This window comes from Oncorhynchus nerka, linkage group LG18 (assembly GCF_034236695.1).
Source record: "Oncorhynchus nerka isolate Pitt River linkage group LG18, Oner_Uvic_2.0, whole genome shotgun sequence".
Classification (NCBI taxonomy): domain Eukaryota; kingdom Metazoa; phylum Chordata; class Actinopteri; order Salmoniformes; family Salmonidae; genus Oncorhynchus; species Oncorhynchus nerka.
This window is the reverse complement of record NC_088413.1, coordinates 39,074,732-39,146,820: the sequence shown is the minus strand read 5'-3', so window position 1 is coordinate 39,146,820 and position 72,089 is coordinate 39,074,732. Positions and strand designations below refer to the sequence as shown.

Sequence of the window (72,089 nt, the reverse complement as noted above, 5' to 3'; positions counted from 1 at the left end):
GATGTTAATGCGAGTGTAGCAAAATGCTTGTGCTTCTAGTTCCGACAATGCAGTAATAACCAACGAGTAATCTAACCTAACAATTCCACAACTACGACCTTATACACACAAGTGTAAAGGAATAAAGAATATGTACATAAAAATATATGAATGAGTGATGGTAGAGAACGGCATAGGCAAGATGCAGTAGATGGTATCGAGTACAGTATATACATATGAGATGAGTAATGTAGGGTATGTAAACAAAGTGGCATAGTTAAAGTGGCTAGTGATACATGTATTACATAAAGATTTAGTAGATGATATAGAGTACAGTATATACATATGAGATGAGTAATGTAGGGTATGTAAACATTATATTAAGTAGCATTGTTTAAAGTGGCTAGACAAATATTTTACTTCAATTTCCATTCATTTCCATTATTAAAGTGGCTGTAGTTGAGTCAGTGTGTTGGCAGCAGCCACTCAATGTTAGTGGTCGCTGTTTAACAGTCTGATGGCCTTGAGATAGAAGCTGTTTTTCAATCTCTCGGTCCCTGCTTTGATGCACCTGTACTGACCTCGCCTTCTGGATGATAAGCGGGGTGAACAGGCAGTGGCTCGGGTGGTTGTTGTCCTTGATGATCTTTATGGCCTTCCTGTGACATCGGGTGGTGTAGGTGTCCTGGAGGGCAGGTAGTTTGCCCCCGATGATGCGTTGTGCAGACCTCACTACCGGCCTTACGGTTGTGGGGGCGGAGCAGTTGCTGTACCAGGCGGGGATACAGCCCGACAGGATGCTCTCGATTGTGCATCTGTAGAAGTTTGTGAATGCTTTTGGTGACAAGCCAAATTTCTTCAGCCTCCTGAGGTTGAAGAGGCGCTGCTGCGCCTTCTTCACGACGCTGTCTGTGTGGGTGGACCAATTCAGTTTGTCCGTGATGTGTACGCCGAGGAACTTAAAACTTACTACCCTCTCCACTACTGTCCCGTCGATGTGGATAGGAGGGTGCTCCCTCGGCTGTTTCCTGAAGTCCACAATCATCTCATTTATTTTGTTGACGTTGAGTGTGAGGTTATTTTCCTGACACCACACTCCAAGGGCCCTCACCTCCCTGTAGGCCGTCTCGTCGTTGTTGGTAATCAAGCCTACCACTGTAGTGTTGTCCCCAAACTTGATGATTGAGTTGGAGGCGTGCATGGCCACACAGTCGTGGGTGAACAGGGAGTACAGGAGAGGGCTCAGAACCCACCCTTGTGGGGCCCCAGTGTTGACGATCAGCGGGGTGGAGATGTTGTTACCTACCCTCACCACCTGGGGGCGGCTGGTCAGGAAGTCCAGTACCCAGTTGCATAGGGCGGGTCGAGACCCAGCGCCTTGAGGTTGATGACCAGTTTGGAGGGTACTATGGTGTTAAATGCTGAGCTGTAGTCAATGAACAACATTCTCACATAGGTATTCCTCTTGTCCAGATGGGTTAGGGTAGTGTGCAGTGTGGTTGTGATTGCGTCATCTGTGGACCTATTTGGGCGGTAAGCAAATTGTAGTGGGTCTAGGGTGTCAGGTAGGGTGCAGGAGATATGGTCCTTGACTAGTCTCTCAAAGCACTTCATGATGACGGAAGTGAGTTCTACGGGGCGGTAGTCATTTAGCTCAGTTACCTTAGCTTTCTTGGGAACAGGGACAATGGTGGCCCTCTTGAAGCATGTGGGAACAGCAGACTGGGATAAGGATTGATTGAATATGTCCGTAAACACACCAGCCATCTGGTCTGCGCATGCTCTGAGAACGCGGCTGAGGATGCCGTCTGGTCCTGCAGCCTTGCTAGGGTTAACACGTTTAAATGTTTTACTCACATCGGCTGCAGTGAAGGAGAGTCCGCAGGTTTTGGTTGCGGGCCGTGTCATGTATTGTCCTCAAAGCGGGCAAAAAAGTTATTTAGTCTATCTGGGAGCAAGACATCCTGGTCCGTGACGGGGCTGGTTTTCTTTTTGTAATCCGTGATTGACTGTAGACCCTGCCACATACTGTACCTCGTGTCTGAGCCGTTGAATTGCGACTCTACTTTGTCTCTATACTGGCGCTTAGCTTGCGGAGGGAATAGCCACACTGGTTGTATTCGGTCATGTTTCCGGTCACCTTGCCCTGGTTAAAAGCAGTGGTTCGCGCTTTCAGTTTCACGCGAATGCTGCCATCAATCCACGGTTTTTGGTTTGGGAATGTTTTAATTGTTGCTATGGGTACGACATCGTCAATACACTTTCTAATGAACTCGCTCACCGAATCAGCGTATTCGTCAATGTTGTTGTTGGACACAATACGGAACATATCCCAATCCACGTGATCGATCTCGTGGTCAGCTTTACCGAAAGGAGGGCGGCGGGGGGGGGGGGGGGGGGCCTTATATGCGTCACGGAAGTTAGAATGACAATGATCCAGGGTTTTACCAGCCCTGGTTGCGCAATCGATATGCTGAAACAATTTAGGGAGGCTTGTTTTCAGATTAGCCTTGTTTTAAATCCCCAGCTACATTGAATGCAGCCTCAGGATATGTGGTTTCCAATTTGCAATAGAGTCAAATAAAGTTTGTTCAGGGCCACCGATGTGTCTGCTTGGGGGGGATATATATACGGCTGTGATTATAATCAAAGAGAATTCCCTTGGTAGGTATTGCGGTCGACATTTGATAGTGAGGAAGGACTTGACAGGTTAACAGAAGGACTTGAGTTCCTGTATGTTGTTATGATCACACCACGTCTCGTTAATCATAAGGCATACCCCCCCGCCCCTCTTCTTACCCGGAAAGATGCTTGTATCGGCGCGATGCGTGAAGAAACCAGCTGGCTGCACCGAATCCATTAGCATCTCTCGAGTGAGCCATGTTTCCGTGAAGCAAAGAACGTTACAGTCTCTGATGCCTCTCTGGAATGCTACCCGTGCTCGGATTTTATCAACCTTGTTGGCAAGAGACTGGGCATTGGAGAGTAGTATGCTAGGGAGTGGTGCGCGATGTGCTCGTCTCCAGAGCCTGACCAGAAGACCACCTCGTTTGCCTCTTTTACGACGTCGTTGTTTTGGGTCGCCGGCTGGCGTCCATTCCGTTTTCCTGGGTGGAAGGCAGAACACAGGAACCGCTTCGGGAAAGTCATATTCTTGGTTGTAATGATGGTGAGTTGCTATTATATTTAGTAGTTCCTCCCGACTGTAGTAGTAAAACCTAAGATTACCTGGGGTACCAATGTAAGAAATAACACGTAAAAAAACAAAATACTGCATAGTTTCCTAGGAACGCGGAGCGAGGCGGCCATATCTGTCGGCGCCGGAAGTAGAGTTGGATGCTGGGGCCTCTTTCAAGTAAAATAATGCTGGGGCCTCTTTCAAGTAAAAGAGGAAACAGCGTGTCACACACACAGACACAAACACACAAGTACACACAGGCAGGCCACATGTGTGTGGATGATACAGATCATACCTTCCTTCCACTTTCCAAGGGGTTTCTGGTTCAATGAAATAACTCTCTTTCCTCTCTCTCGCCTCTCTCAATATCTTCCCCCTCTTCTCTTTCACAGCGGGTCTCAATTTAACTTCCATCTCTCAGCTCATTTTTTCTTCTTTCTATCTCCCCCTCTCTTTGTCTTTTGTCTATCTCCTCTTTCTAGACTTTCCCCTTCCTTTCTCTCTGAATCTCTGTCTCAAATACTCTGGTCCCTCTTTCCCTAATTCCTCCCACTCTCATCTGTCTCTCTCATCTATGCTTGTGTATCGAAAACAGTGTAAACTAAAGAGGCACCGCCAGTTCAGGTGTACGGCCAACGCTATCACCCTCTTCCTCACCCCTATCTTGAGAACCATCTGCCATCTGTTCACATCGACCACATCACCAGAGGAGGATGGTTCAACCACAGTCCAGAGCAATGCTTGTGAATTAGCTACAGTGCACAAACAATAACATGTGTGCCCATTACAGCAGGGTTGGGGTCAACTCTATTCTAATTCACTCAAATCAAGGTCACTACAGTAACAAATAATGGTCCTACTGGACCTAGGCATATCAAATCAGGAAGTAAATTATAAGTGTAATAATCTGTCTGTTTACAATTGTTGGAAAAATTACTTGTGTCATGCACAAAGTAGATGTCCTGACCGACTTGCTAAAACTATAGTTTGTTAACAAGAAATGTGTGGAGTGGTTGAAAAACTAGTTTTAATGACTCCAACCTAAGTGAATGTAAACTTCCGACTTTGGGCCGAGTTATTGTCACTTTATGGTTATGACTGACTGAGACATTAGGGACTTGTTGGTTATTATGGGACTGCTCTGCAGGGTTGGGGTCCTCCATTACCATTTAGTCAATTCTCAGGAAGTATAGTGAAATTACAATGCAAATTTTCCTCATAGCTTTTTAAAGTGCACAATTTTTGTTTACTTCCTGATTCCAAAGAGGCACTGAGCTTGAAGGTAGGCCTTGAAATACATATACAGGTACACCTCCAATTGACTCAAATGATGTCAATTAGCCTATCAGAAGCTTCTAAAGCCATGACATAATTTTCTGGAATTTTCTAAGCTGTTTAAAGGCACAGTGAACTTCGTCTGGGAGTGCATTCCAAATGGCACCCTATTCCCTATGCACTGTAAAGGAGTGGGATGGCACAGTTGTTCATGTGATGTGTTTTTACTGATTGGAATGATAAAAATTACGCTTTGGTTCATTCAACCTATTCTATTCTATTTGTCAGATTTGTATTTATCATGCCCATGAGCATTGAGTAGCAGTGGAGGCATTGTAGTAGGCGTCAACCTATCTGAAGAGTGGCTTATTGGGGGTGTGAATTTCAGTTAGTTATTTTTGCACACTTGTGAGAATGACATTCAAATGAATGTGGCCTATTGTATTTGTTATTCAAGCTGGAACTTGTACACTGTCAGTATCTGTAATGATACAGTACTTGTATAATTGCAAGTGATACTAAAGAGCCTGATAAGGTTTCTAAGTTAAGTTAGCCATAGCTTGGTTATGATATTGCAGTTACTAAATGTGAAGGTCTTCTGTAAAGAATAAGTTGAAGTATTTTTGGGGGTTATTTTTGGGGGTTGATCCAAAAAGTAATTTTTAACAGTGTGAGCCGTGGTCAAAAGTAGTGGACTATATTGGGAATAGGATCCCATTTGCAACACAACCTGAGTCTTTTGGTCCGTCGGGTTGGCTAAGCTGCGTGTATTTGTAATTGCCATCCTCCAATGTATTTGCATATGCACACACACACACACCACACACACAGAGAGCAGTGTTTGAAAACTGTAATGATGAGAGACAGAAATGTAGGGATGGATAAAGTGATAGAGAAAGAAAGAGAAGGCAGGTGCTTCAAAAAAGGCAGAAGAGAAGAATGACAGAAGTAGAGAAAAAGGAGGGATCGGGGCTGAAAGAGAGAAATACTGTAAGCACAGTCTGTCGTGAACACAATGGGAGACAAAGAGCTGGTTTCAAGTGCAGGGCGCAGTAGGTGTTTATTGGTAAAGGGCCACAGGAGGTGGCAGGTAGCTGGGTCCAGGGACAGGCAGAAGGTCATACACAGGAGGTTCAAAAAGGCAACAGTACAGGCAGGGAAAAGGCTAGTAATGTCGTCCGGGAGATCAGGCAGTAAGTTGATAACAGGAAATGCAAAAGGCATCGTTAATGACGCAGGCCAAAACTATCATACACAGGAGGATTAAATTACGGACAAAAAAACAGCTCTCCGAATAGAAGTGTCACAAAACAAACAACACCTCTCAATGATGGGGTGCAAAGAACTGAACTAAATAGCATGTGATAGTGACATACAAGTGTGTGAACAAGTGATCAGAATTCAGGTGATTGGGATCTGGAGAGTGAGCTGCTTTCAGGGGATCTATGTGTTTAAGAGTGTGATCTGGAAAGTGGGCTGGACAGTGAGCTGCGTTCAGGGGATCTACGTGTTTGAGAGTGTGAGTTGGAAGCAGACGTTACACAGTGTCTAACACACACACACACACACACACACACACACACACACACACACACACACACACAGGTCACTGGGGGCGTTTGGAGAGGGTTTAATAATAGGCTCTAATTGCGTCTGGTAAGAAAATAGCAAAGTTGCCTCTTGAACAGATATCAGAAAAGAAAGAGAGATGGAGGGAGATAGAAGCAGAGGGAAAGAAAGAGCGAAATAGGGTGAGAGATAGTAAGAGAAAGAGCTTTGTCTAGATGCATTACCCCTTACAGGTTCATCTAATTACCCCCCACCTTTCTAATGAGGTAGAGTGAAAGGATATAGAGACAGAGATGGAGAATGAACAACATATTAATTTGTTGGTGGAAGAGGACACACAGGCAAAAAAAGAAATACATATTCAGTGTATGACATTTTTTATTAAAACAGTGCGTCACAATGAAACCAATCCCAGTGGGCTGTATAATACATACTCTACACAGTAAATGAATACATGAATATCTTTAAAAATGATTACATCTTTGAAGAATTCCTCCAGTGATTCTATGTGAAGCAACACCAAGTGTAGATAGTGAAAAAGCAAGAAGCAAGACCACAACCATGGAAAGATATTTCGACATATTTGTTTATTTTTTCATCCTTGTGGAAATCTCCCTAGGTGTCATATGCGTAAACCCGGCAGCAGCGAGCCCACCAGGTGGAGGGGGGGGCATTCACGTAATCCACGAGCACTGCAATCATCACTATCACTTCACAGTGGCTCCTTTCACTCCATGCATTGATGCCTATTAGTGCCTTGGCAGAGGGAGTTTATTGGCTGATTGGCATAATCCATGCAGAGGTGTATGATATCAGGGGTGACATATCTGAGATGGCTTGCGGTGCCATATGGGTTGCCCAGATTGCCCATCTGTGATTGAGTGCCCGTTACAGCATGCTGGTGATGGTTACTAATAATGGGCCTCTGACACCAGGGCCAGATGTCCCAACTCCCCAGATGTCTGTGTGACCCTGACGCAGTCCAAGAATAGATTGGGGTGCTAATGATGATAGAGCGCCGTGACCTACATCCAGATGTACTGTTGTTTTCCAAGAAAGACAGACAGACAGACTTAGACAGTACAAAGACAGACGTCCAGACTGACCGTTGTTCTCCTGGGCCAGGAGCAGGGCCTGCAGGGAGGTGTGCGGGCTGACTTCCAGCTGGCACACCAGCACCTTGGCATGCATCCGGGCTGACAGGGCCCGCCACAGATCCTTGCCACCCACCAGCAGGTTGGTGTCGGCCACGATCACGATGGCGATCTCCCCTGCGACGTGACACAACTGGAAGAGGCCCAATGGAAAGATAATGACAGGACAGAAAGTTCACTTGGCCTTGCATACGAAAACGTATGTGTGTTTCTGTGTTTGTGTCTTCTCTGCGTATATTGTAAAATTAGCCAGGACTCCCTTCATATCTGCATCTGTGTCTGCAAGTAGAACCAGGTGATATAATGCATCAGCTGATATGTGGGTGGGCACACCACTTGAGTGTGTGTCTGTCTGTGTTACAGTAAGGCTTGCTACTTTCCTGTCGATCTTACAGGAGTTTCTGCCACATTGTTGGACTGGGCCTTGGACATGATCCAATCTCCTCTGACTTTTCTTTTAGTACTGCTACACTATGCACCTTAAATTAATTAGCTGGGAGTGTTTTCTCTTGGGTATTTTTGAATACTCGTCTAGGTTGTCGAACCGACCTGCGGTTCATTTGTTAGCTGAAGCGTGTGGGGCCTGAGATCCTTGAACCACTTTTGCCCAGTGGATTCAGGAAAGGAATTGCAATTCAACTATTTACATATATATCCTCTCTGTATATCCTCTCACATCGTCTTTTGAAAATGTATCCGCAAAATAAATACATTTCCTGGATTCAGTTCGAACGGAAATGACCATAGACCATTGTTTTCAACCTCGTTCAAATCTGTTGGTGCCCACATGCATTGGTTAGTGTACTTTCTTCCATGCCAACTGATTCAATTTGTTAGCCTATTTTCTGCCATACTGACTGATTCTGGATCATCCCCAGTTCTAGACATAACTATTTCTATTTAAACGTCTTAGCAGGCCTGGAAGCCGTTGCTAAAAGATCATAGTCAAACTTCTTCCTACACACAACTACTCCATGGGCTACCTGCTTACTGCTTTTTTGTCTTTGTATGGAGACCTGATTAGGACATGAGGATCAATACATTGTCTTCTTGCTAGCTTAATAGGCTATATCACACTTGGTAGCATTATAAAAATCAAATCAACCTTTATTTGTCACATGCTCCGAATAAAATAAGTGTAGACTTTACCGTAAAATGTTTACTTACAAGCCCTTAACCAACAGTGCAGTTCAAGAAGTGTTAAGAAAATATTTACCAAGTAGACTAAAATAAAAAGTAATAATAAAAAGTAGCATAATAAGAATAACAATAAGGAGGTTATATACGGGGGGCATCGGTACCGAGTCAGTGTGCGGGGGTACAGGTTAGTTGAGGTAATTTCTACATGTAGGTGGTGGTGAAGTGACTATGCATAGATAATAACAGCGAGTAGCAGCAGTGTAAAAAGGGAGGGGGGGGGGGGTCAATGTAAATTGTCTGGTGGCGATTTTATTAATTGTCCAGCAGTCTTATGGCTTGGAGGTAGAAGCAGTTGAGGAGCCTGTTGGTCCTAGACGTGGCGCTCCGGTATTACTTGCCGTGCAGTAGCAGAGAAAACAGTCTATAACTTGGGTGACTGGAGTCTCTGACAATTTTATGGGCTTTCCTCTGACACGCCTATTACATAGGTCATGGATGGCAGGAACCTTAGTCCCAGTGATGTACTGGGCTGTTCGCACTACCCTCTGTAGCGCCTTACGGTTGGATGCCGAGCAGTTGCCATACCAGGCAGTGATGCAACCGGTCAGGACGCTCTCAGTGGTGCAGCTCTAGAAGCTTTTGAGGATCTGGAGACCCATGCCAAATCTTTTCATTCTCCTGAGGGGGAAAAGGTTTTGTCGTGCCCTCTTCACGACCGTCTTGGTATGTTTGGACCATGATAGTTTGTTGGTGATGTGGACACCAAGAAACTTGAAATTCTCGACCCGCTCCACTACAGCCCCATCGATGCTAACCTCTCTGGGGTAGGCGGGAAGCTTGCATGGCCAATAGCCAGGCAAAATGCAGAGCACCAAGTGCAAATACATTTCTATAAAAATCAAACTTTCATTAAATTACACATGCAAGATAGCAAATTTAATCTTGTTGTGAATCCAGACATGTCATATTTCAAAAAGGCTTTTCGGCGAAAGCATAAGATGCTATTATCTGATGATAGCACAACAGTAAACAATGAGAGAGTAGCATATTTCAACTCTGCAGGCGCGACACAAAACGCAGAAATAAAATATAAATCATGCCTTATTTTTGACGAGTTTCTTTTGTTGGCACTCCTATATGTCCCATAAACATCACAAATGGTCCTTTTGTTCGATTAATTCCGTCGATATATATCCAAAATGTTCATTTATTTGGCGCATTTGATCCAGAAAAACACCACTTCCAACTTAACGTCGCTACAAAACATCTCAAAAGTTACCTGTAAAACTTTGCCAAAACATTTCAAACTACTTTTGTAATACAACTTTTGGTATTTCTAAATGTATTTAATCGATCAAATTGAAGACGGGATGATCTGTGTTCAATACAGGAGCAAAACAAACTGACGCTACTTTTCTGGTTTACGTGCCTCTATCAAAAGGTACACATGAAGTGACATTCGTTCTGAGCTATGGTACTTCTTCATTATACAAAGGAAAAACCTCAACCAATTTCTACAAACTGGTGACATCCAGTGGAAGCGGTAGGAACTGCAGGAAAGTCGATTAGAATTCTGAATTCCCGTGAAAACATGATGATTATTTTTTAAATATATTTTACACTCTGTGGTAAGTAGAGTTTATATGGAAGTAGTAGAGTGGTACTTGCTAATCATTTCCTCAATCAGATGCACTTACTGTGTGTGTGTGTGTCTGTTTGTATGTTAGCACACATCCAACGAATCATGCTCCTCAGTAAAGCATATGTACAGTATGTGTATGTCTGATTGAGTAACCAAGTACGTGCACATTCGATGAGTGAGTGATCGTGTGTATGTTATTTTGTTGGGGGGGGGGGGGGGGGGGTTAACATTCCAACAGGGCCTACTGCCCTTGTTTATCTGCATCATTGACAATGATAGAGGCAGAACCAGTGGCAGCATCAGTCTAGAGAGGGAGAAAAAAACAAGACATTTTAAGCATTTCAATACATATAATGTAACCATTAATTTCTAATTGTTTGACACTTTTGGTTCAATTATGCTGCGCAACCTTTAATTTTAAACCAAGCATAGGAAAACATACTATTTCGATCAAGGTCTGGGATGATGCATGCCATGAAATCACGTCTATCTGTTCAGTTTTAAGCTAGTTTTGAAGTAAGTTTTGGTGTTCCAACCTGTGGATACATCATTGTCCTTCAAATTCATAATTTCGTTTTCTCCAAAGTCTTTGCCAACCTGGAAGAAAAATGTCATGATGAAACTTTGAAAACACTGATCTAAGCCATACATGAGATATCAACAGAATTGATTGTATTTTCTTGTACCCCGCTGGCATACTGGCAAAGTGCCGTCACTCAACACAAACACATGCACACACACACATATACACACACACGTATACACACACACAAACACACACACACGGCCATCGCGCCAAGCCTTCAAGATATGACGATCCCACCCGTCCGACGCCTCCTCATGTCCACCTCTCCTCCCTCATCCTCCCCACTTCACTCCATCCGCTCTGGGATGTCCACATCATAAACTCACTCGGGGGGCGTCAACGGGGTCCCCACCTCGCCCTCAGGCTCTCCACTTTTATCCTACGCTTTCAAACAATAAGCCAAAGAGGCATTTGTGCCCTAACTGCCTATGATGTGTAGTATGCAGCGGTAGTAGCAATACAGTGGCAGCCTTGGCCCCCTTTTTGTTTGAAGTGCGGCCTTCCTCCTTCGATGTTTCTTAAAAGCCTAGGCATCTATTTTTGGGCTGTGCCCATGCCTGGAGAGCCGCTCTTGCGTTGTACTTGCATATCGATCTGGCCCTTTGTTCTTGACAGAGGTGGGGCTTCAGCTACTTTGGTGAAAGTTTTTCATGCTCTACTGTGCCTAGCTGATTAGAGACCTTGGGTTGTATGTATGGGAATAATGTGTGTTTGAAGGAGAGTGGTGTTTGGGTTTGTGTTATCCGTGTGTAATGGTAAAGATCAAGAGAGAATGCGGGCCAGGGCGTTGACAGGTGGGATGAGAGGAGGTCGGTAGGTAGGTAGTTGGTAGGTAGGTAAGTAGATACATATCAAATTGTATTTGTCACATGCGCCGAATACAACAGGTACCGCGAAATGCTTATATGGATAGAAAGAGAGAGAGTGTATGTAGACAGAGACAGAGAAGTGTGTGTGTGTGTGTGTGTGTGTGTGTGTGTGTGTGCTTTCCATATACTATCACTGTGTCATACCTTGCAGACCATGGCAGTTTTGGCTTCTATTCTAGCTGCCGGAATACACTGGTTTGCCCCTATTCCTCTGAAACCGATGAAGAACTTGTGACCATGGATGGTCTCTCCCGCCATGGGGAGCCTTGGTGCCTGGCTGAAGGAGAAATAGCACGGGTGAAAATATCCCTCACAGACTCATAATACAACCCTCTGGTAAAAGTATAAAAGTAACTTACAAATGCTATGACACGGGTTCAATGATATGTCCATTATTGAGACAGCAATAATTGTTCTCTGGTGATATGATCTCTGCCAAGACCCAAACCACAACTGCTTTGACTTAACTATGTCAGTGCCAATGCCAGTCATGCCTGACTCACTACAGGGTTGGGCCATGCTTTCCACCGCCCCCTCTCCACAAGGCTACCACCCTACGGGCTGGTGAGAGAGTTGTCTGTCTGCTTTCTCCTCTAATCACAGAGAGTCACCAGGCGACTTTAGGGTCACAGCAGGTTGGCATGATCAGGGTAAATAAATTATTTTTCACCATGACCCTTATCTATTATTGACATTTGGTTATTGATAAAGTGTGTGTGTGTGTTACCGAGTTCAAGACAACCGGGAACTGGTAAACATTCGACTTCAGTGCGTTCAATACAACTGGGAACTTGAAAAAAGAACATCAGACTGGAAAAATTGTTTTGAACGGTCATCGAACTCTGAATTCCAAGTCGGAAACCCAGGCATCTTCTTAGATTTTCCAACCTAAAGATCACTGATGTCAGGATTTGATCTATTTTTTTTCAGAGATCCCAGTTGTCTCTTGAACACACCATGTGTGTGCATGTGCCTATCCAAATGAAAAAATACTACAGTTTACTATAGAATACTACAGTACTTACTATAGTAAACTGTAGTATACTGTAGAATGCTATACTACACACTGTAGTATACCTCAATCATGTGTAGTACTTACTATATAATTATGTAGTATACTGTAGAACAATATTGTATATACTACAGACTTCCAAAACTCTACAGTAAATTCTACAGACATCTCTATATAAGGTCCCACAGTTGACAGTGCATGTCAGAGCAAAAACCAAGCCATGAGGTTGAAGGAATTGTCCGTAGAGCTCCGAGACAGGATTGTGTCGAGGCACAGATCTGGGGAAGGGTACCAAAACATTTCTGCTGCATTGAAGGTCCCCAAGAACACAGTGGCCTCTGTCATTGGAAGAAGTTTGGAACCACCAAGACTCTTCCTAGAGCTGGCTACCCGGCCAAACTGAGCAATCGGGGGAGAAGGGCCTTGGTCAGGGAGGTGACCAAGAACCCGATGGTCACTCTGACAGAGCTCCAGAAGAGATATCGTACATTGTAAACAAGTCTAGCTGTTAGGTCGTTAACTTATGTTTCGTTTTTTGTCAGCACAACCTGTTATTTGACTGGTTCATGGAATGAGTTTGGCTGTGGATGTGTTCCGTGTGATGCTTTGATGATGAAGTTTGCATTTATCGTGTAGTTTCCTTTTCTTTTTATTCAATTTAGTCACATGATGTCTCAATTTGCAGTACGTTTGCCAATCGGTTGTGCAGTCAGACTTATTTGCCGTTCCTTTTGCCTCATCCCACTCAACCATGAAATGTTTCAATTCCTCATTAATCCACAGGGATTTTCTGGGTGCATGCTTATTAGTAACTGGGATAGTAACTCCTCATTACACACCACAGACCAACAAGTATTCTTTATATCAACAATATAGGAATTAACCATAGTATTTAACCATATTATACCATAGAATTTTTTCATGTGGGTGTGTGTGTGTGTATACAGTATGTGTGGGTGTGTGGGTGTGGATGTGTGTATTACAGTAAGTTTACATTAAAAAAAATAGGTATTTGTTGTTTTTCCCACCCTCAGAATTTCCAGTATTGATGATGCAGGAGATTTGAGGGTGTTTTGATCAAAACCAAAATAGCGGGGAACATATGGGTGTCCATATGAACGGGTCGAGACTCGAAGAACGGGTCGAGACTCGAATCAGGTCTAAGTCCTGCATACCATACACGGAACAATAATTGCATCTTATTCTATGTTCTGACTCCAAAGCGTGTGGAGCGCAGGCCAGGTAGCCTATTTCTATGCACACCGAGGTGTCCGTGCTCCTATTACGCACAACAAAAATGACATAGACATAGAAACCGGACACACGGAACTGAAACATAACTCGGGAAATATGAACAAAGGAAACTATACATTGAAAAAACAGAACTGTCGACCTCATTAGTCTTCATGTGCACAATAAACATTGCGCCCACACAGATCAGAGTAAGAAATGGTTGGCTAAATGACAACGTGTCATAGGTCTATTAAACACGAAACAGATAAAAATATATGTCTATGTGTAGCATTAAACGGTACGGGGATGGAATGATAAAACGCTAGCAATTATTGTAGTATTACATGGAATATAGATTTACCACATATGCATTAAACGTGTGAAAGCAACAGCAAATATTTCAACGAGAGAAAAAAGCACTCTCCTCTGGAGGGAGTTTGGAGAGCGCAAGTGGAAAGCAGTGCCTCTCCGCCACAGTTGCCTAAAAATGTATTTTAACAACAAATTCCAAATGCAAGCTTCATAAGTAAATGATACATTTCAAGATATTTTTACATACCAAAAGACCAGTAGGCCTATGCTAGTAATTGTTGACCCATAGCTGGTGAGCTTGCAAAGTAAACAGTTAATATTCTTGATCACCAAACAATTTTTGGAGCTTCATATTTATTATTTACTATGGCAATCTTCTCTCCCTACACTGCACCCAATCCTATAGCTGTACTGCAAATCAGAAATCTGTTCGGTAGCTCACCCGAACCGGTGTTGATTGACAGTTTGCTGGTCCAATCAGAGGGCGTGCGTTTCACTAGCCAATCTGTTTCAGTTTTTTTGCAAGTGCCTTGCTGCAGCTACTGTCTCTGGCTGAGTGTAGAGTAATCCACATGGACTCTGTGCCACAAAATGAGTAACAAATGACTACAAAACCTGGCCAGATCATTTCAAGTCATCTCTCTCAAGTCAAAATTGAGTCCCGAGTCATGAGGCTCCATGTCTCCCAAGTGGGCTCCCGAGTGCCGCAGCTGTCTAAGGCACTGCATCTGTGCTAGCGGCATCACTACAGACCCTGTTTCAATTCCAGGCTGTATCACAATCGGCCGTGATTGGGAGTCCCAAAGGGAGGTGCATTATTGGACCAGTGTCGTCCGGGGTAGGCCGTCATTGTATAAATAAATAAAAGTCCAAGTAATTTTATTTTCTATCAAATCGAGTCTCAAGTCATCACATTTGTGACTCGATTCAGACTCAAATCCAAGTCATTTGACTCGAGTTCACAACTCTGCATTTGTGTACTAATCTATTTTAGCCTATATAATGTAGCCTTTTGTACTATGCTTCGTATTGCTCTCCTATATGTCATCAGCCACACATTAAAGTAAACTATGTAGTCTCACTTTTTTTATTACAGTATGTTTAATTAGCTTATATACTGTATCTACAGTTGATCCCATAGGTTGTTTGTTTTGTTGCAATATGAAGGAAACATTTATGGTTAAACTCAGAAAATGTTCTTCTGTATGTTGGATGACTGGAAAAGCAGCCTTTTGTCAAAGGATTTCACTTTCTATTCAAGAGCTCGCTCTTGCTCTCTCGCTCTCTGTCTCTCTCTCTTTCTCTCTCTCCTAACGCACGCATGTGCACACACACACGATGCAGGGTGGTGATTTGGTGATTTGGGTGGTGATTTGTTTCTGATAAGCAGAGTGATACACTACTATGCAAACTTGAGAGGAAGTAGGAGAGGGTGTGGGCCAAGCATAGTAATTGCACTCTGCACATGCACACACACACACACACACACACACACACACACACACACACACACGCACGCACGCACGCACGCACGTACACACACAACAACATATACACGCACACATTCACACACACACACACACACAGCTTCCGGTCCAGCCTTTATTGGCAACTGACTACAACTATTGGCTTGCTTGGCTGCCTAGCATCTCAACACCTGTGATTGACAGGTATGGTAAACCTCTGCCCCTCCCTCACCAGACACTCGCCCATTGTGTGTTTGAGTGTTTGAGAGCACGCCAACCAAATGGCTGGTTATGTGCTTAAGCTCAACTCCAACCTCAGTCTGTTTTCTCCCACGCCACCAAAAGGCCACCACAGGTTTTGGATGATGTCAGCTGTTTGTTTTTCAGCTTGTTTTGTCTCTCTTGTTTTTCTAGGAAAATAACTTGGTCTATTCTGTCATCATGAGCAATAGCTAGAAAGGCTAATATGGCTAAGGAGGCTAGTGGGTGCAGCACAGACAAAAACGTTTGCTTTCCAATTAAGTTAACCTTCAGAAAGTGTGGATGACTCAGACACAAAAGTAGCCTGACAGCTATTAACTAGGCAAGTCAGTTAAGAACAAATTCTTATTTACAATGACAGCCTACCGGGGAACAGTGGGTTAACTGCCTTGTTCAGGGGCAGAACAACAGATTTTCACCTTGTCAGCTCAGGGATTCAATCCAGCAAGCTTTCGGTTACTGGCCCAACGCTCTAACCACTAGGCTACCTGCCGTCCCACTATTACCACATCGGTATCACTATCGGAAGTAGGTCTAAGAGGGACTGAGGATTGTGCAAACATTGCTAACTTTGGACCATTTCCTTATTTCCTTATGCAGCAGTCACGTAGGTTGACATAACCTAGTAGTGTTTTCAGATAGAATAGATTATCAGAAAGGTAATGGCTTCAAAAAAGAGTTTCTTCAAAGACAGGAAGGCCTTATACGGTCATGCTGTGTTGACTCATCAACTAGCTGTGTAAGTTAAGAGACCTTTTCACTTCTAGTCAGAGAGAGGTCACGTGAGAGAGGGAAAAGGAAAGACTGAAAAATACTTTCCTTATTAACCACTTAGGTCAGGGATGGGCAACTTTGATGGGGGTGGAGGCCACAAAAAAATCAGAACTCGTCATGAGGGGCCGCAGTGGCTCGTGGGTCTGCTAACCCCACATCCATACATGCAGTCAGAGCCAGCCCTATCCTTTAGGGGGCCAAAAGTGATATTTTGTTGGGGGGCCCACCTTCAAGCAAAACATTGTAGCCGCCCCCCTCTTGACAGCGAAGACAATAAAAAGTTTTGGAGTTAATTTCCTACCATTCTACACATTTTGTCATGGGGCATAGAGAAAATGTTGCCGTTTTAAATCAATTTTTTTGCAATTCTACACATTTTGCCATGGGATGGAGACAAGACTTTGCAATTTTATAACTAATCTGATGCAGGTCTACTCTGGGACAAAAAAATCTACATTTTACAGCTAATTTCCGGCAATTGTAGAAATCTTGCCATATCGTGGAGACAAATGTTAGCCGTTTTTAATATGATATCTGATGATATCGCGGCTGGTAGCCTAGTGGTTAGAGCGTTGGGTCAGTAACTGAAAGGTTTCTGGATTGAATCCCCGAGCTGACAAGGTCAAAATGTGTCATTCTGTCATAAGTTGTCTCGCTTATGTCTGTCCAAACACTCTTTAATTGTACTTGAGATGATGAGTAATGATGCAATATGTGTGGGAAGGACATTTTTGCTGCACTATTCACATCCTATTACACTGAGATGATGAAACAGCAACAGTTGGGTAAACATTAATTACACGGGATCATGGCGTCATGGTGTCTAAATTGAATCTTTTCTGTCTCAATGGTCATATCCACATCATCAGTCAATGGGCAGATCAATGGATCAGTGTCTGGCTTTCATAGGCAAGATTAGAAGTTAAATGGATTTTGTGGTGTGGGTGATATTGGAAGCCAAGTATTTGTGGTATGAGTGATACGGTGTTGCCAACTGTGGAAAATTCCAATGAACAAAAATATAAATGCAACATGCAACAATTTCAAAGATTTGCCTGAGTTACAGTTCATACTGTGGAAATCAGTCAATTGAAATAAATTCATTAGGCCCAAATCTATGGATATCACGACTGGCAATACACATATGCAGTCGTTGGTCACAGCTACCTTACAAAAAGGTACCATAACCCCACTGCCACCATGGGGCTCTCTATTCACAACGTTGACATCAGCAAACCGCTCACCCAAACGATGTCATACACGTCGTCTGCCATCTGCCCGGTACAGTTGAAACCGGGATTAATCTGTGAAGAGCACACTTCTCCAGTGTGCCAGTGGCCATCATAGGTGAGCATTTTCCTACCAAAGTCGGTTACAACACCGAACTGCAGACAAGTCCAGACCCTGGTGAGGACGACGAGCATGCAGATTCTTCTGTTGTGGAAACCCACAGTTTCCTCATCAGTCCGGGTGGCTGGTCTCAGATGATCCCGCAGGGGAAGAAGCCGGATGTGGATGTCCTGGTGAGGCCGGTTTGACGTACTGCCAAATTCTCTAAAACGATGTTGACAGTGAGAAATGCACATTCAATTCTCCGGTAACAGCTCTGGTGGACATTCCTGCAGTCAGCCTGCAAATTGTACACTCCCTCAAAACTCCAGACATCTGTGGCATTGTGTTGTGTGTCAAATTTTACAGTGGCTTTTTACTGTCCCCAGCACAAGCAGCACCTGTGCAATGATCATGCTGTTTAATCAGCTTATTGTAATGCGACACCTGTCAAGTGGATGGATTATCTTGGCAAAGGAGAAACGCTCACTAACAGGGATCACATTTGTGTGTGTGGAACATTTCGAGGATCTTTTATTTCAGCTTTGAAACATGGGACCAACACTTTATATGTTGCGTTTATATATATATTTTTTACTCAAAGTAGTGATGCTAAGACAGTTATATTAACAATTTCCACAATATTTGGTCTGTTGATATTTTCAAGACGTGAGACAATATTTGAAGGCACAAAACCAATTCAAAAACACTTTTTCTATTAATTCTAACCTATAAAAATAACAATAACAATACCTTGTCATCCTTGCATTTCTGATGTGGCCCTTGGGGGTCTTTACCCCTCTGGCTGAAGTTGCGCCTCCATCCCCCTCATGTCCATATCACGTGACATATAGCATAAGGTGGTGACTGGGTCTGGGGGCAGCGGACAGTATTTATCATAGAAATACTATTACTAGAATGACTAGATTCTATGTTAGGCTATTAATAATCCAGGCGGGAGTGGAGGAACAAAGCAGTTCCCTTATCTGTGTCTGTATATAGGTCATTTAAGGCTGCTACACACTTTACACAATACGCAGCAACCAAGCTTCGTTTTCTGCTTTGTTCGGCACAAATTGTGGAACGGAACATAAAAGATGGTCCGTCGTTCTGTTTGGGTAAAGTGTGTAGAGCGCTTTAGAGCAACAGTCTCATCCATTTCGAGCCATGAACCCTGAAACATCCTTTAGCCCAAATTCCAATATTTCCCCTTGGCTTTTGTGTAAAAACTGCCATGACAACTGATGTTAAATATAGGCTAACGTGATGTACAGAGCATGATTTCCATCAGCTCTGAAAATAGGCCTTTCCATGTCTCCATCACCATGTGATGTGTATAAACCAGAACAACCAGTAAAGCTTTTTCTAGTACAACGAAGATGTGTCGGTTTCAGCTGCGGAAGACAATACAGTGCCTTCGGAAAGTATTCAGACCGCTTGACTGTTTCCACATTTTGTTACGTTACAGCCTTATTCTAAAATGGATTACATTTTTTGGGGGGGTGAATCACCACTAAATACCCCATAATGAAAAAGCTAACTTTATTTATTATTATTAATTTTTTACAGAAATTTCACAAATACATAAGTATTCAGACCCTTTACTCATGACTTTGTTGAAGCACCTTAGACAGCGATTACAGCATCGAGTCTTCTTGGGTATGACGCTACAAGCTTGGCACACCTGTATTTTTTTTAGTTTAGTTTCTTTCATTCTTCTCTGCAGATTCTCTGTCAGGTTGGATGGGGAGCGTTGCTGCACAGCTATTTTCAGGTCTCTCCAGAGATGTTCGATCGGATTCTGGGCTCTGGCTGGGCTCTCAAGGTCATTCAGAGACTTGTCTCAAAGCCACTCCTATGTTGTCATTGTCCTGTTGGAAGGTGAACCTTTGTCCCAGTGTGAGGTCCTGAGCACTCTGTAGCAGGTTTTCATCAAGGATATCTCTGTACTTTGCTCCGTTCATGTTTCCCTTGATACTGACTAGTATCCCAGTCCCTGCCTCTGAAAAACGTGCCCACAGCACGATGCTGCCACCACCATTCACCGTAGGGATGGTGCCAGGTTTCCTCCAGACGTGACGCTTGGCATTCAGTCCAATGAGTTCAATCTTGGCTGTCATGTGCCTTTTACTGAGGAGTGGCTTCCATCTGGCGACTTTACCATAAAGGCTTGATTGGTGAAGTGTTGCAGAGATGGTTGTCCTTCTGGAAGGTTCTCCCATGTCCACAGATTAACTCTACAGCTCTGTCAGAGTAACCATCAGGTTCTTGGTCACTTCCCTGACCAAAGCACTTCTCCCCCAATTGCCTAGTTTGGCCGGGCAGCCAGCTCTAGGAAGAATCTTGGTGGTTCCAAACATCTTCTGTTTAAGAATGATGGAGGCCACTGTGTACTTTGGGACCTTCAATGCTGCAGAAAGGTTTTGGTCCCCTTCCCCAGATCTGTGCCTCGACACAATTCTGTCTCATAGCTTTACGGACAAAGCCTTCGAACTCATGGCTTAGTTTTTGCTCTGACCTCATATGGACAGATGTGAGACCTTATATAGACAGATGTGTGCCTTTACAAATCATGTCCAATCAATATAATTTACCACAGGTGGACTCTTATAAAGTTGTTGAAGCATCTCAAGGATGATCAATGGAAACAGGATGCACCTGAGCTCAATTTCGAGTCTCATAGCAAAGGGGCTGAATACTTATGTAAATAAAAAAATAAAAAAAATAAAAATAATAATCTTTCTTTCACTTTGTGATTATGGGGTATTGTGTGTAGATTGCTGAGATTTTTGAAATGTAATCCATTTTAGGATAAGGCTGTAATGTAACAAAATGTGGAAAAAGTCAAGGGGTCTGAATACTTTCCGAAGGTACTGTATATAAAGCGATTTGTGCATTTGAGCAACAGTATAAATACACATATTTTACTTTTGCCTGACAAAAACTGAATGACCACTGCTGCACATTCTGCCACTGTCTTGAACAGATTTGATTATACTATTTAGAACGAGCAGCCAGCACATGAACATATGAGTGCACCAGGATAGCTAGCTAACATAATGTCAAAAAGCATGATGCTCTAGTTAACTAGTTAACTAGTTAGCTATCTCTCTCAGAATGACCTTCTTGATCCAAATCAGTCAGGTTTCAAGACTAGTCATTCAACTGAGACTGCTCTTCTCTGTATCACGGAGGCCCTCCGCACTGCTAAAGCTAACTCTCTCTCCTCTGCTCTCATCCTTCTAGACCCATCGGCTGCCTTCGATACTGTGAACCATCAGATCCTCCTCTCCACCCTCTCCGAGTTGGGCATCTCCGGCGCGGCCCACGCTTGGATTGCGTCCTACCTGACAGGTCGCTCCTACCAGGTGGCGTGGCGAGAATCTGTCTCCTCACCACGCGCTCTCACCACTGGCGTCCCCCAGGGCTCTGTTCTAGGCCCTCTCCTATTCTCGCTATACACCAAGTCACTTGGCTCTGTCATAACCTCACATGGTCTCTCCTATCATTGCTATGCAGACGACACACAATGAATCTTCTCCTTTCCCCTTCTGATGACCAGGTGGCGAATCGCATCTCTGCATGTCTGGCAGACATATCAGTGTGGATGACGGATCACCACCTCAAGCTGAACCTCGGCAAGACGGAGCTGCTCTTCCTCCCGGGGAAGGACTGCCCGTTCCATGATCTCGCCATCACGGTTGACAACTCCATTGTGTCCTCCTCCCAGAGCGCTAAGAACCTTGGCGTGATCCTGGACAACACCCTGTCGTTCTCAACTAACATCAAGGCGGTGGCCCGTTCTTGTAGGTTCATGCTCTACAACATCCGCAGAGTACGACCCTGCCTCACACAGGAAGCAGCGCAGGTCCTAATCCAGGCACTTGTCATCTCCCGTCTGGATTACTGCAACTCGCTGTTGGCTGGGCTCCCTGCCTGTGCCATTAAACCCCTACAACTCATCCAGAACGCCGCAGCCCGTCTGGTGTTCAACCTTCCCAAGTTCTCTCACGTCACCCCGCTCCTCCGCTCTCTCCACTGGCTTCCAGTTGAAGCTCGCATCCGCTACAAGACCATGGTGCTTGCCTACGGAGCTGTGAGGGGAACGGCACCTCAGTACCTCCAGGCTCTGATCAGGCCCTACACCCAAACAAGGGCACTGCGTTCATCCACCTCTGGCCTGCTCGCCTCCCTACCACTGAGGAAGTACAGTTCCCGCGCAGCCCAGTCAAAACTGTTCGCTGCTCTGGCCCCCAATGGTGGAACAAACTCCCTCACGACGCCAGGACAGCGGAGTCAATCACCACCTTCCGGAGACACCTGAAACCCCACCTCTTTCAGGAATACCTAGGATAGGATAAAGTAATCATTCTCACCCCCCCCCCCCCATAAAAGATTTAGATGCACTATTGTAAAGTGGCTGTTCCACTGGATGTCTTAAGGTGAACGCACCAATTTGTAAGTCGCTCTGGATAAGAGCGTCTGCTAAATGACTTAAATGTAAATGTTAACTTTCATTCTGAAATTACCTCATATTTCCGATTTAGTCAGATATTACTTCAAGACTTGAAATTGGCACGGGAGGTAGATAAGCACATGTACCTAAGGTAGATCGCTAACTGGTTAATTTGACAAAAAAAATCTACAAAAATATTTATCAATGTTTCTGTAGCTGGCCAATTCATTTGATCGTGCTGTGGGATACACCAGGTTTTATGCTGTTTTAGTCCACACAACATGTCACTCTGTCACCTACAGTAGAACTTTTTAAACAGTGGTGTAAAGTACTTAAGTAAAAATACATTCAAGTACTACTTAATTAGTTTTTTGGGGTATCTGTACTTTGCTATTTTGCTATTTATATTTTTGAAAATGTGTACTTTTACTCCACTACATCCCTAAAGAAAATAATGTACTTTTTAATCCATAGATTTTTCCTGACACCCAAAGTACTCGTTACATTTTGAATGCTTAGCAGGACAGGAAAATTGTCAAATTCACACACTTATCAAGAAAACATCCCTGGTCATCCCTAATGCCTCTGATCTGGCAGACTCACCAATGTGTTCCTTCTGGTTTGCTTGATTATTTATACTTTTACTTTTGATACTTAAGTATATTTGATCAATTACATTTACTTTTTATACTTACGTTTATTTAAAACCAAGTAGTATTTTACTGGGTGACTCACTTTTACTTGAGTCATTTTCTATCAAGGTATCTTTACTTTTACTTTTACTCAAGTATGACAATTGTGTACTTTTTCCACCACTGCTTATAAATAACATCAGGGGGAAACAATAGAATTGGCCATGCTTTTTGTCCTACCAAATCCATGATGAGAAGGTTCTTGCTAGTGTATCCCTCTGTCCTTCGACTCTTTTTGGATGTAGTTGTCCAGTTTTCAGGTCCCAGGCTCCCATGACTGTTATTATTATGTATTTACAAGTTACTTACAATTTGCTTTAGCACCGTTTGTACCTGATAGAGCAGATCTAGTCCCACGTGCGGAAGTAAGCCGTCTGGTGTGAGAGGATATTTTGGGAGGAGACTATAGCAGACCCAGAAGTTCTGACTGAACGGATGCACATTTGTGCGCCCCAGGATGGTCCATTTACTTTGTGCTGTAATAATTTATGCTATGAAATCCTGAGATTTATTTAAAAGAAGTCCTGAGGTTTCATTGGGACAGTTCCCCCTCATAGCAAATAACTGGCAAAACAGTCAAAGCAGTTGGGGGGTTTGATTTATTTAAGATATTCTTTAAAGAGGTAGGGTTTCAGACATTTTGGACTCCGCTGTCTTGATGTTAGGGAGAAGATTGTTCCACCATTGAGGTGCCAGGACAGAGAAGAGCTTTGACTGAGCTGAGCGGAAGCTGCCCACCCATAGGGGTGGGAGGGCCAAGAGAACAAAGGTGGCAGAACAGAGTGCCTGTGTTTTATTTTTATTTTTTATTTTTTCACTTCACCTTTATTTAACCAGGTAGGCTAGTTGAGAACAAGTTCTCATTTACAACTGCGACCTGGCCAAGATAAAGCAAAGCAGTGCGAACAGACAACAACAAAGATACACATGGAGTAAACAATAAACAAGTAAATAACACAAGCTTGGATATCTGATAGGCGCGCAGAGATGAGTGTCAGAAGGGGGGAAGGAGAAAAGTAGTTGAGTGTCACACATAGCAATGATAGAATAGACCATGTGAGGATATGACGGAGACGAGTGACTTGGTGTAAAGAGAAAAGAGGAGAGGGCCTAGAACTGAGCCCTAGGGTACACTAGTAGTGAGAGCACATGGTGCAGACACAGATCCTCTGTTCTAGGATGCAATCCATTGCTGTGCAGAGCGTGAGACGCCCATCCCTGAATGGGTGAAGAGGATGTGATGGTTCACGGTGTCGAAAGCAAGGGTTAGATCTAGGAAGATGAGAACAGAGGAGAGAGTGTCAGCTTTGGCAGAGGGGAGAGCCTCTGTGACACAGAGGAGAGCGATCTCAGTTGAGGGAGACATCTGACTGGTTAGGGTCAAGAAGATCTTTCTGAGAGAGATAACAAGAAAGATGGTAATAGACAGCAGGCTCAAGTGTTTGGAAAGTGAAGATGTCAGAGGGGTCGAGTGTTCGTTTCTTGCGGAGGGGAGTGACTCTGGCCATCTTCTAGTATACTGCACTAATTGGAGCTAACATGAGGAGTACAGGAACAATTATTTCACAATATGAATTGTAATGCGATTTAGGGGTGTAAAAAAATTGGGACAGAATTTGCTTGTTAGTCATTTTTTGGGGAACTAGGCCTAATTGTAGCCTTTACTCTTTGCTAGGGGCATTTCAAGCAACAACAGCATACCATACTTAAACTGCACAAAAAACCTCAAAGTCTTTGCCACATTACCATGTACTGACTGGAAGAAAAAAATAGAGCATTCACAGCTCTCTCAGAGTTGGACAGGTGCCAAGTTAAAAGGGGCGATTATTTCAATGCTGCACCACGTGACTGAACACAGCCCAGGAAAATCTTTAATTAATTACCTCAGCGTGTATCGGATTAATGCTTGTGTCTTAATCTCTTAAAATCTCCTCCTAGGCAGTAGAAGGCTCAGAAAGCCTGGCCACTGGCTCTAGGACAACTACTTCTCATTCAGAGGGGATCAATGCAATGATGGCAATTCATGATTAATGCCACACTGACACAGTTCGAGCCAATGTGAATGTATGCTGTATCGTTTGATTCCTTACATCGTCTGTCCTCATAAAAATGCATCCCAGAAGGCGAGGGAATGGAGTAAGTATGGAATAAAAAAACATTGAGATTCCCCCAAGTCTTCAAACCTTCCACACACTTAGTTAAGGCATGTTGGTACTGGTAATTCATCTCACCACCTTCAAGGTATGCAAATATATGCTTAACTTTAATTTTGAGGTGAACTATCCCTTTAAATCAGTGTTTCTCATTCCATTCATATTTTAGGTAGACACAGCACTGAGTAGCAAAACAGTGGCCTGGTGTTCCAGTCCGTTGATACTTGTATCTATATCCCCTTTTCTTGTGCTCGTGTCTGTGTTTTGGTGTCCAACCCTGATCTGCTTCAGCTGTCTTTGTGCTTGTCTCCACCCCCTCCAGGTGTCACTCATGGTCCCCGTTATCCCCAGTGTATTTATACCTGTGTTCTCTGTTTGTCTGTTGCCAGTTCGTCTTGTTTTGTCTTACCATCTCCCTGCTTTCTCAAGTTCTGTTTCCCCAGTTCTGACCATTCTGCTTGCCCTGACCCTGAGCATACCTGCCATTCTATACCTGCCTGACTCTGACCTGTTAACAAACCTCTGCCTGTCCTGACCCCGAGCCTGCCTGCTGTTCTGTACCTTATTGACTCTGCCCTGGATTACGGACCTCTGCCTGCCTTTGACCTGTCTTTTGCCTGCCCCCTGTTTGGGTCAATAAACATCTGTGACTCTAGTTGTCTGTATCTGTGTCTTAACCTGATATTGGTTCATTTTCAGGCATGCAAACAGACAAACTGGCTAGCTAAATCAGCACATTGGCCTACAGAGGCTATCTAATCAAAAGTTTGATATAAATGTTTCTTTTCACACATTGTATAGCCCGTACCAACTGTTATGGTATTCCGGATTATACTGGAGATTTACCTTCAGTTACTGGCAAAGTTTTTCGGAAAAAGGTCAACCAGAGGGCTGGTAAATGTTGTTGTGGATTAGCTGGTCTTGTCCTCACATTGAAGCCTCTTCAGTCTTCAGATAACTGTTGCTAAGCTACTGTAGCTAGGTATTCTCTGGGATTACCTTGTCCTCTTGTGGAAGACTATAGTCAATGGTGACAGTAGTGGCCACAGGCAGAACATCACTACCGGTGTCCACCGACTTCTCCACCCAATCTTAGCTGGTGAAGTATGGTTTCAACATGTTGACATGACACAGCCAGGTTTTTTCCTGCGCTCCGGTGTAACGATGACCTAATCCTGATAACATTTTTTTTTCACTATGGGGTAAGGGCATGAAAAGCAATGAGCACCAGGACATCAAAAGTGTTGCTTCAGGCATTTCAACTGTACCAACATTTAATTTTCGTTTGTGCCTTCCCCAGATTCTCACTTGCAAACTCAAAGGTGCGGTGCATCTGTTTTGAAAAACACTAACGTGCGCCAACAGATTTGTTTTCGTGTTTAATTAAGATGTTGTCCTGCAGCAACCTCTCTCTCAGCAAGCTCAAATGACCTCTTATTTGGACTAAAATCAAGAGATTCCTGAACAACCTTCCGCACTGCAAACAGCACAAGAGGGACCCATTTTTCCCAGTCTTTCCGAAACTCATAGCAGTATGCTCTCAACATAGACTTCAATGTCTGATGAAGTCTCTCAAGAGCATTTTGAGACTGGGTGGTAGGCACTAGAGGGGCAATGGGTAACACCTAACTGCTGTAGCACTTGCTGGAAAAAGTTTGACAAGAAATTTGAAATTCGCCTTAACAATACTTGGAGCCATGATTTTCCTCAGAGGAATGGCATCCGGTAAACGAGTGGCAGTGCACATGATGATCAAGAGAAACTGGTTACCCCTCTTTGCTTTGGAAAAAGGACCAACACAGTCCACCAGAACCCTGCTGAAAGGCTTGTCATATGTTTTGTTGATCCCAAGATGCCATGCCATACTACCATCGTGAGCCAACCTCATTATCTCTTGTCAACGTGTACTGGAACGACAATTTCTGACACACTGGGCCAATAGTCTTGCCCGGAAGTGGTGCGAAAACACAATTTCCTCATCAGAACACCATTTGTGAACTTCATCAAACTCCTCCTTTGGACATATCTCAGCAAAAAGAGGGAAATGAAAACATCTTTACTCTGTTCAGCAATCAGCTGCCTCCTTATACAAAGGACTTCCATACACCCTATCTCCACGCCTTGTAATAATTGTGTCAGACAATGGGGTTGGGTCAAAAACATTTACACAGATCAGACACGGACAGAGTAGGATAAGCTCAGTTTCAAAGGTGTTTATTAAAATAATTGTTCAAAAGAAAATAATAGGTCTCCCCCATGAGACCCTCTCCGGGTCTTGCAGTATCTTGTGGGATCAAAAACTGAACTCCCTCCTGTTACGTCTCGAACTGTCCCCAACTATAGTCCTTTCTTCCCCCAGTCTCTTCCCTGTGTGCTGCCCTTCTGGCAGCTTTATGGGACTCGTACAACTGGTGAGCAATCAGCCCTTGATTACTCACCAACCCCAATCAGCCCCAATTAGTCCTGGCCGGAAAGTCCGTCGAAACCTGGCATGTCCAGCAGAGGGAGCCATCGCCTTGTGATGTATACTCTGTCTGTCACCAGGCCTCAAAAAGTCTCCCCCTGGTGGCTGACCTGCTGTACGCCATCCCCCCCCCCTAGCTCGGGGAGGGGACTGTCATCTGTGCGACGTATGTCTCCCTTCTCGATAGGGCGTCCGCGTTTCCATGCTTCACCCCTTGTGCACAACAGAAAAAGAAAAGCATTGAAGAGACAAGAACCACCTGGTGACCCGGTCGTTTGTGTCCCTTCCCCTGGCCATCCAGACCAGGGGAGCATGGTCAATGACCAAGGTGAAGTGGGTACCTAACAGCGCCCACTTCACCGCTAGACATTCTTTCTCAACAATAGAGTACTTTTTCTCTCTGGGTATCAGCTTTCGGCTGATGTACATGATGGAGTGCTCCTCCCCATCGTGTATCTGGGACAGAATGGCCCCTTGTCCCGTGTCACATGCATCCGTCTGGACCAACATCGGCACCTGGAAATTGGGCGTTACGAGAATTGAATGGGAGCACAGCGCTTCCTTCAGGCGCCTGAACGGCGCTTCTGTCTCGTCCGTCCATTTCACTGTTTTCGGGAGGCGGGCCCTGGTTAGATCGGTGAGGGGGGAAGCTATAGCCACAAAGTTGGGGATGAACCGGCTATAGTATCCTGCCAGTCCCAGGAAGGACTTGACCTGTGTCTTGGTGCGTGGGACGGGCCAGTCACGTACCACGTGAACCTTCCTCTCCTGGGGCTTGACGTTCCCCCGTCCAATCAAATACCCCAGGAACTCCACCTCGTCGAACCCTAGTTTGCATTCCTTGGGGTTCGCTGTCACCCGGCTTGTCTGAGCGCGTCCAGCACCGCCTGGAGGCGCATCAGGTGCTCGTTCCAACCTTGGCTGTGGATGATGATGTCATCCAAATAGGCCGCTGCATACTGCTGGTGGGTTCGAAGTACTTTGTTCATCAGTCGCTGGAATGTGGGCGGGGCGCCGTCGTTCACACCCTGGAAATCATTACAGAAGCGTAGGCTACCCTCCGATTTGGGCACCAACACGATGGGACTGCACCACGCACTGTGGAACTCTTCAACGACCCCCATCCTCAGCATAGCTTCCACTTCCTGTTTCACTGCCTTCCTTCGGGCCTCCGGAATCCGATATGGCCTCTTTCCTACCGTTTCCCCGGGCCGGGTACGGATGTGGTGTTCAATGAGGGTCGTGCGGCCGGCTTCTCGGAGAACACTGCCATGTTCCGATCAACGACCTCCCTGAGCTCTTGCTTCTGGACCGGGTCGAGGTCCTCTTTGCTCGGGACCACCACTGGCACCGTTGGCGTCCTGGGTCCCGACAATAACACTGCCGAGGCTGTCCTCTCGTGCCACTTCTTCAACAGGTTCACATGGTAAATCTGTTGGGGTTTCCATCTCCCCTGTTGCCGTACGCGGTAATTGACAGGTCCCAGCTTCTCTATCACCTCGTATGGCCCGTGCTATGTTGCCAGGAACTTACTTTCGGCCATGGGGATTAAGACTAACACCCTGTCTCCCACCTGGAATTCTCGAGGCTGGGCTCCCTGATTGTAGACCTGGGCTTGGGCGCATTGGGCCTTCTCCATATGTTCCCTCACGACTGACCATATGGTTGTCATCCACTCCCTCATCGTCTCCACGTGCTCTACCACACTGCGTAAGGGGGTCGGTTGAGCTTCCCACACCTCCTTGGCGAGGTCCAGTAGGCCACGTGGCCTCTTCCCATAGGGGAATGGCCTCGGGATACCGGATGGCATAGTCTACTATTACCAGGATGTACCGGTGTCCTCATTCTGTTTTTATCAGGGGTTCCACTATGTGCATGGCGATGCGTTGAAAGTGCACCCCGATGATCGGTAGGGGGACCAGTGGGTTTCGGAAGTGGGCCTTGGGGCAGTCATTTGACACTCCGAGCAGCTGCGACAGTAGTCTTCCACGGTCCTCCTCATCCCGGGCCAGTGGAACCGGGCGGCGATCTGTTCCCGGGTCTTCTCCATTCCCAGTTGCGCCCCCAACAGGTGGGTGTGGGCCAGCTGAAGAATGGTTCGCACTTACCGTCGGGGCAGCAACAATACCTCTCGAAGTTCCCCCCGTTTGAGCGACACCTGATACAAAAGGTTATTCTTGATTTGTTTTATTCGATAAAGTGCATATTTATATCCAAAAATCTCATTTTACATTAGCGTGTTATGTTCAGTAGTTCCAAAACATGCAGTGATTTTGCAGAGAGCCACATCAATTTACAGAAATACTCATAATAAACATTGATAAAAGATACAACAATTATACATGGATCTTGAGATAAACTTCTCCTTTATGCAACCGCTGTGTCAGATTTTTTAAAAACTTTACGGAAAAAGCATACCATGCAATAATCTGTGTACGGCGCTCAGAGACCAAAACAGCCAAAGAGATATCCGCCATGTTGTGGAGTCAATATTAGTCAAAAATAGCATTATAAATATTCACTTACCTTTGATAGTCTTCATCAGAATGCACTCCCAGGAATCCCAGTTCCACAATAAATGTTTAATTTGTTCGATAAAGTTCCTCATTTATGTTCAAATACCTCCTTTTGTTAGGGCGTTTGGTAAACAAATCCAAACGCGCGTGCAAGTCCATCCGAAAGGTCGGACGAAAAGTCCCAAAAGTTATATTACAGGTCGTAGAAACATGTCAAACAAAGTATAGAATCAATCTTTAGGATGCTTTTATCATAAATCTTCAGTAATGTCCCAACTGGAGAATTCCTTTGTCTGTAGAAAAGCAATGGAACGCAACCTTTCACATGACCGCGCGTCACGAGCTCGTGGCAATCTGCCAAACACCTGGCTCAATCCCCTCTCATTCGGCCCCCCTTCACAGTAGGAGCATCAAACAAAGTTCTAAAGACTGTTGACATCTAGTGGAAGGCTTAGGGAGTGCAATATGACCAATATCCCACTGTATCTTTGATAGGCTTTGAGTTGAAAACCTACAAACCTCAGATTTCCCACTTCCTGGTTGGATTTTTCTCAGGTTTTCGCCATATGAGTTTTGTTATACTCACAGACATAATTCAAACAGTTTTAGGAACTTCAGGGTGTTTTCTATCCAAATATACTAATTATATGCATATTCTAGCTTTTATGGCTGAATAGCAGGCAGTTTACTCTGGGCACCTTATTCATCCAAGTTACTCAATACTGCCCCCCGTCACCAAGAAGTTAACAGAATCGCCACTCTGCAGACACAAACCTGTCTGAAAAAAGTGTTCATACACATCTGATCCAAAATCTTGTTTAGGAGACAAACCAGTCCCAACCAGAGTCTTTGTGGGTTGGAGTGCTCCCAAAACAAGAAACTTATTTTTCGTTCTCTCATTTCTCTGTTTTAACTTAGGGCACTGATAAACAATGTGTCCTTTCTTACGACAGTAATGACAAACTGGTGGAATACGAAAAATCTGTTTTATGCCGATCCTTATCTTTGGGCACTGTAGAAAAAGACTGAAACCTCACCGCTTGCGCTCGTAAATGTAGATAGCAACCCTTTCTTGAAGGCAATTCTTGAACCGTTCGAGAAGTATGAGTGTTTTTAAATCCTCAAGGTCCTTGACCTCTTGAGAACCACACCACCGACATGCTTGTTCCCTTGCGAATTCAACATGGGAGGGGGATCTTGACTTTGTGACCCAAAGCAAAAGAGGTGGGTCCTATGAGGGATCTGAGAGACACTCCTGGGGGTGTCCACTGATAGTTGACTAGCAACAGCAACTTGCACCTAAAAGACACCCACTAAAGAGGAAAACAAAATTACAACGCACACCAAACCAGACCAGAAGCAAATAAACCAAAAGGTGGAGCAAAATTAAAACAAGAATGATCAGATAAAGGATATATTTTTTAGAAATAAAATAGAGAGAGCCAATAAAGGTGTTAACCTCTTGGAACTACCCCGCCCAGATCCACGTAACGGACAAAAAATATTACTAGAAAATATTAATATTCATGAAACCACAAGTGAAATATATTGAAACACAGCTTAGCCTTTTGTTAATCACCCTGTCATCTCAGATTTTGGAATTATGCTTTACAACCAAAGCAAGACAAGCTTTTGTGTAAGTTTATTGATAGCCTAGCATAGCATTATGCCTAGCTAGCAGCAGGCAGCTTGGTCACAAAAATCAGAAAAGCAATCAAATTAAATCGTTTACCTTTGATGAGCTTCGGATGTTTTCACTCACGAGACTCCCAGTTAGATAGCAAATGTTCCTTTTTTCCATAAAGATGATTTTTGTATTCAAAATAGCTCCATTCGTTCTTCACGTTTGGCTGAGAAATCGACCGGAAAATGCGGTCACGACAACGCCGAAAAATATTCCAAATTAGAATCATAATATCGACAGAAACATGGCAAAGGTTTTTTATAATCAATCCACAAGGTGTTTTTCAAATATCTATTCGATAATATATCAACCGGGTCAGTTGGCTTCTTAGTAGGAGCGAGAGAAACAATGGTCGCATTTGTCTATTACGCACAAATCACTCTGAGAGCCACCAGCTGACCACTTACGCAATGTTGTCGCTCACGCTCATTTTTCTAAATAAAAGCCCGAAACTATGTCTTGTGACACTAGACACATTAGGGAAGCCATAGAAAAAGGAATCTGGTTGATATCTCTTTCACTGCTCAATGGGGACGCATAGGAACGCAGAGGTTTCTAAATAAGAGTCACTTCCTGATTGGATTTTTCTCAGGCTTTCGCCTGCAATATCAGTTATGTTATACTCACAGGCAATATTTTTACAGTTTTGGAAACTTTAGTGTTTTCTATCCTAAGCTGTCAATTGTATACATATTCTATTATCTGGTCCTGAAAAATAGCCTGTTTACTTTTGGAACGTTATTTTTCCAAAAATGAAAATAGTGCCCCCTAGTTTCAAGACGTTAACCCACCACATCTCTCAAGCTAACTGGAGTACTGGGCCAGCCACTGTTAAATATCACCTGTGCCAGTACAGTTGAAACACCTTCTGAGTAATGAGATGACAACAAGCCAACACAGTTGAAACACCTTCTGTCTAATGAGATGACAAACCGTGCACTGTTGCGAATGTATTGTGTGAGTCTCTTTGCACGAGTACAGATGATGAGAATGTGTTTATAAATTGCACTACTCAAACTAACACAAATCAAAGAAGCTAGACATTGTGAAACCAGCAAATAGATTTCTGGATCCCCAGGACTTTACAGCCAAAATGTTACAGGGACTACTGAATGAAGAGGTTCCCCCCTCCCAGATTCCTGAGCCTGGGAGGGATCTGAATAGGTGTTTAAATCAGACTGAAAGAGTACACTTTTTTGTTTGGGGTATTTTAAGGTGTCGGCAATAAACCTCAATGAAGAAAAAGAGATGACAATGATGGCGCCGGGAGACATGGCAGCTCTGTTTCTAGCTCATAAGCAACTTTTCAGTATTTCGTTTTTTTTGCGTGCGGTTCAATTGTTGTGAAGAAGGCTTCAGGGCGCCCAAGAAAGTCCAGCAAGCGCCAGGACCATCTCCTAAAGTTGATTCAGCTGCAGGATAGGGGCACCACCAGTACAGAGCTTGCTCAGGAATGGCAGCAGGCAGGTGTGAGTGCATCTGCATGCACAGTGAGGCGAAGACTTTTGGGTGATGGCCTGGTGTCAAGAAGGGCAGCAAAGAAGCATTTTCTCTGATGAATCCCCTTTCCGATTGTTTGGGGCATCCGGAAAAAAGCTTGTCAGGAGAATACAAGGTGAGCTCTACCATCAGTCCTGTGTCATGCCAACAGTAAAGTATCCTGAGACCATTCATGTGTGGGGTTGCTTCTCAGCCAAGGGAGTGGGCTCACTCACAATTTTTCCTAAGAACACAGCCATGAATAAAGAATGGTACCAACACATCCTCCGAGAGCAACTTATCCCAACCATCCAGGAACAGTTTGGTGACAAACAATGCCTTTTCCAGTATGATGGAACACCTTGCCATAAGGCAAAAGTGATAACTAAGTGGCTCGAGGAACAAAACATAGATATTTTGGGTCCATGGCCAGGAAACTCCCCAGACCTTAATCCCATTGAGAACTTGTGGTCAAGCCTCAAGAGGCGGGTCGACAAACAGAAACCCACAATTTCTGACAAACTCCAAGCATTGATTATGCAAGAATGGGCTGCCATCAGTCAGGATGTGGCACAGAAGTTAATTGACAGATTGCCAGGGCGGATTACAGAGGTATTGAAAAAAAAGTGTCAACACTGCAAATATTGACTCTTTGCATCAACTTCATGTAATTGTCAATAAAGCCTTTGACACTTATGAAATGCTTGTAATTATACTTCAGTATTCCATAGTAACATCTGACAAAATATCTAAAGACACTGAAGCAGCAAACTTTGTGGAAATTAATATTGTGTCATTCTCAAAACTTTTGGCTGATGGTGGCGTTGATCATGCGCTGCTCCTCATGGGGGGAACCTGACCCGCATCTCACACCTCATGTCTAAAAGATGGGGAAAAGGGGACATAAACTCACAATTTTGATGCATCTACAAATTCAATGTTTTACCCAATATTGTATCATATTTGATGAGTTACTGACCTGTCCATCCACAGGCTCAATGTGCTGTAGTCTCCACAACTGGATGCTCCCGCTCAGATCACACTGGCACCGGATGTCCATGCATCAGATGGTCTGAAGGATCCATTCCTGTTGGACTGGAAAACAGAGACATTTGGTAAGTGGTAGGTATTTTTCAATGCTGTATCACCATCTTTATTTGGACAGAAAATGCATTGTTTATTATAACACAAACACACCTTGGACAATGTGATAAGTGGTCCCTCAACACCCAATCTTAAGTCATGAGAACCATACACAAATGTGACAAACATACAGATATATGTACAAATCCATTATTGTATAAAGTTTTATGAGTTACATACCTGTCGTCCACAGGCTCGATCTGCTGTAGTCTGTACAACTGGACGCTTGCGCTCCGATCACACTGGCACAAGATGTCCATTCACTGGATGACCTGAGGGATGCACTCCTGTTGGACTGGAAAACAAAGGGACATTTGGTCAGTGGTGGGTCTTTTTCAATGCCATATCAACATCTTTATCTTCACAGAAAATGCAAATAAGAACAAACCCACCTTGGATAATTTGACAAGTGGTCCCTCAATCCTCATGCCTCATTGTTTGTTCTTGGTTTCCAATCAACAGTCTGGATCTTCCTCTTTTGCCATCGTGGATGAGCTACCTCTCTGGTAAATACAGGGCCATTTCTCTTTCCCACCGGAAAAGGTCAGCTACAGACCTGAGTGTTGTCTCTGGTCCGCCCATCTGAAAGACAAAAAAAAGTTGATTACTAAAATGGTAACATATATTTTAAAATACTGTAACCCACAGACTTGACCACAGTAATGGTAAAATAGATTGGGCTTTGGTCTATCTGCACATTTAAAATCCTGCTATGTTGATGGAACATTTCTGTTGGGATGGAGGAATTACCTGGAATGCTTAACTAGATGATCAGGACAGTCTATGGTACTATTTGCCTGACGAGGTGAAGAATTGCGATGATAAATACTACTGCACTTCCGATTTTAATTCTCAATAGGAAACCCTCAGCTGTGAGGTCACTGAGTAGGAGCAACAGTGATAGGGAGATCGTCTGAAAGTGACTGACATGTATGGATGGAACATTAGGATTTTGGGTGCAGGCCAAAAGAACACGATTTCTACATTCAGGTCCTAAATCTGTGGCATGAGATATTTGTAAAGGCAAACATTTCACAGCTGTGTCAGGCTAGTTTGGCACATCGTCTACTAGCCCATTCTGAAAAATACTAACCTCGGGCAAGCTTAATTTCCATCCCTGCTGACATTTCTTACTGACAGCACAGGTCATTTGATTACTTCAGCCACGCTCAAGGTACTAAACGATATCATAACCGCCATCGATAAAAGACAGTACTGTGCAGCCGTCTTCATCGACCTTGCCAAGGCTTTCGACTCTGTCAATCACCATATTCTTATCGGCAGACTCAGTAGCCTCGGTTTTTCTGAGGACTGACTTGCCTGGTTCACCAACTACTTTGCAGACAGAGTTCACTATGTCAAATCGGAGGGCATGCTGTCCGGTCCTCTGGCAGTCTCTATGGGGGTGCTACAGGGTTCAATTCTCGGGCCGACTCTTATCTCTGTATATATTAATGATGTTGTTCTTTCTGCGGGCGATTCCCTGATCCACCTCTACGCAGACGACACCATTCTGTATACTTCCGGCCCGTCCTTGGACACTGTGCTATCTAACCTCCAAACGAGCTTCAATGCCATACAACACTCCTTCCGTGGCCTCCAACTGCTCTTAAACGCTAGTAAAACCAAATGCATGCTTTCAACCGTTCGCTGCCTGCACCCGCACGCCCGACTAGCATCACCACCCTGGATGGTTCCGACCTAGAATATGTGGACATCTATAAGTACTTAGGTGTCTTGCTAGACTGTAAACTCTCCTTCCAGACTCATATCAAACATCTCCAATCTAAAATCAAATCTAGAGTCGGCTTTCTATTCCGCAACAAAGCCTCCTTCACTCACGCCGCCAAACTTATCCTAGTAAAACTGACTATCCTACCGATCCTTGACTTCGGCGAAGTCATCTACAAAATAGCTTCCAACACTCTCCTCAGCAAACTTGATGCAGTTTATCACAGTGCCATCCGTTTTGTTACTAAAGCACCTTATACCACCCACCACTGCGACCTGTATGCTCTTGTCGGCTGGCACTCGCTACATGTTCGTCGCCAGACCCACTGGCTCCAGGTCATCTACAAGTCCATGCTAGGTAAAGCTCCGCCTTATCTCAATTCACTGGTCACGATGGTAACACCCACCCGTAGCACGCGCTCCAGCAGGTGTATCTCACGGATCATCCCATTTGGCCGCCTTTCGTTCCAGTTCTCTGCTGCCTGTGACTGGAATGAATTGCAAAAATCTCTGAAATTGGAGACTTTTATCTCCCTCACCAATTTCAAACATCTGCTATCTGAGCAGCTAACCGATCGCTGCAGATGTACATAGTCTATCGGTAAATAGCCCATCCAATTTTACCTACCTCATCCCCATACTGTTTTTATTTACTTACTTTTCTGCTCTTTTGCACACCAATATCTCTACCTGTACATGACCATCTGATCATTTATCACTCCAGTGTTAATCTGCAAAATGGTAATTATTCACCTACCTCCTCATGCCTTTTGCACACAATGTATATAGACTATCTTTTGTTTCTACTGTGTTATTGACTTGTTAATTGTTTACTCCATGTGTAACTCTGTGTTGTCTGTTCACACTGCTATGCTTTATCTTGGCCAGGTCGCAGTTGAAAATGATAACTTGTTCTCAACTAGCCTACCTGGTTAAATAAAGATGAAATAAAAAATTTAAAAAAATAAACAGATACACTCATGGAACAAAACCATTTCTTTGTTTTGTATGAGGAAAACATGTATCTAACTAGCCAACCAAGGTTGCTATAGCCCACCAGGCAATATTTAGGTAGCTAGTTAACATTAGCTCACCATTCAGCTAGCTCCCTAAAGACTTGTCAATAAAAATCTCAGAACAGTCGTTATGCTAGCCTATGCTGGTTTTCTTTTTACTTGTAAGGAAGGTAACGTGAGTTGTACATGTCTACTGTCGGTGGTTATCTAGCTAATTTTAATAAGCACCTAGCTAACCACAGATCTTTCACCTAACAGCTACAAAATAGGGCTTACCTTATCACACGGCTCCAGCGAAGCCTCTCGATTACAGAGGTCGGAAAACAATCAAATGCATGTGTGCATATCGGAGTGATGGTTACATATCCGGTACATAGCAGCACAGAACCATCCTTGTTTCTAATCGACGGGGAGACCTAAGGTTAGCTAGTTTGCTAAAAAGGCCAGAGGGTCATTTAAAAACAATTAGTAATAAAAAAAATGCTAAGCTGAAGTCAGAAGTTTACATACACCATAGGCAAGTCTCAGTAAAAATTCCCTGTTTTAGGTCAGTTAGGATCATCACTTTATTTTAAGAATGTGAAATGTCAGAATAATAGTAGAGAGAATGATTTATTTCAGCTTTGATTTCTTTGATCACATTCCCAGTGCGTCAGAAGATTACATACACTCAATTAGTATTTGGTAGCATTGCCTTTAAATTGTTTAACTTGGTTCAAACATTTCGGGTTAGCCTTCCACAAGCTTCCCACAATAAGTTGGGTGAATTTTGGCCCATTCCTCCTGACAGAGCTGGTGTAACTGAATCAGATTTGTAGGCCTCCTTGTTCGCACACGCTTTTCATTTCTGCCCACAAATGTTCTATAGCATTGAGGTCAGGGATTTGTGATGGCCACTCCAATACCTTGACTTTGTTGTCCTTAAGGAGAAACATTTAAACGCCTTGGAATGGCCTAGTCAAAGCCCAGATCTCAATCCAACTGAGAATCTGTGGTATGACTTAAAGACACCTGTACACCAGCGGAACCCATCCGACTTATAGGAGCTGGAGCAGTTTTACCTTGAAGAATGGGCAAAAAACCCAGTGGCTAGATGTGCCAAGCTTACCCCAAGAGACATGCAGCTGTAATTGCTGAAAAAGGTGGTTGCACAAAGCATTGACTTTGGGGGGGTGAATAGTTACGCACGCTAAAGTTCTGTTTTTTTGTCTTATTTCTTGTTTGTTTCACAATAAAAATATTTTTTATCTTGAAAGTGGTAGGTATGTTGTGTAAATCAAATGATACAACCCCCCCCAAAATGTATTTTAATTCCAGGTTGAAGGAAACAAAATAGGAAAAATGCCAAGTGGGGTGAATACTTTCACTAGGCACTGTACGTACCTATGTAAACTCAGCAAAAAAAGAAACATGCAATTTTCAGGTCCCTGTCTTTCAAAGATAATTTGTAAAAATCCAAATAACTTCATAGATCTTCATTGTAAACTGTTTCCCATGTTTGTTCAATGAACCATAAACAATTAATAAACATGCACCTGTGGAACGGTCGTTAGGACACTAAGAGCTAACAGATGGTAGGCAATTAAGGTCACAGTTATGAAAACATAGGACAGTAAAGAGCCCTTTCTACTGACTCTGAAAAACACCAAAAGAAAGATGCACAGGGTCCCTGAGTGAATGTCCCTTAAGCATGCTGCAAGGAGGCATGAGGACTGCAGATGTGGCCAGGGCAATAAATTGCAATGTCCGTACCGTGAGACCCCTAAGACAGTGCTACAGGGAGACAGGATGGACAGCTGATCGTCCTCGCAGTGGCAGACGACGTGTAACAACACCTGCACAGGATCAGTACATCCGGACATCACACCTGCGGGACAGGTAAAGGATGGCAACAACAACTGCCCGAGTTACACCAGGAATGCACAATCCCTCCATCAGTGCACAGACTGTCCGCAATAGGCTGAGAGAGGCTGGACTGAGGGCTGGTAGGACTGTTGTAAGGCAGGTCCTCAGCAGACATCACTGGCAACAGCGTCGCCTATGGGCACAAACCCACTGTCACTGGACCAGACAGGACTGGCAAAAAGTGCTCTTCACTGACGAGTCGCGGTTTTGTCTCACCAGGAGTGATGGTCAGATTCACGTTTATCGTCAAAGGAATGAGCGTTACACCGAGGCCTGTACTCTGGAGCGGGATCGATTTGGAGGTGGAGGGTCCGTTATGGTCTGGGGCGTTGTGTCACAGCATCATTGGACTGAGCTTGTTGTCATTGCAGGCAATCTTAACGCTGTGCATTACAGGGAAGGAATTCCTCCTCCCTCATGTGGTACCCTTCCTGCAGGCTCATCATGACATGACCCTCCAACATGACAATCCCACCAGCCATACTGCTCGTTCTGTGCATGATTTCCTGCAGGACAGGAATGTCAGTGTTCTGCCATGGCCAGCGAAGAGCCCAGATCTCAATCCCATTGAGCACGTCTGGGACCTGTTGGATCGGAGGGTGAGGGCTAGGGCCATTCCCCATAGAAATGCCTGGGACCTCGCAGGTGCCTTGGTGGAAGAGTGGAGTAACATCTCACAGCAGAACCTGACAAATCTGGTGCAGTCCATGAGGAGGAGATGCACTGCAGTACTTAATTCAGCTGGTGGCCACACCAGATACTGACTGTTACTTTTGATTTTGACCCGCCCTTTTTGTTCAGGGACACATTATTTCATTTCTGTTAGTCACATCTGTGGAACTTGTTCAGCTTGTCTCAGTTGTTGAATCTTGTTATGTTCAAATTCAATTATTTACACATTAAGTTTGATGAAAATAAACGCAGTTGACAGTGAGAAGATGTTTCTTTTTTGCAGAGATTATGTATGTATGTATGTATGTACAGTTGAAGTCAGAAGATTACGTACACTTTAGCCAAATACATTTAAACTCAGTTTCACAATTCCTGACATTTAATCCTAGTAAAAAACCCCTGTCTGATTTTAAGAATGTGAAATGTTAAAATAATAGTAGAGAGAATGATTTATTTCAGCTTTTATTCCTTTCATCACTTTCCCAGTGGGTCAGAAGTTTACTACATACACTGAATTGATATTTGATAGCATTGCCTTTAAATTGTTTAACTTGGGTCAAACGTTTTGGGTAGCCTTCCACAAGCTTCCCACAAAAAGTTGGGTGAATTTTGGCCAATTCCTCCTGACAGAGCTGGTGTAACTGAGTCAGGTTTGTAGGCCTCCTTGCTCCCACACCCTTTTTCAGTTCTACCCACAAATGTTCTACAGGTTTGAGGTCAGGGCTTGTGATGGCAACTCCAATACCTTGACTTTGTTGTCGTTAAGCCATTTTTCTACAACTTTGGAAGTATGCTTGGGGCCATTGTCCATTTGGAAGACTCATTTGCGACCAAGCTTTAACTGCCTGACTGATGTTGCTCTAATATATCCACATCATTTTCTTTCCTCATGATGCCATCTATTTTGTGAAGTGCACCAGTCCCTCCTGCAGCAAAGCACCCCCACAACACGATGCTGCCACCCCTGTGCTTCACGGTTGGGATGGTGTTCTTTGGCTTGCAAGCCTCCCCCTTTTCCTCCAAACATAACAATGGTCATTTTGGCCAAACAGTTCTATTTTTGTTTCATCAGACCAGAGGACATTTCTCCAAAAAGTACAATCTTTGTCCCTATGTGCACTTTGCAAACTGTAGTCTACCTTTTTTATGGCGGTTTTGCCTTGGCTTCTTCCTTGCTGAGCGGCCTTTCAGATTATGTCTATATAGGATTCATTTTACTGTGGATATAGATACTTTTGTACCGGTTTCCTCCAGCATCTTCACAAGGTCCTTTGATGTTGTGCTGGGATTGATTTGCACTTTTCGCACCAAAGTACGTTCATCTCTAAGAGACAGAACGTGTCTTTTTCCTGAGCGGTATGATGGCTGCGTGGTCCCATGGTGTTTATACTTGCGTACTATTGTTTGAACAGATGAACGTGGTACATTCAGGCATTTGGAAATTGCTCCCAGGGATGAACCAGACTTGTGGTCTAAAAAATAAAATTCTGAGGTCTTGGCTGATTTCTTTTGATTTTCCCATGATGTCAAGCAAAGAGGCACTGAGTTTGAAGGTAGGCCTTGAAATACATCCACAGGTACACCTCCAATTGACTCAAATTATGTCAAATCAGAAACTTCTAAAGCCATGACATAATTTTCTGGAATTTTCCAAGCTCTTTAAAGCTTTCTGACCCAATGGAATTGTGAAACAGTGAATTATAAGTGAAATAATCTGTCTGTCAACAATTGTTGGAAAAATTACTTGTGTCATGCACAAGGTAGATGTCCTCACTGACTTGCCAAAACTATAGTTTGTTAACAAGAAATTAGTGGAGTCATTGAAACACGAGTTATAATGACTCCAACCTAAGTGTATGTAAACTTAGACTTTAAGTGTACCTGGCTAAAAGAGAAGTAATATAATATTTATTGTTTACAGAAAACTCCTTAGATTAAGTTGTTCTTTAGATTAAGTTGTGTTGAAAATGCCTTCGGAAAGTATTCAGACACCTTGACTTTTTCCACATGTTGTTACATTACAGCCTTATTTTAAAATGTACCTCAGCAATCTACACACAATACCCCAAAATCACAAAAGTGAAAAAATGATTTTAGAATTGTTTGCAAATGTATAAGTAGTCAGAACCTTTGCTGAGAGACTCGAAATTGAGCTCAGGTGCACCCTGTTTCCACTCATCATCCTTAAGATGTTTCTACAACTTGATTGGAGTCAGCTGTGGCAAATTCAATTGATATGTCATGATTTGGAAAGAGTTGACAGTGCATGTCAGAGCAAAAACCAAGACATGAGGTTTAAGGAATTGACGTTAAAGCTCCGAGACAGGATTCTGTCGAGGCACAGATCTGGGAAATGGTACCAAAACAATTCTGCAGCATTGAAGGTCCCCAAGAACACAATGGCCTCCATCATTCTTAAATGGAAGACGTTTGGAACCACCAAGACTTTTCCTAGAGCTGGCCGCCCGGCCAAACTAGGCAATCGGGAGAGAATGGCCTTGGTTAGGGAGGTGACCAAAAACCCAGTGGTCAGTCTGACAGAGCACTAGAGTTCCTCTGTGGAGATGGGAGAACCTTCCAGAAGGACAACTCCCTGCAGCACTCCACCAATTAGGCCATTATGGTAGAGTGGCCAGACGGAAGCAACTCCTCAGCAAAAGGCACATTAAAGCCTGCTTGGAGAGTGCCAAAAGACACCTAAAGACTCTGACCATGAGAAACATGACAGGTCTGATGAAACCAAGATTGAACTATTTGAATGCCAAGCGTCACATCTGAAGAAAACCTGGCACCATCCCTACGGTGAAGCATGATGGTGGCAGCATCATGCTGTGTGGATGTTTTTCAGCAGCAAGGACTGGGAGACTAGTCAGGATCGAGGGAAAGATGAACGGAGCAAAGTACAGCGAGATCCTTGATGAAAACTTGCTCCAGAGCACTCAGGACCTCACACTGGAGCGAAGGTTACCCTTCCAACAGGACAATGACCCTAAGCACACAACCAAGACAACACAAGAGTGGCTTCAGGAGCCCGGATTTGAACCCAATCGAACATCTCTGGAGAGACCTGAAAATAGCTGTACAGCAACATTCCCCATCCAACCTGATTCTCAGCAAGGTCTGATTTAACTATTACTATTAAAGATCTAGTCCACCTGTATTATGTTTCATGTTTTGTTTGGACCCAAGGAAGAGTAGCTGCTGCTTTTGCAACAGCTAATGGGGATCCTAATAAAATACCAAAAACCTAAAGAAAACAGGATGCCCCTTACACAGATCCAACTCCACCAAGTTCGCTGTCAACACGACCATGCCAGGAAAACAACCTCTCGCTCAACGTCACCAAAACAAAGGAGCTGATTATTGTCTTCAGGAAGAACCAGGATGGGCACGCCCCCATCATCATCAACAGGGCTACTGTGGAGACAGCCAAAAGCTTAAAGTTCCTCGTCCTCTCCGATGAGCTGAAATGGTCAAACCACCATGGTTACGAAAGCAGGGCAGCGACTCTGCAATCTCAGCAGGTTGAAGAAATTTCTCCGAGGTTGCTCACAGTGTTCTACAGGAGCACAATCGAGAGCATACTGTTGGGCTGCATCACAGCCTGGTACGGCAACACCGCTGACCGCAAGGCTCTACAGAGAGTGGTATGATCAGCTGAAAGCACCATTTTGTGCTCACTGCCTGTCCTCCAGGACACCTACAACACCAGGTGCCACAGGAAGGCCAGGAAGATCATCATGGACCTCAGCCACGGTCTGTTCTCCCCGCTTCCATCACAGACGCGGGCAGTATAGGAGTATCATGGCAAAAACTGTCAGAATGGCAAATAGCCTCTACCTCCAGACCATCAGGCTGTTGAAAAATCCACTAGGCCTGGTCCCCCTATACTCCAGATTTTGATTCCCCCCTACCCCCACTGCTCCCGTTTGGATATTGTACCCACCTCTTCACACATGATCTTAACAGAACCAACCAGCTCTGGCCTGGTCTAGTTCATGGCACAAATGAGAGGAAACAGATAGGGGAGAATAAGCTAGATAGTGAGAGCTCTGCTTACATTTCAGGGTTTCTCCAGCATAGGGGATGTGCAGCTTGAAGCAATCACAACATGGCCCTGCATCTGAGGAGAAAGAGACAGACCAGAGAGAGAAGAAAGAAGTCAATGACAGTCAGCCTCTGTTACAGATGTCAATTGAAAAGCAATAAGTAGTATTATTGCTTTGCTTGACATCAAGCCAGATGACGTGAACACTGATACTAAAAATGTAAAAGTTGCAGGTCAAGTTGACCCATAAATAGAGCAATATAAACCCTAATCTGATTTACGTCATGGAGCTTACATTACATTGCTTTAAAACAATTCAGGCTTTACAAAGAAACATTCAGGAAGGAAAAGAGCAAGGACTGAGACATGTATAATTGGCATGTATTCAAACTAGTGATGGGGGGGGGGGGGGGGGAATTGCTACATTAATATTGCAATATTATTTGACAATATTGAATCAATACTGTAAAAAAATAAAATTGTTCCAACTAGCGTTAGTCGGGTGTAATTGCGGCAAAAGGTATTTTTCATCCTATACTCTAGCTTGTTCCCCCATCTTTTTAATTAGTGAGCCAACATGTTTTAAGTAATTTTCCATGACTGATCAAAACAAATGTTCTCATGCTCTCATCTCTCTGCAGCAGAAATGCACTCAGTGGCCAGTTTATTAGGTACACCACCCCATTCACGAAAATGGTTCGCTCCTACAGAATGTGAGTCACGTGGCAGTGGCTTACTATATAAAGCAGGCAGGCAGACAGGCATCAAGTTACTGTTCGATTGAACGGTAGACTGGGCAGAATGAGTGACCTAAGTGACTTTGAGCATGGTACGATTATCGGTGCCAGGCGCTCCAGTTCCAGTATCTCAGAAACTGCCGATCTCCTAGGGTTTTCACACACAACCGTGTCTAGAGTTTACCCAGAAAGGTGCGACAAACAAAAAACATCAAGTATATGGCAGTCTTGTGGGCGAAAAGGAGATTGGCAAGAATTGTGCAAGCTAACAGGCGGGCCACAAACAGGGAAATAACAGCGCAGTTCAACAGTTTTGTGCAGAACGGCATCTTGGAATGCACAACTCATCGGCCCTTCTCACGGATGGACTATTGCAGCAGACGACCACACCGGATTCCACTCTTATGAGCTAAAAACAAGAACAAGCCGCTTCAATGGGCATGTGATTACCAACACTGGACAACTGAGGATTTGAAAATCATCGCCTGATCTGACGAATCCCGATTCCTGTTGTGTCATGCTGATGACAGAGTGAGGATTTGGCATAAGAAGCATGAGTCCATCGGTGAATCCTGCCTGGTGTCAACGGTACAGGCTGGTGGCGGTGGTGTAATGGTGTGGAGAATGTTTTCCTGGCACACGATAGGTCACTTGATACCAATTGAGCAACGTTGCCATGACCGAAAAGGCTGTTCTGGAGGCAAAGGGGGGTTCGACCCGGTACTAGATTTGTGTACCTAATAAATATGTCTGGAAAACCTAATAGCAAAAAAATTACATTTACATTACATTTAAGTCATTTAGCAGACGCTCTTATCCAGAGCGACTTACAAATTGGTGCTTTCACCTTATGACATCCAGTGGAACAGCCACTTTACAATAGTGCATCTAAGTCTTTTAAAGGGGGGGAGGGTGAGAAGGATTACTTTATCCTATCCTAGGTATTCCTTAAAGAGGTGGGGTTTCAGGTGTCTCCGGAAGGTGGTGATTGACTCCGCTGTCCTGGCGTCGTGAGGGAGTTTGTTCCACCATTGGGGGGCCAGAGCAGCGAACAGTTTTGACTGGGCTGAGCGGGAACTGTACTTCCTCAGTGGTAGGGAGGCGAGCAGGCCAGAGGTGGATGAACGCAGTGCCCTTGTTTGGGTGTAGGGCCTGATCAGAGCCTGGAGGTACTGAGGTGCCGTTCCCCTCACAGCTCCGTAGGCAAGCACCATGGTCTTGTAGCGGATGCGAGCTTCAACTGGAAGCCAGTGGAGAGAACGGAGGAGCGGGGTGACGTGAGAGAACTTGGGAAGGTTGAACACCAGACGGGCTGCGGCGTTCTGGATGAGTTGTAGGGGTTTAATGGCACAGGCAGGGAGCCCAGCCAACAGCGAGTTGCAGTAATCCAGACGGGAGATGACAAGTGCCTGGATTAGGACCTGCGCCGCTTCCTGTGTGAGGCAGGGTCGTACTCTGCGGATGTTGTAGAGCTTGAACCTACAGGAACGGGCCACCGCCTTGATGTTAGTTGAGAACGACAGGGTGTTGTCCAGGATCACGCCAAGGTTCTTAGCGCTCTGGGAGGAGGACACGATGGAGTTGTCAACCGTGATGGCGAGATCATGGAACGGGCAGTCCTTCCCGGGAGGAAGAGCAGCTCCGTCTTGCCGAGGTTCAGCTTGAGGTGGTGATCCGTCATCCACACTGATATGTCTGCCAGACATGCAGAGATGCGATTCGCCACCTGGTCATCAGAGGGGGGAAAGGAGAAGATTAATTGTGTGTCGTCTGCATAGCAATGATAGGAGAGACCATGTGAGGTTATGACAGAGCCAAGTGACTTGGTGTATATCGAGAATAGGAGAGGGCCTAGAACAGAGCCCTGGGGGACACCAGTGGTGAGAGCGCGTGGTGAGGAGACAGATTCTCGCCACGCCACCTGGTAGGAGCGACCTGTCAGGTAGGACGCAATCCAAGCATGGGCCGCGCCGGAGATGCCCAACTCGGAGAGGGTGGAGAGGAGGATCTGATGGTTCACAGTATCGAAGGCAGCCGATAGGTCTAGAAGGATGAGAGCAGAGGAGAGAGAGTTAGCTTTAGCAGTGCGGAGTGCCTCCGTGATACAGAGAAGAGCAGTCTCAGTTGAATGACTAGTCTTGAAACCTGACTGATTTGGATCAAGAAGGTCATTCTGAGAGAGATAGCGGGAGAGCTGGCCAAGGACGGCACGTTCAAGAGTTTTGGAGAGAAAAGAAAGAAGGGATACTGGTCTGTAGTTGTTGACATCGGAGGGATCGAGTGTAGGTTTTTTCAGAAGGGGTGCAACTCTCGCTCTCTTGAAGACGGGAGGGACGTAGCCAGCGGTCAGGGATGAGTTGATGAGCGAGGTGAGGTAAGGGAGAAGGTCACCGGAGATGGTCTGGAGAAGAGAGGAGGGTATAGGGTCAAGCGGGCAGGTTGTTGGGCGGCCGGCCGTCACAAGACGCGAGATGTCATCTGGAGAGAGAGGGGAGAAAGAGGTCAGAGCACAGGGTAGGGCAGTGTGAGCAGAACCAGCGGTGTCGTTTGACTTAGCAAACGAGGATCGGATGTCGTCGACCTTCTTTTCAAAATGGTTGACGAAGTCATCTGCAGAGATGCAGAGAGGGAGGAGGGGGGGAGGATTCAAGAGGGAGGAGAAGGTGGCAAAGAGCTTCCTAGGGTTAGAGGCAGATGCTTGGAATTTAGAGTGGTAGAAAGTGGCTTTAGCAGCAGAGACAGAGGAGGAAAATGTAGAGAGGAAGGAGTGAAAGGATGCCAGGTCCGCAGGGAGGCGAGTTTTCCTCCATTTCCGCTCGGCTGCCCGGAGCCCTGTTCTGTGAGCTCGCAATGAGTCGTCGAGCCACGGAGCGGGAGGGGAGGACCGAGCCGGCCTGGAGGATAGGGGACATAGAGAGTCAAAGGATGCAGAAAGGGAGGAGAGGAGGGTTGAGGAGGCAGAATCAGGAGATAGGTTGGAGAAGGTTGGAGCAGAGGGAAGAGATGATAGGATGGAAGAGGAGAGAGTAGCGGGGGAGAGAGAGCGAAGGTTGGGACGGCGCGATACCATCCGAGTAGGGGCAGTGTGGGAAGTGTTGGATGAGAGCGAGAGGGAAAAGGATACAAGGTAGTGGTCGGAGACTTGGAGGGGAGTTGCAATGAGGTTAGTGGAAGAACAGCATCTAGTAAAGATGAGGTCGAGCGTATTGCCTGCCTTGTGAGTAGGGGGAAGGTGAGAGGGTGAGGTCAAAAGAGGAGAGGAGTGGAAAGAAGGAGGCAGAGAGGAATGAGTCAAAGGTAGACGTGGGGAGGTTAAAGTCGCCCAGAACTGTGAGAGGTGAGCCGTCCTCAGGAAAGGAGCTTATCAAGGCATCAAGCTCATTGATGAACTCTCCGAGGGAACCTGGAGGGCGATAAATGATAAGGATGTTAAGCTTGAAAGGGCTGGTAACTGTGACAGCATGGAATTCAAAGGAGGCGATAGACAGATGGGTAAGGGGAGAAAGAGAGAATGACCACTTGGGAGAGATGAGGATCCCGGTGCCACCACCCCGCTGACCAGAAGCTCTCGGGGTGTGCGAGAGCACGTGGGCGGACGAAGAGAGAGCAGTAGGAGTAGCGGTGTTGTCTGTGGTGATCCATGTTTCCGTCAGTGCCAAGAAGTCGAGGGACTGGAGGGAGGCATAGGCTGAGATGAACTCTGCCTTGTTGGCCGCAGATCGGCAGTTCCAGAGGCTACCGGAGACCTGGAACTCCACGTGGGTCGTGCGCGCTGGGACCACCAGATTAGGTGGCCGCGGCCATGCGGTGTGGAGCGTTTGTATGGTCTGTGCAGAGAGGAGAGAACAGGGATAGACAGACACATAGTTGACAGGCTAGAGAAGAGGCTACGCTAATGCAGAGGAGATTGGAATGACAAGTGGACTACACGTCTCGAATGTTCAGAAAGTTAAGCTTACGTAGCAAGAATCTAATTGACTAAAATGATTAAAATGATACAGTACTGCTGAGGTAGGCTAGCTGCGTTGTTGACACTACCCTAATCAAGTCGTTCCGTTGAGTGTGAAGTTTCTACAATGCTGCTATTCGGGGGCTAGCTGGCTAGCTAGCAGTGTTGGTTACGTTACGTTGCGTTAGGAGAACGACAATAGCTGGCTAGCTAACCTAGAAAATCGCTCTAGACTACACAATTATCTTTGAAACAAAGACGGCTATGTAGCTAGCTATGTAGCTAGCTACGATCAAACAAATCACACCGTTGGGACTTGAATTGCAATACATATAGAATCGTGAGAATCACAATGCATATTGTATCGGAACCTACAGTGGGGAGAACAAGTATTTGATACACTGCCGATTTTGCAGGTTTTCCTACTTACAAAGCAAGTCTGTTATTTTTATCATATGTACACTTCAACTGTGAGAGACGGAATCTAAAACAAAAATCCAGAAAATCACATTATATGATTTTTAAGTAATTAATTTGCATGTTATTGCATGACATAAGTATTTGATACATCACAAAAGCAGAACTTATATTTGGTACAGAAACCTTAGTTTGCAATTACAGAGATCACAGAGATCATACGTTTCCTGTAGTCCTTGACCAGGTTTGCACACACTGCAGCCGGGATTCACAGCCATATAAGGAGTCATTGGCATGAGGCGAAAAGATGCTCGACTATGCATATAATTGACAGCTTTGGAAAGAAGACACTCTGGCGTTTCCAAAACTGCAAAGATATTGTCTGTGAGTGCCACAGAACTGATGTTACAGGCGAAACCCAGATAACAATCCAACCAGGAAGTGCCGCATTTTTTGAAACCGCCTCATGCCAATGACTCCTTATATGGCTGTGAATGAGCTACGAATGAGCTTATGTTTTCCACGTTTTCCCCAAGGTGTCTACAGCATTGTGACGTCTTTTTAGGCATTTCCATTGAAGAATGGCTGTAAGGGACCATATATGGCATGTGGTCACATGGTGTCTCCCGCAGAAAACCTGAGGTAGCCATTTTTCCAATCGCTTCTTATGAGAGACCAACTGCCTCGACGGATATATTATCTAATATATTTGTTAAAAACACCTTGAGGATGGATCCTAAACAACGTTTGCCGTGTTTCTGTCGATATTATGTAGCGAATTTTGAAAAAAGTTTGGCGTTATAGTTGTAGCATTTTTCGGTCGATTTCTCAGCCAAGCATGGTGAAGAAACGGGAGCTTTTTCGCCTACAAAAATAATATTTTTGGAAAAAGAAACATTTGCTATCTAACTGGGAGTCTCCTGATCGAAAGTATCCGAAGTTATTCAAAGGTAAATGATTTAATTTGGTTGCTTTTCTTATTTTCGTGAAAATGTTGCCTGCTGCCAGCAGAGCCTAGCATAGCATTATGCCATGATAAACTTACACAAATGCTTGTCTAGCGTTTGCTGTAACGCATATTTTGAAAATCTGAGATGACATTGTTGTTAACAAAAGGCTAAGCTTGTGTTTGAAAATATTTATTTCATTTCATTTGCGATTTTCATGAATAGGAAAAGTTTATATGGGTATTTATGTCCATTGCGTTATGCTAATGCACTTTGAGGATATGATTACTCTCCCGGATACGGGTTTGCTCATCGCAACTGGTTAAAGAAAAACTAACAGGTCTGTGAGAGCCGGAATTCTTACTGGTTGGTAGGTGATCAAATACTTGTCATGCATTAAAATACAAATTAATTACTTAAAAATTACTTAATTACTTAAAAATCATACAATGTGATTTTCTGGATTTATGTTTTAGATTCCGTCTCTCACAGTTGAAGTGTACCTATGATTAAAAAAGATTACAGACCTCTACATGCTTTGTAAGTAGGAAACCTGCAAAATCGGCAGTGTATCAAATACTTGTTCCCCCCACTGTAAGTATGACAATATTATATCGTGTGGTCCCTGGTAATTCTCAGCCCAAATTCAAACGAGTGAGATTTTGAATGAACTGTTGACCTGAGACTGGATTCCAACCCAGTTACAAACAACTATTCCTCATGCAGACCACCGACGCAGCGCGCTACCAAGGACTTTGGGCTCTCCTTCTCCATAGCCGACGTGAGTAAGACATTAAGGGCGTTAACCCTCGCGAGGCTGCCGGCCCAGACGGCATCCCTAGCCGTTTCCTCAGAGCATGCGTAGACCAGCTGGCTGGTGTGTTTACGAACATATTCAATCTTTCCCTTTCCCAGTCTGCTGTCCCCACATGCTTCAAGATGTTCCTGTACCCAAGAATGCAAAGATAACTGAACTAAATGACTATCGCCCCATAGCACTCACTTCTGTCATCATGAAGTGCTTTGAGAGACTATTCAAGGATCAAATCACCTCCACCTTACCTGTCACCCTAGACCCACTTCAATTTGCTTACGTCCCCAATAGATCCACAGACGATGCAATCGCAGTGCACACTGCCCTATCCCATCTGGACAAGAGGAATACCTATGTAAGAATGCTGTTCATTGACTATAGCTCAGCATTCAACACATTTACATTTAAGTCATTTAGCAGACGCTCTTATCCAGAGCGACTTACAAATTGGTGCTTTCACCTTATGACATCCAGTGGAACAGCCACTTTACAATAGTGCATCTAAGTCTTTTAAGGGGGGGGGGGGGTGAGAAGGATTACTTTATCCTATCCTAGGTATTCCTTAAAGAGGTGGGGTTTCAGGTGTCTCCGGAAGGTGGTGATTGACTCCGCTGTCCTGGCGTCGTGAGGGAGTTTGTTCCACCATTGGGGGGCCAGAGCAGCGAACAGTTTTGACTGGGCTGAGCGGGAACTGTACTTCCTCAGTGGTAGGGAGGCGAGCAGGCCAGAGGTGGATGAACGCAGTGCCCTTGTTTGGGTGTAGGGCCTGATCAGAGCCTGGAGGTACTGAGGTGCCGTTCCCCTCACAGCTCCGTAGGCAAGCACCATGGTCTTGTAGCGGATGCGAGCTTCAACTGGAAGCGACACCATAGTACCCTCCAAACTCATCACTAAGCTTGTGGCCCTGGGTCTGAACCCCACCCGGAACATAAGATTGAACAACTGAGACATAAATTGAACAAGTTCCACAGACATGTGACTAACAGAAATGGAATAATGTGTCCCTGAACAAAGGGGGGGGTCAAAAGTAACAGTCAGTATCTGGTGTGGCTACCAGCTGCATTAAGTACTGCAGTGCATCTCCTCCTCATGGACTGCACCAGATTTGCCAGGTCTTGCTGTGAGATGTTACCCCACTCTTCCACCAAGTTCCTGGACATTTCTGGGGGGAATGGCCCTAGACATCACACTCCAATCCAACAGGTCCCAGACGTGCTCAATGGGATTGAGATCCGGGCTCTTCGCTGGCCATGGCAGAACACTGACATTCCTGTATGGCAGGAAATCAGCCATACTGCTTGTTCTGTGTGTGGTGGCATTGTCATGCTGGAGGGTCATGCCAGGATGAGCCTGCAGGAAGGGTACCACATGAAGGAGGAGGATGTCTTCCCTGTAACGCACAGCGGTGAGGTTGCCTGCAATGACAACAAGCTCAGACCGATGATGCTGTGACACACCGCCCCAGACCACGACGGACTCTCCACCTCCAAATCGATCCCGCTCCAGAGTACAGGCCTCGGTGCAAAACTCATTCCTTCGACAATAAACACGAATCCGACCATTACCCCTGGTGAGACAGAACAGCGACTCGTCAGTGAAGAGCACTTTTTGCCAGTCCTGTCTGGTCCAGCAACGGTGGGTGTGTGCCCATAGACAACGTTGTTGCCAGTGATGTCTGGTGAGGACCTGCCTTAAAACAGGCCTACAAGCCCTCAGTCCTGCCTCTCTCAGCCTATTGCGGACAGTCTGAGCACTGATGGAGGGATTGTGCGTTCCTGGTGTAACTTGGGCAGTTGTTGTTGTCATCCTGTACCTGTCACGCAGGTGTGATGTTCGAATGTACCGATCCTGTGCAGGTGTTGTTACACGTGGTCTGCCACTGTGAGGACGATCAGCTGGCCATCCCATCTCCCTGTAGCGCTGTCTTACAGTACAGACTATAGGTGGACCGATTAATCGGAATGGCCGATTAATTAGGTAATTTTGGGGGCCGATTTAACAATATATATTTCTTTTTACGCCTTTATTTAAAATGTATTTAACTAGGTAAGTCAGTTAAGAACACATTCTTATTTTCAATAACGGCCTAGGAACGGTGGATTAACTGCCTTGTTCAGGGGCAGAATGACAGATTTTTACCCTGTCAGCTCAGGGATTCAATCTTGCAAACTTACGGTTAACTAGTCCAACGCTCTAAGCACGTGCCTCACGAGGAGCCCGCCTGTTACGCGAATGCAGTAAGAATCAATCACTAGTTATAACTACACATGGTTGATGATATTACTAGTTTATCTAGCATGTCCTGCGTTGCATATAATCGATGAAGTGCACATTCGCGAAAAAGGACTGTCGTTGCTCCAACGTGTACCTAACCATAAACACCAATGCCTTTCTTAAAATCAATACACAGAAGTATATATTTTTAAACTTGTATATTTAGCTAAAAGAAATCCAGGTTAGCAGGCAAGTGAAATTGTGTCACTTCACTTGCACGCAGAGTCAGGGTGTATGCAACAGTTTGGGCCACCTGGCTCATTGCGAACTAATTTGCCAGAGTGTTTTCTTTTCAAAGCTGTCAATTATATGCATAGTCGAGCATCTTTTCGTGACAAACTATCTTGTTTAAAACGGGAACGTTTTTCATCCCAAAAAATTAATAGCGCCCCCTAATGCATAACTGGTTAAACACTGGAAACAGTGTTTAAACCCTTTACAATGAAGATCTGTGAAGTTATTGGGATTTTTACTAATTATCTTTGAAAGACAGGGTCCTGTAAAAGGGACGTTTCTTTTTTTGTTGAGTTTAAATAGACTTGAAATCACTGGCCACTTTAATAAATGGAACACTAGTCACATCTCATTTGTATATACTGTATTCTATTGTATCTTAGTCTAGACCGCTTTGACATTGCTTGTCCATGTATTTATATATTCTTAATTCAATTCCTTTACTTAGATTCATGTGTATTGTTCAGAAATAGCATATTAATGCTATAGCTCTGGTCAAATGAAGGACACCGTTAATATGTTCACTAAGGATAGTTAAACTATTTTATTTGGTGTTGTTGGAAGTAGCTAACTTATTGTTTCCATAAGCAGTAGTAAATGTTTTTTTCTTAAATAATTAGCTACCAAGCTTGCTACATTAATGACTAACATAGTCAAACGTTAGCTCAAAACGGGGGGGGGGGGGGGTTACACTTGTCTTACTGTCTTGGAAATCCGAAAATGTTCACAGCAAATATTTCATGTTTTGGGGGTCCTTTTCGGACCTCAAAGTGCATAGCTAGTCTTGCTTTTTCCGATCTACAAAAGGTTTACTTTCATCGTGCAAATATTCTCCTTGTTGTTATAATTCTAGAGAATAGAGATGCTTTTGAGCTGTTTGTATTCAAAACAAATAAACCATTGTGCTGCCATCCTGTTAGAAGGTAACAGATTATTTTATTACAATGGTTAAATTGGATTTTCATTGTGTTCAATGGTGTTATTTGCCCCCTAGTGGAGCTTTCTGGTACATAGAAAGACTACGCAAACAGGAAGTAGAGAATTTGTTCTGCACGCATAGAAGCAGCTACAAACAACGCTACGGTGCAGGTCTTTCTATGCAGTTATTTCTTGTCACACTTCAGCCTTGGAAAATATTTGTTTGTAAATTTGATTCAAGCATTTAGCTAATGATGATAATCTTGTTATTGATAGAGTTGCTTACATATCAATGTTTGTTGGTTGCATTTACTCACACAAATTGCAATGCCTTTCATGTATGTCGTTAGCTGTATTACTTTGCTCGTGCGTCATGCAAGCGAATTGTAAAATATACAATACTGTAGTTTTGTTACTGTTTCTATTGTAATATGCTTTGTTATTCTACATAGATGTACATTATTAGAGTAATGAAAGGAGTTAGCCAATTACCATATGAGTAACAATTAGCTACAGTGCCTTGCGAAAGTATTCGGCCCCCTTGAACTTTGCGACCTTTTGCCACATTTCAGGCTTCAAACATAAAGATATAAAACTGTTTTTTTTTTGTGAAGAATCAACAACAAGTGGGACACAATCATGAAGTGGAACGACATTTATTGGATATTTCAAACTTTTTTAACAAATCAAAAACTGAAAAATTGGGCGTGCAAAATTATTCAGCCCCTTTACTTTCAGTGCAGCAAACTCTCTCCAGAAGTTCAGTGAGGATCTCTGAATGATCCAATGTTGACCTAAATGACTAATGATGATAAATACAATCCACCTGTGTGTAACCAAGTCTCCGTATAAATGCACCTGCACTGGGATAGTCTCAGAGGTCCGTTAAAAGCGCAGAGAGCATCATGAAGAACAAGGAACACACCAGGCAGGTCCGAGATACTGTTGTGAAGAAGTTTAAAGCCGGATTTGGATACAAAAAGATTTCCCAAGCTTTAAACATCCCAAGGAGCACTGTGCAAGCGATAATATTGAAATGGAAGGAGTATCAGACCACTGCAAATCTACCAAGACCTGGCCGTCCCTCTAAACTTTCAGCTCATACAAGGAGAAGACTGATCAGAGATGCAGCCAAGAGGCCCATGATCACTCTGGATGAACTGCAGAGATCTACAGCTGAGGTGGGAGAATCTGTCCATAGGACAACAATCAGTCGTATATTGCACAAATCTGGCCTTTATGGAAGAGTGGCAAGAAGAAAGCCATTTCTTAAAGATATCCATAAAAAGTGTCGTTTAAAGTTTGCCACAAGCCACCTGGGAGACACACCAAACATGTGGAAGAAGGTGCTCTGGTCAGATGAAACCAAAATGGAACTTTTTGGCAACAATGCAAAACGTTATGTTTGGCATAAAAGCAACACAGCTCATCACCCTGAACGCACCATCCCCACTGTCAAACATGGTGGTGGCAGCATCATGGTTTGGGCCTGCTTTTCTTCAGCAGGGACAGGGAAGATGGTTAAAATTGATGGGAAGATGGATGGAGCCAAATACAGGACCATTCTGGAAGAAAACCTGATGGAGTCTGCAAAAGACCTGAGACTGGGACGGAGATTTGTCTTCCAACAAGACAATGATCCAAAACATAAAGCAAAATCTACAATGGAACGGTTCAAAAATAAACATATCCAGGTGTTAGAATGGCCAAGTCAAAGTCCAGACCTGAATCCAATCGAGAATCTGTGGAAAGAACTGAAAACTGCTGTTCACAAATGCTCTCCATCCAACCTCACTGAGCTTGAGCTGTTTTGCAAGGAGGAATGGGAAAAAAATTCAGTCTCTCGATGTGCAAAACTGATAGAGACATACCCCAAGCGACTTACAGCTGTAATCGCAGCAAAAGGTGGCGCTACAAAGTATTAACTTAAGGGGGTTGAATTATTTTGCACGCCCAATTTTTCAGTTTTTGATTTGTTAAAAAAGTTTGAAATATCCAATAAATGTCGTTCCACTTCATGATTGTGTCCCACTTGTTGTTGATTCTTCACAAAAAAATACAGTTTTATATCTTTATGTTAGAAGCCTGAAATGTGGCAAAAGGTCGCAAAGTTCAAGGGGGCCAAATACTTTCGCAAGGCACTGTATATGGTTTGGCATCATGCCAGATGCATGGTACCTTAGCACGTGTTTTGTATTTATGCAACTTCAAATGTTTAATGTACAGCTACAGTATGTCGGTTTGAATTGAATACTAAAGTACAGTCTTTACTGTATTTTGCAGGTTCACAACATAAACGTTTTCAATATATTCATTCAAGAAAAGTCACGCCTTGGGAGTTTTATTGAATACTTAGTTGTTAGCTATCTGTCTAGTTTTGCATGGGAACGCAACTCAAGGGCAGAATAGCCATTATACGTCTTTTTTTTTTTTTTAAATATGTAGCCAGGCAGTTAGCTTAAGGTGACCAGATTTCTGAAATTAAAACCGGGGACATTTCCAGTTCGGCGGGCAATATAAAATTAAAATATCCAATGTTATTAAAATAAAATAGGGGGACAATTCCAGTTTCATGTATTTAGTCTAACAGGCACACTGTGATAGACAGAGAAAACAACTATATTACAGAAATACTACAGAGAAGACAGAACTGTCAGATCTGAACAGCCATTCAGTGGTCCTGCTAGTCTGGGTAGAATAAGAGCAGAAGAGAACATGACAACAGTCTATGTGAAATACTTAACAACATAGTAAAGAAATAAGACGATGATGAAATTATGTTATGTAGTTAGCACTTATACCAGCCTAATCTGTATATTTCTCAGAAGAATGCATCTTTTTCCAGATTGCTCTGTCTTTGGCCAGCTTCTCCATGAACTCCTGGCAGGGGAGGTTGAAGTTTGTCTTCACAAATAGCATGGCCTTGATGGTAGGAACAGTGAACCTATTTCTTGCTGCTGTCCATATATCATTCATTTGGGAGAACACTCTCTCGACTGGTGCATTACTTCCAGGTAAGCACATGACAACAGACGCTAATCTAGCCAGGTTAGTGTGTGGGATGTCGTTCTCTTTGAAGTGGGTAACCACCGTGCTCCATCTCTGACTAAGCGGTGTCTCCGATGTGGATCTCTCCACGCTGAGGTTGCTTTTTAAAAGGAGACCATGTAAATACTTTATCTGTGTGCTTTCCCCAATGCCTGCAAGTAGTTCACAGCCGTAGTGAAGAATGATTGGGATGTTTTGAGAAAGCTCTCTTTAGACATTGCACCATTTCCCTCTAGCTCTCTCAGAAGTCCTCTGACCAAAACTGGGGTGAAGTTGTCATCACCTCTTGCAGTCAATTTTGCCTCAATGTTTCTCAGAATTGTAGCTGACTCCACAGCACAGCGGTCCTGGCCTTCAAGCATCTTGATCGTGTCACTGAATACGGTCATGTTTCCATGGACAAAGTCCAGCCAGTGGATCTTCGAACATTGTTCGCAGGACAACAGGGCATTTGTCTTCAGAAAGAAAAGTATTTCAATGGCACACTTTCCAGCACTCTTTCTAGAACAGAGAGCATGGACAGTCAGCGAACATTTGCTGTGTCCTAAAATGTTATGGTACTCCTGGCCAACTCACCAAAGCTCTTCAATCTTTCTACTCTGACGGTGAAAATATGAAAATATCTTTGTGAGCAGGTACTCAACATTAAGGTAAATCATATCCAAAGCTGTTCTGGCTGTGTTATGAATGCTGTGGGCAGGACAACCTAAGCCAATCAACTAACGCTGCAGAGCATTTATAACTTTGGTATGGACATTGACCCTCCCCAGCCTATTCAGTCCTCCAAAGTTGGTATTTGTGTTGTCGGCAGAGAATGCTACGACTTTGTTTTCCAGGTTATATTTTTGGATGACCACCAGGACCTCAGCTGCAATCTCCTCTGCTGTTTCTCCTTTCAATTCAACAAAATCAAGCAGTTTTGTTTCCACAGATGTGTTGCCATCTGACAATATCTGACTACTATTGGCAGCAGCTTTACATGTCCATGATTGGACGCATCAATGGCAAGGGACACAAATTCAACCTGGTCTTGGTCCTGTGTTACCAAAGTAGTTGCCCATGGTGCTAACACGTTACTCACTGTGGCATCACATTTTATCCTAGCACATGTAAACTTTGGCTCATAAAGCTTTCGAGTCAGTTGTGCTGTGCAGTCCATAGATCTGTAACTATGATTGTGTCGCATAGTGTGGTTTGCAAAGACACCCTCCTGCACAGCTAAATCATATTCTTCTTGGGAAGGCTCTACCTTCTTGAAGAATGTGGTGGCAGAGGGCATACCAACACGGCCAATCAGAGAGGCTTTATGCTTTTTTGTCTGCTGATGTTCTACCACTGCCGTTCTTCCCCTGCTGCCAATTGAAAAAGAGGAATTACAAAGGGTGCATTCCATTCTATCGTCTTGACCTGAGCGCATAAATGGAAATTCTCTCATCATGTTGTCGTTAAAATGCATTCCCGTTTCTTGGAAAGAGCCGTTGTATCTCCTCTGTCTGCTCTTCTTCACTCTCCTTGTGTCACTCTTCTTAATCTCAACTTTTCCTTCTCCTCCAATCGTCTTCCTGATCTCTCTTCCTTTCCTTCTCTTTACCTTTCCACCTCACTCTTCCACACTCTCCTCGCTTCACTCTTTTTACTCCCTTAATTTTTCCTTCTTCTTCTCCAATCTTTAATAATAAATAGTACACTATTAGATAAGATACTTTGGTTAACAGATTCCCATTGCTTGCCTAATTATTGTATTTTATCTCAAAAACATTGTTTGGAATAATAAATTGGCAGGCTCTGTAAACATATCTTTCCTCCTCTATCTCTTTCACTTTTCTTCCTATCCAGTCTTCCTCCTCTCCACTCCCTAACAGAAAACATTATGCTAATGTTATCCATGAAAATGTCAAAATATATTTTCACACTACTTATAATGCCAAACCATTAAAATTGTAATCTACAAATATAATCATATAATTGTGCATTAATTTAACATATCATATTTTCAAAATAACCCGTCCACTGCATGTTTACATATGAATTTTTTTTAACCTAGCTACCATGACAGTAGCTAGCTAACCTAGCTAGATAATTTAGTCTACATAGCCAATGTTAGCTAGCATAACCTATTTAAAACCTTATAAAGCAGAGCATCTATCTATATAATAAGTTGTGACATAACATCATTAGCTAGTATCTCAAACGAGTGTAACTTACCCGGTTTGAAAAGACGTTTGTGGCAATGTTGTGGCTTAACTTGACACTTGACAGCTTCTAGCCAAGTTTTCCACGGCAGTTTTCTCTAAAACTATTGCGAGCAAGTAGTTAGTAGAAGAATAAGAGTGAATGAAGCTGCTATAGCGAGCAGCCCCCTCTGCTGGCCTAAACAAGCACAATGCGATTGAGACGTCAACAGGTAGACTCTGCTGCCCGGTCTTTCTTGTCACGCAACATATTATTTCACTTTGCAGTTTTGTTGCAGTCAACAAATAAATAAATAAATAAAAGAGGAATAGTCACATGAACACATATAAACTATTTACATTGCCAGGAATCCTAAACAAACAAATCATATTCATTAATAATAAAACAAGTTTTAATTGCCTTTTTGTTTTTCATTTTAGTTAGTGGTGCCATATTTTTTAAATTAATTTATAAAGTGAAAGAAGTTAGGTTTTGAATTAGACCATTTGCATTTGTGAATATGAAATGTACCTAATATTATTAGCAGTTGAATTAAATATATACCACCCATACCACTGCTGGCTTGCTTCTGAAGCTAAGCAGGGTTGGTCCTGGTCAGTCCTTGGATAGGAGACCAGATGCTGCTGGAAGGGGTGTTGGAGGGCCAGTAGGAGGCACTCTTTCCTCTGGTCTAAAAACAAATAGCCCAATACCCCGGAGCACAGACAGAACAATGAGACCGGAGTATCGACAAGTGCATGTGTATGGAAAGCGAGTCAGCTTATTGGGCAGATCTGTTGCCATTCAAGACAGTTTTGCAGGGCTGATTGGGCTGCACGACTTGACGATTAGCAGTCGTGTATTGACATGCCTGCTGACCAGAGACCTGACCGTCATAACCAGTAGGTAGCTTCCTACGGCTAATATTCAAAACCATCTAAATGTCACCTTGATACATGTACATACAGTCTACTCAATGGGGAGGGCATAAATGGCAACACTGGGACACAGGCTTGGGAGGTAGACTGTACAATACATTACCAAAAGTATGTGGACACCTGCACCTCCAAAATCATAGGCATTAAAATGGAGTTGGACCCTCTTTAGCTGCTATAACACCATCCACTCTTCTGGGAAGACTTTCCACTAGATGTAGGAACATTGCTGCCATTCAGCCAAAACAGCATTAGTGAGGTCAGGGACTGATGTTGGGCGGTTAGTCCTGGCTCGCAGTCTGCGTTCCAATTCATCCCAAAGGTGTGGGGCTGACTTCAGGGCTCTGTGCAGGCCAGTCAAGTTCTTCCATACCTATCTCGATAAAACATTTCTGTATGGACCTCGCTTTGTGCACAGGGGCATTGTCCTGCTGAAAAGGAAACTTCCCCAAACTGTTGTCACAAAGTTGGAAGCACATATTCATCTAGAATGTCATTGTATGCTGTAGTGTTAAGATGTCCCTTTCTTGGAACTAAAGGGCCTAGCCCGACCCATGAAAAATAGCCCTAGACCATTATTGCTTTACAGTTGGCACTATGCAGTCAGGCAGGTAGCGTTCTCCTGGCATCCACCAAACCCTGATTTGTCCTTTAGACTGCCAGATGGTGAAGCATGATTCATCACTCCAGAGAACGTGTTTCCACGGATCCAGAGTCCAATGGCGGCGAGCTTTACACCACTCCAGTTGATGCTTGGCATTGCGCATGGTGATCTTAGGCTTGTGAGTGGCTGCTTGGCCATGGAAACCAAGTTTGGAACTCGGTAGTGAGTGTTGCAACTGAGGACTAACGATTTTCACACACTACGTGCTTCAGCACTTGCTGGTCCTGTTCTGTGAGCTTGTATAGCCTACCACTTTGCGGCTGAGCCATTGTTGTTCCTAGAAGTTTCCACTTCATAATAACAGCACTTACAGTTGACGGGTTAGCTCTAGCAGGGCATACATTTGATGAACTGACCTGCTGGAAAGGAGGCGTCCTATGACGATGCCACGTTGAAAGTCACGGAGCTCTGCAGTAAGGTCATTCTACTGCCAATGTTTGTGGAGATTGCATAGCTGAAATAGCAGAATCCACACATTTGAAGGGGTGTCCTAATAATATTAGTGTATTAGGGTGATAGTCACAGTAGGCACACATATGCAACTCATGAAGCAACAGTACACCCATCATCAGTACCTTTATTCAAAAAACAAATGGTCAGTTTTATAACTGAAAAAGTACAAATATTTGTGAAAACTAGTGATACAGTGCCTTGCCCAATTTTTCAGTTTTTGAATTGTTAAAAAAGTTTGAAATATCCAATAAATGTCGTTCTACTTCATGATTGTGTCCCACTTGTTGTTGATTCTTCACAAAAAAATACAGTTTTATATCTTTATGTTTGACGCCTGAAATGTGGCAAAAGGTCACAAAGTTCAAGGGGGCCGAATACTTTCGCAAGGCACTGTATATATGACTCAGAGTCATCTTCTGGCTTCAAAGTCAAAACCCTTGCGGTAAAAGGTTACCCTTTGGTAGCTTTATGTATGGTAGTTGTGTGGTAAAGCTTCAGGTGCCCCAGATGCATCAAACTCTTTTGTTCATGCTGCACTAAAACCTCGATCACACCAACATTGTCATTGCATTTTGGTACACCAGAAGTACATACATTTCCAATGGAATGCTGTGTTTGCGTTGCAGACAGTGCATTCTGTGTGGTGCATACATTGGATTTAGTTGGATTCATCGAACTGTATGCATCAAACAGTATGCGCAAACGGCTTGACAAAAATGGTAGCAGAAGATGAATGTGGAACTTTTGTTGCATACATATCCAGATGATGCTGCTTACCATTTAGTGCAATAACACTGTCAGTGTGATCTAGGTTTGTGATCTAGGCATAGGCTACAGTGCGTTCTGTGTACCATATGCTTCAATATTTTCAACTCATGTGTTGCATTACCTTGCAGAGTCCAAACTGATAATAACTACTGTGCAAATTTGTCTTCAATGGCACTGGGACAAATCATCATTACTACTCAGAACTGTTCTGTAAGTAATTTAGCATGCCATCATGCAGGGCAAGCTAGTGATTTGAAATGGGAACAACCAGTTCAATGTATTGATGGTGGACATATGGTGTAAGAAAAAAACGGCTCAATAAAAACTGTCTAATCTATAGCAGAGTGCTAGGGGTGTGCCGACATTGCCATAATCGTATTCATAATCGTATCTGTAAATTGAAAGTCAGATCTGGTGATACTCATGTTCGGTGAAAAAAAATGAGTGTTTTATTATGCCTAAATACATGTTGCCAAAATATCTCCCTGCAAAAAAACCTGCAGATTAGGAGTAGCACGCAGAGGGGTGGGTGTGTCTTCAATTTGCAGCCGGCAGCCAAGTTTGCTGTCACTTAGTCTGAATGTATTTTACCACTTAACCTTTTTTCCCTCTACCCTTGCCCTACTTTTTAGATATTATGCACATTGATATATTGATAGCAAAGGTCCTTGCCATGTGATTTATCATAGTAGCAGGCAGCAGTAATCTAAATGATCAGACTGAAAACATGCAAGGAAAAGTGATCAAGTGAAATTATGAAGCAAGTGGATGGAGTGGACAGCTTCACTCTATCCAATCAGAGCAGCAGGATCAATGTGCAGCCAGCCCTTCTCTTAATATAGACAGGCAAGCTAGCAAGTTGAGTTATTTAGACCACGCACACGACTGACTCAAAGATATTACCTTATGGTTTAGAAACTCAGTGACTGACACAAGAAACCTGCTTGCTGGCACCTAAAATTTTTTTTTATTTCCGATCAAGGATAAATACAAAAAAAAACTCAGATCATAATAGTATTCAGAAAATTGCACATATCTGTTATGATACTTGTTTTGTCCGACAACTCAGCACACCCCACACCCTCTTTCCACACACCACTACTTTTCTTTCCACACTCCAGTCGCCATTTTGAGCTGCAGCTTCCCCCTCTCATATCACAAGCCCAATAACAAGACAAGTGGGCCTCAAGGGTGCCAGTTGGGAAGCACGCCATTCCATGTACCCAGAGGAAACAGGTGGTACTACAGTTTAAATGACAATGAGCCCAGAAAGACAATTCCCATAGACGCCCCAAATGAGTTCCACAGTTTGAGTCATTATACCAATAAAACCTAGCGATAAAACCCGGAAATGGTTGAAATCTTTTTTTTTCCCGTCTAGGATTTTAGAACTACTTCATATAAGGCCTGTGTTTCGTGTAGGCTTACACTGGCATGACATTTTGATAACCGTGCAAATCTCTCTCGGAAAGGGCAACTTTCCTCAATATATTTGCCTGTAAATACCCCCCTAAAAATGAAATGCAAATTAACCGCTAATGTGGCTATCATGCAGAACTACACATCTTGGCGCAAGTTTTGACCCCATCCCTTATGGCACATTTCTCCATGCAAACTCATCGACAAGTTGCAAGTAACCTAGCAAGTAAATATTATAGCCTTTTTAGTTTCTCCTGTAAATAACTAAGATCATGTATTTCTCGTGTATTCTTGTTTATCATTTTTCGAATTACCTACAGTTGAAGTCGGAAGTATGCATAGACTTAGGTTATAGTCATTAAAACTAGTTTTTCAACCACATGTTTTGGAAAGTCAGTTAGGACATCTACTTTGTGCATGACATAAGAAATTTGTCCAACAATTGTTTACAAACAGATTATTTCACTGTATCTAAATTCCAGTGGGTTAGACGTTTACATTCACTAAGTTGACTGTGCCTTTAAGCAGCTTGGAAAATTCCAGAAAATGATGTCAGCTCAGGGATTTGCTCTTGCAACTTTTACAGTTACTAGTCCAACACTCTAACCGCTAGGCTACCTGCCGCCCCACATTATTTGAGTCAATTGGAGGTGTACCTGTGGATGTGTTTCAAGGCCTAACTTCAAACTCATTGCCTCTTTGCTTGACTTCATGGGAAAATCAAAGGAAATCAGCCAAGACCTCCCCCCAAAAATTGTAGACCTCCACAAGTCTGGTTCATCCTTGGGAGCAATTTCCAAATGCCTGAAGGTACCACGTTCATCTGTACAAACAATAATACGCAAGTATTAACACCATGGGACCACACAGCCATCATACGGCTGTGCCTAGTGGTTAGAGTGTTGGAAAAGTAACTGAAAGGTTGCGAGATCAAATCCCTGAGCTGACAAGATAAAAGTATGTCGTTATGCCCCTGAACAAGGCAGTTAACTCACTGTTCTTAGGCTGTCATTGAAAATAAGAATTTGAACTTAACTGACCTGCCTAGTTAAATGAAGTTAAAATAAAATACCACTGTCATGACGCTGGCCTGGGGGCAGGTTTATGACAGTCATAAATACCTCTTTCCCCCTTTTTCCTCTCACTACCCTACTGATGCTACATTTGCAAAACCCTTGGTTAACATAGAGATTCTGGGAACATCAGAAGGTGGTGGGAAATGAACTATATTCTGCTAATCCGACCAATGGAACATGCGGTGGTACTTAATGAATATGATGTCAGTTCGGTTGTCACCTGAGACATTCTCACCAATGATAAAATGACATAAACTCTAAAAATGATTTCTAAGGCCCTCTGAGCAGAGATTATTTTGGCCATACTGATTGATTGTGTTAAGGAGCCCCACATGCAAAACTATTTATTTGTTTTGTCCCTCCCCCAATTTGCACCTGGCTAGGGTAGAGTGTGGGGAAAATGCATTTTAAATCATCTCTATCAAAATAATGTATTGTAATAGCATTGTGAAAGTTCCCGCAAGACGTGTAGTTTCACACACTACAAAGGGTAAAGAGTGCGAGAAACGCGAGAGACAGGCAGACAGGCAGGGAGACAGATAGGTTATTGGTGCTATGTTGAAACAGCAGGCCTAGGGAGGAGGCACACAGCAAACATTTTTGTTTAATTTTGGGGGGTTTTCACCTACACACACACACTTTTCCACACTTTTATTACCCTCAGGTCCAGTGGACGCGAACACCACATATGTAGTATAAAAAGGTGTATGGGGTGTACAGTGTGAAAGGTGAAAATGTGTTATTTTACATGTTCTTCACAGAAAATTAGTAAAGGCCAATGAGTCTCAGGTTGAAAGGTTATCGATTGCATCATTTTTTTTTAGTAAACATTGAAATTGGTCCCACAGACCTGAGCACCACACATGGGTTAAGTTTAGTCTAACTCAAAAGGTCAAATAGGGGTTGCTTATATTTGTCCTGTTTCACAAGTGTGTAGCCTGTACAAGTGTGTGTGACGAAATGAAAATGTGTTTTTTGCATATCTCACTCCCCCTGAGACACCCTAGTACAATGGGGTCACGTCATGGGATCAGCCATTATTTGAGCAATTAGGGTTAAGTGTCTCGCTCATTGCCAGATCAACATATATATTTGTTTTACCTAGTCACCTTGTGCTTACTGGCCCAATGCTCTAACCACTAGGTTATCTAATAGTGGCTACCTGCCACCTTTTTTCTCAGTGCTTATGAAAGTATGGAACATTTGAACACTTGCAGCCACTATTTTGCTGATAACCCCAATAAACATAGTGTTTATCTTACTGGAATTGCATGAAACAAACCTCTCATTTGAGAGGTCCCACATTTGAGTCTTTCCTTATGAGCTTGGCTTGCACCACAAGATGTTTTTAAATGATTATATCTCATGCGGGAATGATCTTAATTTGGTGTCCCTGGAATGGCTGTGAGTCTCTCTCACACACGCAAACACACACACATACACACAGTAAAAGGTTATTATATTTTTATAAGAATAGTTTTTAAAACCAGCACTGAAGTTTTTGTGTTTGGCATGTGTGAATGAAAAGGTTATAAGCTTAAAAATAGCCACAACAGGTAGAACCTATTGCTCAAGTCAAACAAATACTGTAGAGAAGTATAGACTATTATTTACCACCTTGCTGCAGGTCAATGGGTGCAAAAACAGAGTTATTGAGGCAAATTGTTTCCTGGTTTTGATTTCACAACTCCCTCAGCTGCATCTGCCTCCCACTTAATCACTCACATCAAAAATAGCAGGAGATTAGGAGCGAGCCAGCTATGTGAGTTGGTTTGGCATTTCTCGTCTTGTGGCGGATGATGACTTACTGACAAGTCATTCGAACAGATGCTTAACCATTTCATTGAGACTTTGGCAAGAGATTTAAGATCATGACTTAGTAAAATGCCACTGAAAGTGATTCCATCTGGCTGATATAGGTTATTCTGTACCCTGTATCATACTATAGCATAGTGTAATTAGGGGATTTAATTGATAGTGTAGTTTTTGTATTCAATTCACTAAAACTGGATATGGGTAATACCCTTGCCCCAATATCCAGACTTTTTTTTACAGTATGTCTGGATCATCAGTGTTTTTCCTTCTCACAAAACACTGAAATAAAATGAGTGTACTGTTGGATAAATACAAAAGTGTTTGAAAATATCCAGTAAATGTTAAGTAAATGTTAAGCAATATTTTTCCCAATTAATTTTTTACTAGGCCTGCTTCTCATTGTAAGCCTTTTCGTATGTGTATCCTTTTTCATTGTTTCAATATTTTTGTCTGAAGATCAAGTTTATTTTTGTGCAAATAAATATGGTAATAAATAGGTTGAATGTACCTGGCATCATTTCCAAAAGTGCCTCTAATCAAATAAAATAGACAGAGACAGTACTTTACTGACATAGTTTCTGGCAGTCTGGCAGCGCCTGAAACTTCAGTACTTGTTGACCGCTGCACTGCATCTCAGTGCTAGAGGCGTCACTACAGATGCCCTTGTTCGAATCCAGGCTGTATCATAACCGGCCGTGATTGGGAGTCCCATAGGGCAGCGCTCAATTGGCCCAGCATTGTCCGGGATTGGCCGGTGTAGGCCGTCATCGTAAATAGGGGTTTGTTCTTAATTGACTTGCCTATTTAAATAAAAATATTGCTCAGTGTTTCCTGTTCTTTTGCCTGAGGAAGACTGTTTGTTTGGTCAAGGATGCAAGGCCTCGGGTCCTTGCCAGTGTTTTGACCTGCCTGCTGATAGTGTGCAAGAGCGTGGTGGCACCACACACAACGAAAGTCACAAACTGTGCCCGTTAGAGCAATCTCTCTCCAGAGCCTCACCAACATAGCTGTTAGAATGTGTGATGTGGAGGTTAGGATTTTTGACCACCATAACGTTTGTCTACTTAGTCATTAACGCCTGGGTGGGAGGTTACCCTGGCAGGCATGCACGCACACACACACACACTATGGAATGTTGTTCTCCATATATAGTCCTACTTGTACAGGTGGTCCAGTGCAAAATGATAACCTCCCCTACTCCAGTCCCTCTACAGCTCCCTCTGGTCAGGGTGTGTGCCAGTATATTGGTCCAACAAGTATTTTGACTGCCTTCCAGACATTTTGACAGATTTATGGCAAATCCCCTCCTACCTTTTTGATACCTCTCTCTGTCTGGAAAAATACTGCCATGTGGATGTTTAACTCTTCATCCCTCTCTGCCAAATCACTGCACTGACGGAAATAGAATTGTGTAACATCTGAACATTCTGAACTACAGTGAGCTCAAAAGTATTTGGACAGTGAGTGGTGAGAGTTTCTGGGTAAGTCTCTAAGATCTTTTCACACCTGGATTGTGCAACATTTTTTCATTTATTCTTTACAAAATTCTTCAAGCTCTGTCAAATTGGTTGTTGATCATTGCTAGTCAACCAGTAAATTTAAGTCAAAACTGTAACTCGGCCACTCAGGAACATTACTGTCTTCTTGGTAAGCAGCTCCAATGTAGATCTGGCCTTGTGTTTTTGGTTATTGTCCTGCTGAAAGGTAAATTATCTTCCAGTGTCTGATGGAAAGCAGATTGAATGTCACGCCTTGGTCTTAGTATTTTGTGTTTTCTTTATTTATTTGGTCAGGCCAGGGTGTGACATGGGTTTATTTTGTGGTGTGTTTTGTATTGGGGTTTTAGTAGGTATTGGGATTGTGGCTGAGTAGGGTTGTCTAGGAAAGTCTATGGTTGCCTGAGGCGGTTCTTAATCAGAGGCAGGTGATTATCGTTGTCTCTGATTGGGAACCATATTTAGGCAGCCATATTCTTTGAGTGTTTCATGGGTGATTGTTCCTGTCTCTGTGTTGTCACCAGATAGGCTGTATAGGTTTTCACATTCCGTTTGTTGTTTTTGTATTGTTCGTGTTTCTTCATTATTAAACATGTATCAAAATTACCACGCTGCATTTTGGTCCGACTCTCTTTCGACGGAGGAAAACCGTAACATTGAACCAGGTTTTCCTCTAAGATTTTTTCTGTGCTTTGCTCCATTCTGTGTATCTCTTTTATCTGGAAAAACTCCCCAGTCCTTAATGATTACAAGCATACCCATAACATGATGCAGCCACCACTATGCTTAAAATTATGAAGAGTGGTACTCAGTAATGTGTTGTATTGGATTTTCCCCAAACACACTACTTTGTATTCCGGAAAAAAATATGAATTCCTATTCCTATTCCTATTTTTTGCAGTATTAATTCAGTGCCTTGCTTAGGATGCAGGTTTTGGAATGTTTGTATTCTGTACAAGCTTTCCTCTTCTTTTCACGTTGTCAATTAGGTTAGTATTGTGGAGTTACTACAATGCTGTTGATCTATCCTCAGTTTTCTCCTATCACAGCCATTAAACTCTTTAACTGTTTTAAACTCCCCATTGGCCTCATGGTGAAATCTCTGAGCAGTTTCCTTCCTCTCCGGCAACTGAATTAGGAAGGATGCCTGCATCTTTATAGTGACTAGGTGTATTGATACACCATCCAACGTGTAATCACCATGCTCAAAGGGATATTCAAATCTACCAATAGGTGCCCCTCTGCGAACATTGGAAAATCCCCCTAGTCTTTGTGGGGTAAAGAGATGAGGTAGTCATTCAAAAATCATGTTAAACACTATTATTGCACACAGTGAGTCCATGCAACTTATTATGTGACTTCTTAAGCAAATTTGTACACCTGAATTTATTTAGGCTTGCCATGACAAAGGGCATGAATACTTATTGACAAGACATTTCAGCTTTTCATTTTTAATACATTTGTAAAAATATTGTGTGTGTGTGTGTGTGTGTGTGTGTGTGTGTGTGTGTGTGTGTGTGTGTGTGTGTGTGTGTGTGTGTGTGTGTGTGTGTGTGTGTGTGTGTGTGTGTGTGTGTGTGTGTGTGTGTGTGTGTGTGTAGGCCAGTGACATACATTCGGGCTGTAACACAACAAAATGTGGACAAAATCAAGGGATGTGAATACTTTCTGAAGGCACTGTATGTGTATTAAAGTAATAAAACGTTTTTGGTCCCATATTCATAGCACACAATGACTAGATCAAGCTTGTGTGACTACATTTACATACATTTACATTTAAGTCATTTAGCAGACGCTCTTATCCAGAGCGACTTACAAATTGGTGCGTTCACCTTAAGACATCCAGTGGAACAGCCACTTTACAATAGTGCATCTAAATCTTTTAAGGGGGGTGAGAAGGATTACTTTATCCTATCCTAGGTATTCCTGAAAGAGGTGGGGTTTCAGGTGTCTCCGGAAGGTGGTGATTGACTCCGCTGTCCTGGCATCGTGAGGGAGTTTGTTCCACCATTGGGGGGCCAGAGCAGCGAACAGTTTTGACTGGGCTGCGCGGGAACTGTACTTCCTCAGTGGTAGGGAGGCGAGCAGGCCAGAGGTGGATGAACGCAGTGCCCTTGTTTGGGTGTAGGGCCTGATCAGAGCCTGGAGGTACTGAGGTGCCGTTCCCCTCACAGCTCCGTAGGCAAGCACCATGGTCTTGTAGCGGATGCGAATTTACAAATTCGGACTACAAAAAAAAAAAAAAGGACTACAAATTTGTTGGATGCATTTACTGTTTGTTTTGGTTGTGTTTCAGATTATTTTGCCCAGTAGAAATGGCAAATCATTTTGCAGTCACTTTTATTGTAAATAAAAAATATCATATATTTCTAAACACTTCTACATTAATGTGGATGCTACCATGATTATGGATTGCCCTGAATGAATCGTGAATAATGATGAGTCATGGTAGCAAATACTACGCTTTTTACTACTTTAATACGCAAGTGAATTTGTTTCAATACTTTTTGTAAAATGGGGGGGAAACGGTTCACCCGATATGGATGAAAATACCCTCAAATTAAAGCTGACAGTCTTTAACCTCATAGTCATTGTATAATTTAAAATCCAACGTGCTGGAATGCAGAGTCAAAACAACAACACATTTGTCACTGTCCCAACACTTTTGGAGCTGGATATTGACCCAGTTCTAGCCTATTCAATCCCACTACTCTGTTAAATTCTGTATAGCAATATTGACTATTTTGTGCCAATACTGACTATGGCAAATTTAGCATTTTAAATGTTTAAGTCTTACTGTAAATGGGCAGTTTGGTTGTTAGTGGAATGTGTGTTGTTCCTTGTGCACTATGTTGATGTTTCTGAACAAGTGTGCACCTGTAGTCACATGTTCTCATTCTTTCATAACACTACATAACATGTTCATAAAAAGTCCATTTCATCGCAGTTAATACAGAGTGTTAAATAGCAGAGTGATTGGACTAATAGCCAGGAGCGCATGAATGTTGATGCATGTGGTCATCAATGGTACCTTATCGCATCAGCTAGAATCAAAGTAGGACTGATTGTGATGACAAATTTAAGGTTTTAATTCAGTTGTACCTGCATTGTGTTATACACATTTTCCCCATCTTCTGTAGAATCAACTTCTTATTTTTTTTATAAGAAGTGTTTGTGTGTGCTCGCTGCTCGAGTAGTAAACATTGCTATGGTGGGCTGAATTGAATTCCTTAACTTGTTGTGTGAAAGCTGTGACAAAGCTCAGGGGACATCATATTCAATGCACAGGATCCAGAACTACCTCCAAATCAAATCAAATCTAATCAAATTTTATTTGTCACATACACATGGTTATGACCAGGTGGCGAATCGCATCTCTGCATGTCTGGCAGACATATCAGTGTGGATGACGGATCACCACCTCAAGCTGAACCTCGGCAAAACGGAGCTGCTCTTCCTCCCGGGGAAGGACTGCCCATTCCATGATCTCGCCATCACGGTTGACAATTCCATTGTGTCCTCCTCCCAGAGCGCTAAGAACCTTGGCGTGATCCTGGACAACACCCTGTCGTTCTCAACTAACATCAAGGCGGTAGCCCGTTCTTGTAGGTTCATGCTCTACAACATCCGCAGAGTACGACCCTGCCTCACACAGGAAGCAGCGCAGGTCCTAATCCAGGCACTTGTCATCTCCCGTCTGGATTACTGCAACTCGCTGTTGGCTGGGCTCCCTGCCTGTGCCATTAAACCCCTACAACTCATCCAGAACGCCGCAGCCCGTCTGGTGTTCAACCTTCCCAAGTTCTCTCACGTCACCCCGCTCCTCCGCTCTCTCCACTGGCTTCCAGTTGAAGCTCGCATCCGCTACAAGACCATGGTGCTTGCCTACGGAGCTGTGAGGGGAACGGCACCTCAGTACCTCCAGGCTCTGATCAGGCCCTACACCCAAACAAGGGCACTGCGTTCATCCACCTCTGGCCTGCTCGCCTCCCTACCACTGAGGAAGTACAGTTCCCGCGCAGCCCAGTCAAAACTGTTCGCTGCTCTGGCCCCCCAATGGTGGAACAAACTCCCTCACGACGCCAGGACAGCGGAGTCAATCACCACCTTCCGGAGACACCTGAAACCCCACCTCTTTCAGGAATACCTAGGATAGGATAAAGTAATCCTTCTCACCCCCCTTAAAAGATTTAGATGCACTATTGTAAAGAGGCT

General features: G+C 43.7%; 1 long non-coding RNA gene across 1 annotated transcript; it reads right to left on the bottom strand.

Moving 5' to 3' along the window:
• Window positions 1-32,454: 32,454 nt before the first annotated feature.
• On the bottom strand, window positions 32,455-59,415 carry LOC115146560 (uncharacterized). Its single transcript, XR_003866170.2, has 6 exons — window positions 59,282-59,415; window positions 43,751-43,813; window positions 34,759-34,948; window positions 34,547-34,661; window positions 34,203-34,318; window positions 32,455-34,103 (listed from the first exon to the last, which is right to left on the bottom strand). It is a non-coding gene; the product is annotated as an uncharacterized LOC115146560 (long non-coding RNA).
• Window positions 59,416-72,089: the final 12,674 nt, after the last annotated feature.